General features: G+C 39.2%; 3 protein-coding genes and 1 pseudogene across 3 annotated transcripts in view; all 4 read left to right on the top strand.

Moving 5' to 3' along the window:
- Positions 1 to 3276, top strand: part of LOC128315744 (putative olfactory receptor 2B8) — a 4106-nt gene extending 830 nt beyond the window's left edge. Inside the window, exon 1 of the mRNA XM_053223300.1 lies at positions 1 to 3276. This exon is cut by the window's left edge and continues 830 nt beyond it. Coding sequence (XP_053079275.1) covers positions 1150 to 2082 — 933 coding nt within the window. The 5' untranslated portion in view covers positions 1 to 1149 and the 3' untranslated portion in view covers positions 2083 to 3276.
- A 14958-nt stretch (positions 3277 to 18234) lies between these two features.
- Positions 18235 to 19941, top strand: LOC106983400 (putative olfactory receptor 2B8). Its single transcript, XM_015081592.3, has one exon. It carries the CDS (start codon positions 18235 to 18237, stop codon positions 19165 to 19167), a length of 933 nt encoding a protein of 310 aa, XP_014937078.3. The 3' UTR covers positions 19168 to 19941.
- Positions 19942 to 40843: 20902 nt separating this feature from the next.
- On the top strand, positions 40844 to 44675 carry LOC106983403 (putative olfactory receptor 2B8). Its single transcript, XM_053223295.1, has one exon. It carries the CDS (start codon positions 41138 to 41140, stop codon positions 42074 to 42076), a length of 939 nt encoding a protein of 312 aa, XP_053079270.1. The 5' UTR covers positions 40844 to 41137; the 3' UTR covers positions 42077 to 44675.
- Positions 44676 to 58444: 13769 nt separating this feature from the next.
- Positions 58445 to 63852, top strand: LOC106983412 (putative olfactory receptor 2B8; annotated as a pseudogene).
- Positions 63853 to 72089: the final 8237 nt, after the last annotated feature.

The raw sequence follows: 72089 nt of genomic DNA, 5'->3' as shown, positions 1-72089 counted from the left end.
GAAAGGTGACAATTAACCTAATATGGACGGACATCTGAGATCGTGTATAATCCCAAAATAACGTTTCATTTATGCCTTTCCTTGTATACATTAAGTGTTGCATTATAGTGCTTTGATCTGTCATTGCTTTTGAGAATGTTTCTGTCCTTATATCCGTGTGTGTATCTATTTACTTATTTTATCATAGGAAGTGATGTAAAGCATTACAGTCTGTCAAAATTATATGGTTGGATAACTTTTAAAAGTTTATTCTGATTAGAATGTTGATACATTAGAATAATCCTACATCTTTCAGGAATTTTACAGAGTCTAGTTGGTGTAATGTGTGAAACAGAAATCTGAAGAAGGAAGAGGAAAATGTTGGGCACTGGATTTTGGAGTTCTGATTCCAACAGACTCTGTACAGCCACTGAAATTTTGGAGTTTTATTAATTAGTATGGTAATTTTAAGCATCTTTAGGACAAAAGTTAAGCACTGTAACTGAATGGTGCTATTTTTTGGTTCTCTCTGGTTATTTATTTTATTGCCATAGGGGGAAAAAACCCCAATGTGTGTTTATATGCAGATCTAGTACTGGTATTTTGAATGTAGTTGAATTTCTTTGTATAAGTATGTTGTAGGTCATCAATTCCTATATCTGGATGCATTTGGACATTATGTTGTATTATAAAGTACTGCATGTTAGGTGTGTGCAAATCTAGTTGTGTGGAATTATGAGATACATATTTAAAATAATGAATCTCCCTCTGTATGCATCTCTTTCCTATTCTTTCTGATTGTTCTCTCTCTTTTTCATTGATCCCCATTTTCTCTAAAATGTAGCTACATTTTCATGGTAGTTTCAGTCCTATTATGATCAGATTTAGAGAACTTTTATACCTATGACTGACACAAACACAAGGTTCATTATTTGATTTTTCATATATGAAATATTAATGATTTACTGTTTTGATAATGTGGAACTAAATTGGTATGAGCTATGGCAATTTCAATGAGTACACCATTTATTCAAATAGTTAGTGATAAAATTCTCTGGCTATGTCTTTTAACATGATAAATCCACCCCCTGCCTCCTTTTTATTTTTTAGAACATTTCTTCAAAAATTGCTAAATACTTGGTCTTGACAGGAAACACGTGGTAAGAAAGGATGGACCCGAAAAATGGAAGTTCTGTCACTGGCTTTATCCTGCTGGGTTTCTCTGACCGGCCTCAGCTGGAGCGAGTCCTCTTTGTGGTTCTTCTCATCTTCTATCTTCTCACCCTGCTGGGAAACACAAGCATCATTGCATTGTCCCGCCTGGACCCACACCTGCAGACTCCCATGTACTTTTTCCTGTCCAACCTAAGCTTTCTGGACCTGTGTTACACGACCAGCACTGTTCCTCAGCTGCTGGTTCATCTCAGGGGAACAGACAAGTCTATCTCCTTCAGTGGCTGTGTAGCTCAGCTGTTTGTCTCTCTAGGGTTGGGATGCACAGAATGCATTCTGTTGGGGGTGATGGCACTTGACTGCTATGCAGCCGTCTGCAGGCCCCTGCACTACACAGTGATCATGCACCCCCGTCTCTGTGCCCTGATGGCTTCTGCATCGTGGTTCACTGGTTTTGCCAACTCCTCATTGGAGACGGTGCTCATTTTTCTCATACCGCTTTGTGGGAGAAATAAAATAGAGCACTTCTTTTGTGAGGTTCCCCCATTGCTCAAGCTTGCCTGTGTTGACACCACTGTGTATGAGTCTGAGATCTTATTTTTCAGTATGATCTTTCTTTTCATACCTGTGGCATTAATCACATTCTCCTATGGTCGGATAGTCAGGGCAGTGTTAAGAATAAAGTCAGCCGCAGGACAGAGGAAAGTGTTTGGGACATGTGGGTCCCACCTCACCGTGGTCTCCCTGTTCTATGGCACAGCCATCTATGCTTACCTGCAGCCCAGCAACAACCATTCCCAGGATCAGGGCAAGTTCATTTCTCTCTTCTACACCATCGTCACCCCCATGGTCAACCCTGTCATATATACCTTGCGGAACAAGGATGTGATGGGCGCAATGGAGAAGGTGTTCCATCGGGGCTCCATATGACTGGGGGGAAGAGCCTTTGATGGAGGCTCAAATGTCAGAGGCTTTAAGATTTTGTGTCCTTCATGTGTTGTCCAACATTCTCGTGATGACTCTCAAGGGAATTTCCTTACCTCGTTCATTTTTTTAAAGTAACATTTTCTTTTTTAAAAAAACTTTTTAAAAAAAGTTTGTTCATTGAGAGAGAGCAAGAGTAAGAGGGACAGAGAGGGTGAGAGAGAGAGAGAATCAGCAGAGAGAGACAGAAACAATTCCAAGAAGGCGCTGCACTGTTAGCAGTAAACCTGATGCAGGGCTCAAACTCACGAAGTGTGAGGTCATGATCAGAGCCAAAATCAAGTGTTGGATGCTGAACCAATTGAGCTAACCCAGTTCTCCCCCTATACCTCATTCTTTTATGCAATGAATGTTCCAAGCTCGTGGATTCATTGCAACCTCCGGAGACGCTGGTTTAGTGTCCCAGTGCATCTCCAATATATTAATATTTAAAAAATCCTTTTCTTATTTTATCCTCTTTTGGGAGTACCATTCTAATTGCAAAAAGACATTTATGTACATATGATAAAGGCGTGCACAAAATAAGAATAGGAACCACAAAAACAGTGTAAGAAATTTTAACATTTTAGCACTTTCTAGCAATTTCCGGAGGCATATCACTTATTCTTGCATTTGATCATGGCTCTGTTAGAAGGTCTGTAAGTTGACTGTGTCACAGCTTCTTCACAGAATTGGTGGGCAACCACGGGATAGATGAAATTTAGCTCAGAGGAAATCCTGGGAACACCAATCTTGACACAGTCATTCAGATATTAGGCCCCAGTGTGACCGTACCTGTGTGACAGTAATTTTACATAGACTTCATGTCATAGGGGGCGATGGCATGATGCACTCATCCCAGGGACAATGGGAGCATCAGGTAGCAATACAGCAGGCGGTGCTTATGTGTAATGTGTGTAATGCTGTGCGATGTGAGGTGTGCACCTCGCTTGAATTTATGATGAGCCACCTCATCCATTAAAAATGACTTTTGAGTGGGCACCTGAGTGGCTCAGTCGGTCGGGTGTCTGACTTCAGCTCAGGTCATTATCTCATGGTTCGTGGGTTCAAGCCCTGCTTGGGCTTTGTTCTGGCAGCTCAGAGCCTATAGCCTGCTTCAGATTCTGTGTCTTCCTCTCAATCTGCCCCTCCCCCGCTCTTGCTCTCTCTCAAAGATGAATAAATATTTAAAAAAATGACTTTTGAGGACATTGAATGACACAAGTCCTATTTTATATTCTTTTTTTTCCCCTATAGTAATGCAGCAAATGTTTCAAGGGTAAAATATATTTAGATCCTTTCTTCATACCAGTTTACAAATTGTTTGATAGAGGCCTGAAGTGATGAAGGCTTTTGTATGTCACATCTGCCAAAGATTCCATACAATTTGAATGCAGGGATATATTATAAAAATATGAAAAATGACCTCCATTTTCCAGGAAATCCCATGTTCTATGGTGCTTGTTTAGATTCACCAGGAGAAAATTTAAGGAATGAATAAAATGTATATTAAGTATTAAAAATCTCAATATGTCTAAGCTTTACATATAGCCATCACATTATGAAATAACACAATTCTGAATGATGAATAATAAATATAAACATCTCATAACAAGTGAATGTGACATTGTAGAATTTAGATCTTAACTAAAGCTCAGTTTGCATATAAATATGTTTTGTGTTATGGATCTGGGTTTTTGTATATATTTCTTGTCATGAGCAGTACATTTTCTCATGGAGGTTGAAGTTTTGACTATGCCACCGTAAAAGAAATGTTTATGTTTTTCTTGGTAGGTTTTCCCAGTGTGTAGCTCAGTGCAGGTAAATGTATTTGTGTCTTTGGACACATATTCATAACAATCACACTGTTCCCTCTTCTGACAGCTAACCGGCATTATCCTGGGTCTTGAACCCCCTGAGGGTCTCATGCTCATGACCGGTAATCTTGCAACATAGACAGCATTAGGCAGGTTGGAAATGAGAGCTTAGTGGAGATTATCACATGGTCATGGTTCTGTCTGGATCCCTAAAGGCATCACAGTACTCACGTTTGAAATCAACACCTGGGATATATTTTGATGCCATATATGTGGTAATGCTGAATGAATACCAGTACAGAAACAGTTTTGTAATAATGTTTATCCCCAATGGTGACAAATTTCCTTCTCTCCATTATGTTTCCACTACATTCTGACAGTTATACCAGTCACTCTAAAATCCTTCAAAGGAACTGTCCATGGTGTGGTGTAAAAACCCTCAAGGTCTCTCGAAACCACACAACACAACCTTATGTTCTGGCTGAGCAACTACTTCTCAGTGATTAAGGACACAGAACCCTGTGGAAACAGATGTATTTCCTCTAAGTGAATGTTTGATAGTATTTGAATGTTCATGTTACATAGGAATAAATTACAGATAGTAAAGATCTGTAGGGTCCATGCTAAATAAAAAAGGAATCACTTAAGAGACCAAACAGATTGAATGTTGTTCTGTAACATTTTTCTAATGTTGGGAATGTGCCTCCCCACGGTCTCCATGCTTTGTATATTACAGGCTGCTGGGTTGTGTAAATTGCCACCAATATTATTTGAACCATTTCCTTTATTTATTTTATTTTTTTTTTTTAATTTTTAACGTTTTTTTCATTTACTTTTTGAGAGACAGAGACAGAGAATGAGCTGGGAAGGGGACAGAGAGAGAGGGGGAGTCACAGATTCCGAAGCAGGCTTCAGGCTCGGAGCTGTCAGCACAGAGCCCGACGCGGGGTTTGAACCCATGAACCATGAGTCATGACCTGAGCTGAAGTCGGCCGCCCAACCGACTGAGCCACCCAGGCACCTCTGAACCATTTCCTTTAAATGTTCACCAATAACTCTGGCATGGCTATAGGGATTGTACCCAAGATTTGGCCAAATTATTTTATTCCATCTGTCTCTGGTGCTTGGAGCTTTGGACTATCATTTTGCTCTAGAGCAGGTCATGGATTCTTCCAGGTCTTTTGCCTCTGAGGAACACAGTACACACTGTATCTCAGGTACCCACAGTGACCCAAGTGTCGGTCCGACTGACATGAAACACAATTTTTTTTTTTAAAGTTTATTTATTTTTGAGAGAGAGAGGGAGAGGGAGAGAGAGAATCCCAAGCAGGATATGTGCTGTCAGGGCAGAGGCCACATGGGACTCCATCTCACGACATGAGATCGTTACCTGAGCCAAAAATCTCGAGGGGCGCCTGGGTGGCTCAGTCGGTTGGGCGGCCGACTTCGGCTCAGGTCACGATCTCGCAGTCCGTGAGTTCGAGCCCCGCGTCGGGCTCTGGGCTGACAGCTCAGAGCCTGGAGCCTGTTTCGGATTCTGTGTCTCCCTCTCTCTGACCCTCCCCCGTTCATGCTCTGTCTCTCTCTGTCTCAAAAATAAATAAGCATTAAAAAAAAAAATCTCGAATCAGACGCTTACCCAACTGAGCCAACCGGGTGCACCTGGGATATACTTCTTAACCAGAAGATTTACTACTAATTAGCAAATATACAAAATAATGAAGGCGCACGCAGTATCCTGGAAGCCCTAGACCGGCCAGACATAGCTTTGGGGTCCCCCTCACTGCAACGGACAACGTTTTGTTTTGTCATATGTGGGGCTCTATTGTGTGGTCCAAGTCAGCACAGAGAAGTTATGGGGTTCCTCAGTTCATGGGTCCCTACCTTCATAGCCCTGTCCTGGCCTTAGGACTGTCACACGTTAGCATAATGGCAGGGTGTGCAGTGTAGGGTGACTGCACTCTGAACACGCCCTCTGCATCCTGCTAAACTCACTCCTGGATCAGTCATCAGAGCGCAGTCACCCCTGTGAGACCCTCCTGTACCTCCTAGTCTGCACACTTCGCAGCTACTGTTTGCCAGAGTCCTGCTCTGACCAGGCTCACGGAGGAGGCAGGAGCAGGTCACAGACCCCTGCCAACTCCACCCTTCACAGGTGACTGCTTTTTGGATGCTTGTTTTGTGATACGGGTGAGAGCCTTCTTTCACCGCAGTGGTGTTGTGGCATGTTTGAGCCCTGATGGTGCAGAGTGGGAACACCGTGTGTGGACCCGTGGTTTCCTGGGAAGGAGGGGCTGGGTGTAAAAGTGGAAAGGAGAGGGTGAATGACTGGAGATCAGAGGGTTCAGAGGAAGGGGTCTCTGAGGTGGCCTTAAGGACAGGACACTGGCTTAAGGGAGGAGACATTCCCTTCTTTCCCCCAGGGTTCTCCCAGCTGTTTGGAATTAAAGTGACAAGACAGAGTAACAGGAGGAAAAAAAAAAATCCAGAATTGTAGTACCTGAAGGAATCTTGCCCCACTCAGCCCCATGGAACAAACTAGACCCTATTTTAATGTTATTAGAGAGACACACAAGGTAAACATTTAGAAATGCCTTCTTTCAGTCTCTGCATTGAAATTTGGATCACAATGAGAGGGTTGTGTTTGTAGTTGGTATAATGAAAGAACACTCTATTTAGTAACTTTGCAGGGAGATTTTTTATTAAGCAGCAATAAAAATGTGAACTTAGAGTAAGTTTAAAAGAAAGAAATATAGAAATGATAAAAGAAATGAATGATATCTCTGGTGTTTATTTTTTCTTATATATACTAAGATATGACAGATACATAACATTCAGCAAACTTAAGAAGTACAAATGTGAAAATATACATAATGAAATTATTGCCACCATTGTGTCAGCTAAAATCTGCATCACATCACATAATTACTATTTCTTCTTCATGGTGAGAACATTTGAGATATACTCTCTAGGCCACCTTCAAGTTGAGAATATAATAATATTAACTGTAATCACCATGCTGTACGTTAGATGCTCAGGAAGTATTCCTCTTCAAACTGGAAGTTTGATCTCTTTGCCCAACATCTCCCACTTCTCCTATCCCTTAGCCCCTTGTTTTTTTTTTTTCCCTTTACCCCTTGTAACCACCTTTCTACTGTCTGAATCTATACACCTTTTCTGGTTTCCACAAATATGTGAAATCACATAGTCGTTGTCTTTCTCTTCTGACTTCTTTAGCATAATGCACACAACGTCCATCCATGTTGTCACAAAAGGCAGGATTTCCTTCTTTCTCATGGCTGAATAATAATCATTTGATATGTATGCCACATCTTTTTTTAATTTATTATTTAAATTCACATTTGTTAACATATGGTGTATTATTGATTTCAGGAGTAGAACCCAATAATTCATCACTTACATATGACACCCAGTGCTCATCACAAGTGCCCTCATTCTGCCCATCACCCATTGAGCCTATCCTCCCACCTTCCTCTCCTCCAATAACTCTCAGTTTTAACTCTGTATTTAAGAGCCTCTTACAGTTTGCCTCTCTCTCTGGTTTTATTTTTCCTTTCCTTCCCCTATTTTCATTTGTTGCATTTCTTAAATTCCATACATGAGTGTAATCATATGATATTTGTCCTTCTCTGCATGACCTACTTTGCTTAGCATAATACACTTTAGTTCCACTCAGGTTGTTGCAAATGGCAAGATTTCATTCTTTTTCATCACCTTGTAGTAAGTATTTCATTGTAGCAATATATGACATCTGTATCCGTTCATCTGTCAGTGGACATTTGGGCTCTTTTAATAATTTGGCTATTGTTGATAATGCTGCTATAAACATTGGGGTGCATAGGCCCTCTTCGAATCATCATTTTTGTATCTTTTGGATACATACCTAGTAATGCAATGGTTGGGGCGTAAGGTCTATTTTTAATTTTTTTGAGGAAACTACATACCGTTTTTGAGTGGCTGCACCAGTTTGTATTCCCACCAATAGTGTAACAGGTTCCCTTTCTCCCCATTCTTGTCAACAACTGTTGTTTTCTGAGTTTTTCATTCTAGCCATTCTGACAGGGGTGAGGTGGTATCTCATTGTGGTTTGGATTTGTATTTCCTTGATGTGATGTTGAGCATCTTTTCATGTGTCTATTAGTTATCTGATTGTCTTCTTTGGAAACGTGTCTATTCAGGTCTTCTGCCAATTTCTTTCCTGGATTATTTGCTATTTGAGTTTGATAAGTTCTTTAGAGATTTTGTATACTATCCCTTTATCTGATATGTCATGTGAAAATATCCCTTCCAGTTTTCAGAAGGGTTTTTTTTTTTTAACACTTATTTATTTTTGAGACAGAGAGAGAGCATGAACAGGGGAGGGTCAGAGAAAGAGGGAGACACAGAATATGAAACAGGCTCCAGGCTCTGAGCTGTCAGCACAGAGCCCGACGCGGGGCTTGAACCCACGAACTGTGAGATCATGACCTGAGCCGAAGTCGGACGCTTAACCGACTGAGCCACCCAGGCACCCCCAGAAGGTTTTAATTTTGTTGATTGTTTCCTTTGCTGTGCAGAAGCATTTTATCTTGATGAGGCCCCAATAGTTCATTTTTGCTTTTGTTTCCCTTGACTTCAGAGACGTGTCTAGTAAGAAGTTGTTCCAGTCGAGTTCAAAGGGGTTGCTGTTTGTGTTCCCCTCTAGGGTTTTGACGGTCCCTGTCTTACATTTTGGTGTTTCATCCATTTTGAGTTTATTTTTTAGCATGGTGTAAGAAAGTGGTCCAGGGTCATTCTTCTGCATGTCACTGTCCAGTTTTCCTAACACCATTTGTTGAAGAGAATGTCTTTTTTCCATTGGATATTCTTTCCTGCTTTGTCAAATATTAGTTGGCCATACACTTATGGGTCTATTTCTGGTTTTCTGTTTTGTTCCATTGATCTACATTTCTGTTCATTATGGCAGTACCATACTGTACTCACGACTACAGCTTTGTAATATAGCTTGAGTCTATAATCATGATACCTCCAGCTTTGCTTTTCTTTCTCAGGATTGCTTTGACACATCTGAGTCTTTATGGTTCCATAGCAATTTTAGGATTGTTCTAGCTCTGTGAAAAATGCTGGTGATATATTTATAGGGGTTGCATTAAATGTGTATGTTGCTTTTGGTGGTGTGGATATTTAACAATATTTGTTCTTCCAATCTATGAGCATGAAACGTTGTTCCCTTTGTGTCTTTCTTTCATTTCTTTCGTAAGTGTTCTATAGTTTTCAGGGTACAGATCTTTTACCTCTTTAGTTAGGTTTATTCCTAGGTTATCTTACGGTTTTTGGTGCAATTGTAAATGGGATCCATTCCTTGATTTCTTTTTCTGCTACTTCCTTATTGGTGTGTAGAAATGCAACAGATTCTTGTATGTTGATTTTCTATGCTGTGACTTTCCTGAATTCAGGATTAGTTCCACTAGCTTTTGTTGGAGTGTTTTTCAGGTTTCTACATAGAATATCATGTCATCTGCAGATAGTGAACGTTTGACTCCTCCCTTGCTGATCTGTATACCCTTTATTTCTTTTTGTTGTATGTTGCTGAGGCTAAAAGTTCCTGTCCTGTGTTAACTCGTAATGTTGGGACTGAGTATCCTTGTCTTATTCCTGTCTGTAGAAGAATGGCTCTCAGTTTTACCCCATAAAGGATGATATTAGCTGTGGGTCTTTCATATATGGCCTTCATAATGTTGAGGTATGTCCCATCTATTCCTATGTGGTTGATGGTTTTTATTAAGAATGGATGCTGGTGCTTTCAACAATAGGTAAACTATGGAAAGAGCCTAAATGTCCATCAACTGAGGAATGGATAAAGAAGATATGGTGTATATATACAATGGAATACTACTTGGCAATGAGAAAGAATGAAATCCTGACATTTGCAGCAACGTGGATGGAAGTAGAGGGTATTATGCTAAGTGAAATAAGTCAGTCAGAGAAAGGCAGATACCATATGTTTTCACTCCTATGTGGAAGTTGAGAAACTTAACAGAAGACCATGGGGGAAGGGAAGGGGAAAAATAGTTACAGAGAGGGAGAGAGACAAACCACAAGAGACTCTTAGCGAAAGAGAACAGACTGAGGGTCTATGGAGGGAGGTGGGTGGGAGATGGGCTAGATGGGTGATGGGTACTAAGGAGGGCACTTGTTGTGATGAGCACTGGGTGTTGTAGGAAAGTGATGAATCACCAAATTCTATTCCTGAAACCAATATTGTACTGTATGTTAACTGACTGTAATTTAAATTAAAAAAAAAAGTGGGTGGATGTAGGAAGTATAAAGCTAAATGAAATAAAGAGAGTCAGAGAAAGACATATAATTTGAGTTTACTAATATGTGGAATTTAATAAACAAAAGAACAAAATAAAAAGAGGCACATCAAAAGAAACCCAACTCTTAAATATTAAGAATAAACTGATAGTTACCAAAGGGAAGGTGGGTGGGGAGAGGGTGAAATAGGTGAAGGGGATTGAGTACACTTACCATGAGGAACACTGAGTAATGTATAGAATTGTTGAATAGTAATCTTGTATACCTGAAAGTCATACCACACTGTATGTTAATTACTGGAATTAAAATTTGCATGTAAAAGTAAATAAAATAAATATAGTTTTCCTCCTCCCCCATCAAAAAAAGGATGGATGCTGTATTTTGTCAAATGTGTTTTCTGCATCGGTTGATGGGATCATATGGTTCCTATCCTTTCTTTGATTAGTGTAGCATATCATGTTGATTGACATGTGAATAGTGGATGGCTATGCAAATAGTGAACCAGCCCTGCAGCCCAGGAATAAATCACACTTGATCTTGGTGAATAATTCCTTTAATTTACTGTTGAATTCATTTTGCTATATCTCTCTGGTTGAGAATTTTTGCATCCAGATCATCAGGGATACTGACCTGTTATTCTCCTTCTTAGGGGGCAGGGGGTTCTTTGTCTGCTTTTGGAATCAAGGTAATGCTGGCTTCATGGGATGAGATTGGAAGCCCTCCTTCCATTTCTGTTTTTTGCAACAGTTTGAGAAGAATAGGTATTAACTGTTCCTTAAATGTCTGGTAGAATTCCCCTGGGAGGCCATCTGACCCAGGACTCTTGTTTGTTGGGAGATTTGTGATTACGAATTCCATTTCTTTGCTGGTTATGGTCTGTTAAAATTTTCTATGTGTTCCCGTTTCTGTTTGGTAGTTTGTGAGTTTCTAGAAATTTGTCAGTATCTTCCAGATGGCCAGTTTACTGGCATATAGTTTTTCATAGTGTTCTCTTATAATTGTTTGTATTTCAACAAAGTTGATTGTGATCACTACTCTTTAATTCATGATTTATTTATTTGGTTCCTCTGTCTTCTTTTTGATAAGTCTGGCTTGAGGTTTATCAATTTTGTTTATTCTTCCAAAGAACCATCTCTTAGTTTCAATGAACTGGTCTATTGTATTTTGTTTGTTTCGATATCATTTATTTCTGCTCTAATCTTTATTATTTCCCTTCCTCTGCTGGCCTAAAGCTTTATGCTCTTCATTGTATTTTTAAAAATTTCTTTAATGTTTATTTATTTTTGAGACAGAGCATGAACGGGGGAGAGGCAGAGAGAGAGGGAGACACAGAATCCGAAGCAGGCTCCAGGCTCCGAGCTGTCAGCACAGAGCCCGACGCGGGGCTCGAACTCACGGACCGCGAGATCATGACCTGAGCCGAAGGCGGATGCTTAACGACGGAGCCACCCAGGCACCCCTATGTTCTTCATTTTCTAGCTTCTTTAGGTGCAAGGTTAGATTGCGTTTTGAGACCTTTCTTGCCTCCTGAGCGAGGCCTGAGGAGAAAAGCACGATAGCAGGTGTGTCATTCCCTCCCTCCTCAGGACGCCCAGAGTGTCCGTTCTCCATATAACCATCAGGAGGGCATCTACCTGGTGTGGACACCTGAGAACGTCCAAGTCTAAGAATATTTCTAGCAGGAGGTAGTTTATCTGCTTAGGCAGAACATGATAAACGAAACTGGAAATTAGAAATAGCCACAAAGTACCCATCAATTTTCTTACATTTTTCTTATTGATTACTTGTAAGTCTCCTGATAAACTCAAAATTAATATGAGCTTAAATCCAAAGACCAGATGAATTTAAGTTTTTTTTAAACGTTTATTTATTTTTGAGACAGAGAGAGAGCATGAATGAGGGAGTGTCAGAGAGAGAGGGAGACACAGAATCTGAAACAGGCTCCGGGCTCTGAGCTGTCAGCCCAGAGCCCAACGCGGGGCTTGAACTCACGGACCACGAGATCATGACCGAAGTCAGACGCTTAACTGACTGAGCCACCCAGATGCCCAAGACTACCTGAATTTAAATAAACCATGTACACATATTAACAACACAGGTAATTTTTTAAATTATGAGGACACCATTAAATCCAATGGCTATCAACTGTAAAATGTTTTAGAGGATTTGAGTTTTTTCCCCCTAGCCACGTTAGAAGATAGGTAGAATTTGGTGGCCTTCCTTTATATTCATGTTAAAGATTAGAATGTGCCTAATTATTAGCTCTGTGATTCTGTATAATTGGTCATAAATGAAATTAAATGAAGAATATATTTACATATTTACATTTGAAATTAAGCAAGTGAATGGATTCTTCCTTACATGTTTATATGTAAATATATTGGGCAATTGTGAGGAAAAAAATCTTAAGTGGTTTATAAAACATCTGGGTCATTCACAAGTGGGAGCTAAGGTAGCTGGAGAGGTCTAGGGAGTTATTGTCCTCTGTCAGACATGTGAACTAATAGAAGAGAAAGATTAGGTCTCCTCTGGCATTGTCCTCCATAGTCATTGTCCCTGAGGATTGCCATGTCTGGGCACCTCAGTGGCGTGGGCTCATTAAGAGTGTGGGGCATCCATTCCCCAGAGACATCAACAGGGGAAGGGATTTGTTTCTCTGTGCCAGCCCAGCCACAGCTCAGAGTCATGGCACCCTCTGGCCTGCTTGTAAGGGTCTTACTGTCACACAGGCAGGTCATTGTCCTTGGGACACCATACGGAGGGTCTGTGACTGCCTTCATCTTTTACCTTTGAAAGGCAAAGTGTAGATCTCTGGTGCCACATGAAGACCTATGAAGTCATTCTGAGAAGGTGTCCTTTTCCTTAAGAAAAAGTTATGGATGACCTAGTGTTGGTATAGTCAACCTTTGCATCTACTGCAGACACTGATTCTACATGTCCGTGTTCCTATCCCCAAAGTTGTATTTAGGCAATGACTTGGAATGGAGGTAAGGTAATAACTTTGAATCCACAGGGAAGGTGAATAAAGATGAGTGAAATATAAGTTGGTCTCTGTGTTGCTCTAGGAATCGGCAAGTTAGTTTATTTCCAGTTGTAATTGTTCTCAAAAGAAACAAACAAAAAAAAAAGCTAAATGGTTTGGATGTGGCCAATTGTCTAATGCAACAGACTGTGGAAGTTCACAAAATTTAAGAACTAAATGTAATTGTTCATGATGGATGCCTCTAGTCATTCGTAGACATTTGATTCTTTTGTAGTACATGCATCACACCACTCTGCACATGTGGAAAATCATTAAATATGCATGTTTAGTGGGAATAACATTTGCCTTCAGTAATAGGTTAATAGAGAATGCCTATGTGTAAAACTATCAGACTGTATGCCTCCATGCTTTCCCTTTGTTCCATACTGTCTGTGAAATTAGATAATACTTCCTCTCTATGCTGAAAAATTATTGTCAGCATTTATTGTCTTAAATATTTATTTTCTCCCTTACCAGTTACCAAAATATCTAAAATATGTATGGAGTTTTTAAATGGTATGTTGAAAATTACATCAGAGAAGTTCCATTTGGTGTATATTCTGTCCATGCATCTTTATTTTGACTTTATTGTTAACAAGAAAGCCGATCCTTCAAGTGCATACAAATAGCAAAATGATGAAGAGAACAGTAGTGAAAAACCTGAATGTTTTACTTGAGTGATGAATTAGGGAAATGACACAGCGTGTTGTGTGTGTGTGTATGTGTTTTTTTTTGTGTGTGTGTGTATGTGTAATTGCCCTAAGGTGATGTGTAAAGTACAGTAGGTTCCATACTTCTATCCTTGCACACGATCATGAAGGGACTCTTGTATGAACGCTGTTGGTGACCTGCCTAGATGCTCTTTACCTGCTGGGGCTCCAATCCAAACCCTAGTTGGTATGAGTGTGGGCTCCAAGGTTCACAGCCATTCCCTTCGTGACAGAATTGTCCTCAGCTGAAAGGGAGCTATGGTGCCAGGTGATCTGGAGAACATGGTGGGGACAGCTCACAGCTAGTGACAGACTTATGCGATGTACAGAAGGTGCCAAGGCAGGACTAAATCTGATGCAATCCATGCTACAGAGCCATTCTGTTCAATACAGTAATAAGTCTCCACAGGAAGCTATTTCAATTCAAATTTATTAAAATTAAATAAAACATAAAGTTCAGTTTCTTAGCTAGGGTTTATTTATTTATTTATATTTAAATGTAATGTTTATTCTTGAGAGAGAGAGAGAGAGAGAGAGAGAGAGCGAGAGCGAGCAAGCGTGCAGGGGAGGGACAGAGAGAGAGGGAGACATGGAATCCAAAGCAGGTTCCAGGCTCTGAGCTGCCAGAACTGAACCTGATGTAGGGCTCCAACCCACGAACCATGAGATCATGACCTGAGCCTAAGTTGGATGCTTAACTGACTGAGCTACCCAGGCACCCTGAGATTCATAGCTAGAGCATTTTAAATGCTCAGGCATGACAGGTGGAGAGTGGGCATAGTATTGGACAGTGAGGACAGAGTATTTCTACCATCACAGATGGATGGTTCTGCTGGAGAGTTCTGGCCAGCTTCTCATGGGATCAGGCTCCTGCTTTGTTCCACTGGAGACCACATCCTTGCTTAGCAACATTCTCTGCTGTTTTCCTTCCCTTACCCCGTTTATCCCGAGAGCATTCCCTGAATAAACAACACGCCGTGGAAATCCTACTTCATTGTCTTCTTCCATAGAACCTACCCTACAACCCTGTCAGTGTTCATCACATCTGTCATTTTCTATGTAGTGATGGCTATATCCCTCATTTTCTCGTCCTCCCTCATCATCGGGGGCCTGTTCTCATATGTCTGAGGTCAGCTCAGACCCATGAGACAGAAGCATCAAGCAAGCAACAGCGATTCAGTCGTAGCACTGAGGCTGCGCAAATCTTGCCTGCAATTTTTCAGGATTCATTCAGGAACAAGATAGGGCAGCATGTGTATGTCAAATATATCAGTGAATGTTATATATTTGAAATATCTTAAATGGAGATATTATATTGAAGTTTTTTGTCTTTAAACTGTGTAGTATGCATACTGAGCATCTGGTTTTGTGGACATATGTATTCTTCCACCGAAACGTTTAGAGTTACATGTAGCATTGAACACTTAGCGTAATTGCTCTATTACCTTAGGTCTGTCAGTCCCAAGCATTTAACGTCTTTCATTTGATGCCTGTTTTCTTGTTATTGTAAATTGAGTTCTTGTGAGGTGTCATTTCAATTATATACTTTTTTTGATGGTAATTATTACATAGAATACCACTTGTTTTGTTTTGCAGAATCTGTTTTTATTTTAACTAATAATTTTTTCTCTCTTTCTATACATAACACATGTCCTTTTCTAGTATTTATTTTTTGTATGCAAGGTAATAATTTATGTGTAATTTTTAGAAATGGATTTTCCTGTATGATATCATTTCATGACAGCTGCAGTCTGCATTCATATGTGTATATTAATTATACATATTATATATATGTGTGTGTATACACACACACACACACACACACACACACATATATTAAAACCCACACATTAACCCCTGTAAAGCAGCAAGAAATTTGTACAAGTTCATTTCACCAACTCTTTATCTTTTCTCAACTGTCTTCCTAGTCCTTATCGAAATGATAGTGTTAAAATATATCATTTTTTATTCTAATGGTGCAATAGTATATTGGTATTTTGTTTGGATGAGTTAGCATTTTATGTTTGCCCTCCTTCACTTTGGTAGGTGTTTCCTTTATCAGGCACATTAAAGAGTTTGTCAGTGGGGGCTCTTGGTGGTTCAGTTTGTTAGGCCTCTGACTCTTGATTTCAGCTCAGGTCATGGTCTCAGAGGTGTGAGGTCAGGCTCTGTGCTGATAGTGAGTGGCTTGCTTGGGATTCTCTCTCTCTGTCTCTACATCTCTCCCTCTCCATCTCACTCTGTCCCTCCCCTGCTTGTTCTCTCTCTCTCTCTCTGTCTCTCTCTCACAAAATAATAATAATAAATATACTTAAAAATTAAAGAAATAAAAATTTGTCAGCAATGTGTTTCAGATGTATGTATGTATATTTGTGCACGTGTGCATGAGAACGAACCACGGTTTGTTTTTATTTGCTCTTCTGAGAAGGTGTGAGTGTGGGGATATTCCCTGTTGTTGCACATTTAGACTGTCCCTGATACCTTTGTAATTAATTCTATTAAGAAACTGTTGGCACATAGATTTTGTTTTGTGGATACCCTGGTCACATCTTTATAGGAAATCAAAGGAGGCATAAAAGAGTGTGAATTGCGGCATCCTTTATTCCATTTCTATGACCATTTATTTTATGCCAGTTTTGTACCCGTTTCTCTCACACATTGGTTTGAAAGAAACTTGCCTTCATATTTTAAAACTCTTGGAAGAGTCAGAAATGTACTGGATGCCTACCCTTCTGAATATGAAAGAACTGAAATACTCGTGCCCTGATGCCCTTTCGTTCGTATGTTACTATGCTCATTCAGTACTGCGCAGTTGGGTGGAAAAGGTCATCAGACGAGCCTTAGAGCCTTAGAGCTGGCATAGCTTTAAGTTTGATTTAGTGTGACTATCTCTGCAAGCTAGATTCCAGAATGGTGATCTTTAATATAATATACATGGGTGTTGGAGAGTTTGTATAATACCAATATATCCTTTATGCCTTTCCTTGTACTATGATAAGTTTTGCATTATAGCTCTTTGAGCTGTCATTGCTTTGAGAATGTATCTGTCTTTATATATTTACCCAAGTAATTATTTTATCATTGGAAATGATGCAAAGCATTACACTTTGTACATAGATTACACATTTGGATAATGATTTAAAATGTTCTGATTAGAATGGTGATATGGAGTAATCCTACCTCTTTCAGGAATTTTTTGAATGCTAAATGGAGTAATGTGTGAAACAGAAATCAGCAGAAGGAAGAGGAAAGTGCTAACCACTGTATTTTAGAATTCTGATTCCAAAGGACTCTGCTTAGCCAATGAATTTTCAGAGTTCCTGTTAAATTGGTATGGTAATTTTAAGCATCTTGCAAAAGTTAAAAACTGTTTGAATGGTGGTGTTGTCAGGTTCTCTCTGATTGAGTATTTAATTGTTTGACTACCATACACACAAAAAGAAACCTGATATATGTTTGTATGCAGAACTAGTAGCGATGTGTTGAATGTAACTGAATTCTTTGTAGAAATAAATTCCAGGGCATAGATTCCTATAACTGAATTTATTTTAGAGATCATGTTGTATCATAATCTGTGACATGTGTGGTGTGCATTCCAGGTGTGTGGAATTATGAGATACATATGAAAGATAATGAATCTGGAGTACCTGGGTTGCTCAGTCGGTTAAGGGTCTGATTTCGGCTCTGGTCAAGATCTCGCTGTTCAAGCTCCATGTCTGACTCTGTGATGACAGCTGGAAACCTGGAGCCGGCCTCAGATTCTGTGTCTTCTTTTGTCTCTTCTCCTCTGCCTGGACTCTGTCTTTATCTCCCTCTCAAAGATAAATAAACATCAGAAAAAGACTTTTAAAGATGCTGAATCTCCCTCTGTCTGCATCTCTTTCCTATTCTTTCTGATATTCCTTCGTCTTTTCCCTCATCCCCATTTTCTCTGAAATGCACACATATATTTGTAGCACTTTAAGCCTACAAAAGACCTTTTGTAACTATGACTGATGCAGACACAGGCCCATTATGTGATTTATCTTACATTAAATGTTAATGATTTACTTTTTGTGGTAATGTGGAACTAAATTGGAACTAATTGATCAATTTCATGAGTAAATCGTTTATTCAAATAGTTACTTATAAAATGTCATGTCCTGTCTTATAGCATGATAAATCCACCCCCTGCCTCCTTTTTATTTTTTAGAACATTTCTTCAAAAATTGCTAAATACTTGGTCTTGACAGGAAATACGTGGTAAGAAAGGATGGACCCGAAAAATGGAAGTTCTGTCACTGGCTTTATCCTGCTGGGTTTCTCTGACCGGCCTCAGCTGGAGCGAGTCCTCTTTGTGGTTCTTCTCATCTTCTATCTTCTCACCCTGCTGGGAAACACAAGCATCATTGCATTGTCCCGCCTGGACCCACACCTGCAGACTCCCATGTACTTTTTCCTGTCCAACCTAAGCTTTCTGGACCTGTGTTACACGACCAGCACTGTTCCTCAGCTGCTGGTTCATCTCAGGGGACCAGACAAGTCTATCTCCTTCAGTGGCTGTGTAGCTCAGCTGTTCGTCGCTCTAGGGTTGGGATGCACAGAATGCATTCTGTTGGGGGTGATGGCACTTGACTGCTATGCAGCCGTCTGCAGGCCCCTGCACTACACAGTGATCATGCACCCCCGTCTCTGTGCCCTGATGGCTTCTGCATTGTGGTTCACTGGTTTTGCCAACTCCTCATTGGAGACGGTGCTCATTTTTCTTGTACCACTTTGTGGGAAGAATAAAATAGAGCACTTCTTTTGTGAGGTTCCCCCATTGCTCAAGCTTGCCTGTGTTGACACCACTGTGTATGAGTCTGAGATCTTATTTTTCAGTATGATCTTTCTTTTCATACCTGTGGCATTAATCACATTCTCCTATGGTCGGATAGTCAGGGCAGTGTTAAGAATAAAGTCAGCCGCAGGACAGAGGAAAGCGTTTGGCACATGTGGGTCTCACCTCACGGTGGTCTCCCTGTTCTATGGCACGACCATCTATGCTTTCCTGCAGCCCAGCAACAACCACTCCCAGGATCAGGGCAAGTTTGTTTCTCTCTTCTACACCATCGTCACCCCCATGGTCAACCCCTTCATATATACCCTGCGGAACAAGGATGTGATGGGAGCAATGAAGAAGGTTTTCTGTAGGGGCTCCATATGACTGGGGGGAAGAGCTTTCATGGAAGACTTTGAATGTCAGAGGCTTTAAGATTTTGTGTCCTCCACATTTCCTCCAACATATCCCCTGACGACTCTCAAGAGAATTACCTTACCTCTTTGTTTTAAGCAACTGGGTGTTCAGACTCTGAATTCATGGATTCAACAGTGCAAGAGAGTTCCCATTTCTATATATCCTTGACAACACCTGTTGTTCCTGTGTTGTTGATTTTAGCCTTTCTGACATGGATGAAGTGATATATCATTGTGTTTTTGATTTGTATTTAACTGATAATCAGTGATGTTGAGCATCTTTTGAAGTGTTTTTTTGCCGTCTGGATGTCTTTTTGGAGAGTATCTATTCATGTATTCTGTCCATTTTTTAATTAGATTATTTGTATTTTGAATGTATAACACCTTTATAAATTTCTTTTTTTAATTTTATTTTTTATTTTTTAAAATTCACATTGAAATTAGTTAGCATATAGTGCAACAATGATTTTAGGAGTAGATTTCTCACCATTTAGCCCATTCTCTCTCCCACACCCCCTCCAGTAACCCTCTGTTCTCCATGTTTATGAGTTTCTTATATGTCTCCCTCCCTGTTTTTATATTATTTTTGTTTCCTTTCCCTTATGTTCATCTGTTTTGTCTCTTAAAGTCCTCATATGAGTGAAGTCATATATTTGTCATTCTCTGACTGACTGATTTTGCTTATCATAATACCCTCCAATTACATCCACGTAGTTGCAAATGGCAAGATTTCATTCTTTTTGATTGCCGAGTAATACTCCATCATATATATGTACCACATCTTCTTTATCCATTCATCCATCAGTGGACATTTGGGCTCTTTCCATACTTTGGTTATTGTTGATAGTGCTGCTATAAACATGGGGGTGCATATATCCCTTCGAAAAAACACACCTGTATCCCTTGGATAAATACCAGAAGATTTTTATTTTGATGAGTTCTTGATAGTTCTTTTTCGCTTGTGTTTCCCTTGCCTCTGGAGATGTATTGAGTGAGAAGTTGCTGCTGCCTAAGTCAAAGAGGTTTTTATCTGCTTTCTCCTCTAGGATTTTGATGGCTTCCTGTCTTACAGTTAGGTCCTTCATCCGTTTTGAGTTTATTTTTGTGTATGGTGTAAGAAAGTGGCCCAGGTTCATTTTTCTGCATGTCGCTGTCCAGTTGTCACAGCACCATCTCCTGGAAAGACCGTCTTTATTCCACTGGATATCCTTTCCTGCTTTGTCAAAGGTTCGGTGGCCATATAATTGTGGGTCCATTTCTGGGTTCCATTCTGTTCCATTGATCTGAATGTCTGTTTTTGTGTCAGTACCATTCCATCTCGATGATTACAGTTTTGTAATACATCTTATTTTTTTTCCAGAAATGCTTTGCGTGGTTTATTCATTCCCCAAAACAAGCCTGTGAGGCAGGTGCCATTAATTAGGGGATGATTCCTCTTTTGGCTTTGTAACAAGTAGGACGTTGGAGCACTGTAGAGAAATGGTAAGGGAGGAATCAAATCCCACATTCTAAGCCAGTTTGGAATTCTGCATTTGTCTTGTCTTTGACTACTTGTTTTCACTAAATTTCTCTGAGCTTTGTTATCTTCATTGAAGATCTCTATTGTAATCCTTTTATCAAAAATCATATTGTACCCAGGCACCTGGGTGGCTCGTTCAGTTATGCTATAATCCATTTTGAAATCCTGGATTGTGATGTCTCCAGCTTCGGTTTTCTTTTTCAAGATTGTTTTCGGAATTTGAGGTGTTTTCTGGTTCCATACAAATTTTAGGATATTTTGTTCTAGCTCTGTGAAGAATCTTGGTGTTGTTTTGATAGGGATTTCCTTGAGTATGTAGATTGCTTTGGGGAGTATTGATGTTTTAACAATCTTTGTTCTTCCATTCCAGGAGCATGGAATATTTTTCCATTTCTTTGTTCTTCAATTTCTTAAGCTTTGTATAGTTTTCAGTGTATATTTTTTTCACCTCATGGTTAGGTGCATTTCTAGGTATTTAATGGTTTTTTGTGCACTTGTCAATGGGATCGATTCCTGATTTCTCTTACTGTTGCTTCATTATCGGTGTATAGGAATGCAACCCATTTCTGTGCAGTGATTTTATATCCTGTGACTTTGCTGAATTCATGGATCAGTTCTAGCAGTTTTTCAGTAGAATATGTTGTGTTTTCCACATAGAGTATTATGTCATTGCTAAGAGTGAAAGTTTGACTTCCTCCTGGCCATTTTGGATGCGTTTTATTCCCTTGTGGCTTCTGATTGCTGAGGCCAAAACTTCCAATAGGCACGTTGAATAACAGTGGTGAGAGTGGACATCCCTGTCGTGTTCCTGAACTTAGGGGGAAAGCTCTTTCTTTTTCCCCTTTGAGAATGATATTAGCAGTGAGTCTTTCATATATGGCTTTTTGAATCTTGAGGTATGAACTTTCTATCCCTACTTTCTTGAGGGTTTTTATCAAGAAAGGGTGCCGTATTTTGTCAAATGGTTTCTCTGTGTCTTTCGAGACGATCATGTGGTTCTTGTCCTTTCTTTTATTGATATCACGTATAACATTGATTGATTTGTGGCTGTTGAAACAGCCCTGCATCCCAGGTATAAATCCCACTTGGTGTGGTGAATAATTCGTTTAATGCATTGTCTGATTTGGTTGGCTGGTATCTTGTTGAGGACTTTTGCATCCATATTTATCAGGGAAATTGTTCTGTAATTCTCCTTTTGTGTGGGTTCTTTGTCTGGTTTTAGAATCAAGGTAATGCTGGTTGCACAGAATCAGTTTGTAAGTTTTCCTTCCATTTCTATTTTTGGTATGGCTTCAAAAGAATAGGTGTTAACTCTTCTTTAAATATCTAGTAGAATTCCCCTAAAGCCAACCGGCCCTGGACTCTTGTTTTTTGGGAGACTTTTGATTACTAATTCGTTGTCTTTACTGGTTATGGGTGTGTTCAAATTTTCTGTTTCTTCCTTTTCCAGTTTTGATAGTTTGTATGTTCTGGGAATTTGTCCTTTTCTTCCAGATTGCCGATTTCATTGGTGTATAATTGCTCATAATATTATCTTATTATTGATTGTATTTCTGCTGTGTTGGTTGTGATCTTTCCTCTGTGATTCTTGATTTTATTTATTTGGGTCCTTTACTTTTTCATCAAACTGGATATGGGTTTATCAGTTTTGTTAATTCTGTCAAAGAACCATCTTCTGGTTTCATCGATCTATTCTACTGATTTTTTTTTGTTTTTTTTGATAGCATTGATTTGTGCTCTTGTTTTTAGTATTTCCTATTATCTGCTGTTTTTTGGTTTTATTTGCTCTTCTTTTTCCAGCTCTTTAAGGTGTCAGGTTAGGTGTGTATCTGAGACCTTTCTTCCTTCTTTGGGAAGGTTTGCATTGGTATATAGTTTCCTCTTATGAATATTTTTGCTGCATCCCAGAGGTTCTGGGCTGTGGTGTTATCATTTTCATTGGCTTCCATGTACTTTTCAACTTCCTCTTTAACTTCTTGGTTAGCCCATTCATTCTTTAGTAGAATGTTCTTTACTGTCCAACTGTTTGTTATGTTTCCACAGTTTTTCTTGTGGTTGATTTGAGTTTCATAGTATGGTGGTCTGAACATATGCACGGTATCATCTTGATCTTTTTGTAGTTTTTGAGGGCTGATTTGTGTCCCATTATGTGATCTATTCTGGAGAATGTTTCATGTGCACTTGAGAAGAATGTGTATTCTGGTACGTTAGGATGAAATATTCTGTATATATCTGTTAAATCCATCCGGTGTAGTGTGTCATTTATAACCATTGTTTCCTTGTTGATTTTCTGTCTAGATGATCTGTGCATTGCTGTCATTGGGGTGCTGAAGTCCCTTACTATTATGGTGTTATTAACAATGAGTTTTTTTGTGTTGTGATTAATTGCTTTATATATTTGAGTGCTTTCACACTTGGAGCATAAATGCTTACAGTTGTAAGATCTTCCTGGTGGATAGATCCCTTAATTATGATATAATGCCCTTCTTCATCTCTTGTTACAGTCTTTAGTTTAAAATCTAGATTGTCTAATATAAGTATGGCTACTCTGGCTTTCTTTTTGTGACCATTAGTATGATAGATGCTTCTCCATCCCCTTACTTTCAATATTAAGGTGTCTTTAGGTCTAAAATGGGTCTTTTGTAAATATATATAAATGGATCTTCTTCTCTTATCCATTCTGTTACCCTATGTCTTTTGATTGGAATGTTTAGTCCAGTGACGTTTATAGTGAGTCCTGAAAGTTATGAATTTATTGCCGTTATGGTGCCTCTGGAGTTGGAGTTTCTGGTGGTGTTCTCTGTTCCTTTTAGTCTTTGTTGCCTTTGGTCTTCTTGTTTTTTGTTTTGCTTTCTTTTGTTTTGTTTCGTTTGTTTGTTTGTTTGCTCTTTTCTTCTCTTAGAGAGTCGCCCTGAAAATTTCTTGCAGGGCTGGTTTAGTGGTCACAAACTCCTTTGTTTGTTTGGCAGGGAAACTTCTTGGCTGCATATTTTTCTGATTCATCATGTTGAATATATCCTGGCACTCCTGCTGGCCACCAAGTTTCTGTGGATAGGTCTGCTATGACATGATTTGTCTTCCCTTGTAGGTTAATGACTTTTTTCCTTTATGCTTTCATGAATCTTTCTTTGCCTGAGTATTTTGTAAATTTGAATTGATATACATTGCTGATGGTCAGTTTTTGTTGAATCTAATGGGAGTTCTCTGTGCTTCCAGGATTTTGATGTCTTTGTGTTTCCCCAGGTTAGGAAAGTTTTCTGCTATGATTTGCTCACGTAACTTCCTATCCCTTTTTCTCTCTCTTCATCATCTGGGACTGCTATTATTCTGATGTTATTCCTTTTCAATGAGTCACTGGGTCTCTAAATCTTACTTCATTGTCTTTTGCCTTAGACTCTCTCTTTTTTTTCTTCATTTTTCTTAATAAGCTTGTCCCCTATATCAGTGATTCGCTGCTCTGATTCATCTATGCTTGTTGCCATGGCTTCCATTCAAGAGTGCAGCTCATTTATGTCATGTTTTGTTTCATCCTGACTAGGTTTTACTTCTTTTATCTCCACAAATGGGATTCTAATCCATTTTCACCCCCAGCTAGTATTCTTTGTATCATGCCTCTAAATTCTGGTTCAGAAATCTTGCTTGTATCTGTGTTGATTAAGTTCCTCGCTGTCATTCTTCCTGTTCTTTCTTCTGGGGTGAATTCCTTCATTTCATCTTTTTGAAGGGAGAAACGGAATTAATGATGTAAAAAAATAAAAATAAAAATAAAAAACACACAAAAAAATCAAATAAAAGATGCTATACCCTAAGTGTGTTTTGGTCAGGTGTTGAAAGAAGCTTGATAGATTAGTGAAAACAGGGAAAGAGAGGAAAAGAAAAAAAAAGGAAAAAAAAAGTTTGACAATTTCAAGAAATGAATACAATGATATAGAATAAAATGAAATAAAGTAAAATGGAATTGAAAAAATTTTCAAAAGTAAAAACTATAGTAGAAAAAAATAAAGAAAAATCTTTCTAATAAAAATGTAAAATAAAAATAAATTTTTTCTCCTTTATTCAAGAATTTGAAAAGAAAAGAAAAAGAAATAAATGGAATAGATGGACCAGTGAACAGAATTAAATACGATTGAAATTACATCCACTTTCCCCTATAAATTAAATTATGAAGCAGTTTATATGTCATAAACTAAGCAGGTAGAGATATTGGTGGTGTTCCTGAAGAGTGAGGTTGGCCCAGTTGGTCACGGTTTAGTGTAATGACATTGTTCTCCACTAGATGGCACTGCTTAGCTTACTGGGGTGGATTGCTTTGGTGCCTGTAGGTGTGGAGGTTTATGCGCAGGAGAGGTGAAAATGATGTCACCCAACTACCCAGTCTTTAGTATCAGAATCTGTACTCTCCCTGACCAGCAATCAAGTCTCCTCCTTGTCTCCAGCTTCTGCCCACTCCCTGCTTCTACACTGTCCATGACCAAGCTGTCAGGCTGCCAGGTGGCACCTCCCCCTGAGTTTTATCTCGGATGTGGCTGTGTTTCCCAAGCCCTCACTTTTGAGGGACTGCAGCTGCCCTATTCCAACCCTCTGGGGGAAGGTCTCACCAAGCAATTGCCGGCCGGCTCCCTGGAATGTTTGTGAGACCGTTCTGTTGCTGATGCCTGGAGACCATCTGGGTGCCTACCCACCCCAGAAAAAGTTTACATGATCTTGTAGCAGCAACATTTCAGGGATTATGGAAAATCACAACACACATCTGGTGCCAGGCTTCATCCTTAATGACCTTGTTCCAGCACCAGCAAATGTGGTTGTTCTCCAGGGTCCTGTGGGACCTTTGCTGTCAGGTGGCCACTCAGCCTCTACCCCATGTCCTCCCAGCAGGGGAACCGCCTCTCCCCATGTGACCAGAGGACCCCTTGGACTCGCTTTCTGCTCCTGGGGTCACTCTTCCCACCAGAGCACAGCCAGGTATTGAGCTGTGGAATTTCAAACTCTGCGTTCCCTTGTTTATAAATTCTTAATGGAATTTAACCCCTCTCCTTTCTCCTTTTTCCCTTTTTTGTTCAGTCCCTTATGCCTGTTTCCACACTTACACTTTCTCTCCAGCCCAGCTGCTTCAAGTGTGTGTGTGTGGGTGCTTTTCCTGTACTTTCCCTGCCCCCTGTCCTTTCCCTACAAGCAAAAACAGCTCCCTGCCCTCTGTAGCTTCTCTCTCCTCCAGTTCACCTCTCTGCTCTGCGTGCCTGTTTAGTTTGTGGTTTAGGATTTGCATATTGTTGTGTTAATCCTCAAATAAGTTTTCTAGATGTGCAAGATGGATTAGTGTTTATCTGGCTGCATATCAGGGATGAGAGATGCAAAAAAAAGCCTTCTGTCCTGTTGCAATCTTGGCTCCTCCATATTTTTTTTAATTTTTGATTTATTTCATTAGAATTTTTTTTGTTAAAAATTTTTTAAATGTTTATTTAGTTTTTAAGAGACAGATGGAGCACAAGTGGTGGAGGGGCAGGGAGAGGGGGACACACAGAATGGGAAGTAGACTCCTGGCTCTGAGCTGTCAGCACAGAGTCTGACGTGGAGCTCGAACCCACAGACTGGGAGATCATGGCCTGAACCGAAGTTGGACGCTCAACTGACCAAGCCACCCAGAAGCCCCAGTAGTAGAATGTTTTGAAATGTTCATTTTTCTTTAAAATTTATTTATTTATTTTGAGAGAGAGAGAGAGAGAGAGAGAGAGAGAGAGAGAGAGAGAGACAACATGCATAGAGGAGGCAGATAGAGAGGGAGAGAGAGAGTCTCAAGCAGGCTCTGCACTGTGAGCTGTGGAGCCCAATGTGGGACTTGAACTCATGATCCGTGAGATCATGACCGGAGCTGAAATCAAGAGTTGGTCACTTAACCCACCCTGCCATTCAGGTGCCCTTAAGTGTTTATTTTGAAAGAGAGAGAGTGTGCGTGAGAGAGAGGCAGAAAGAGAGAGGGATGGAAGATCTGAAGGAGGCTCTTTGCCAAGAGCAGAGAGCCTGATTTGGACCTGGAACCATGAGCTGAGTGGATGTTGGACACTTAACTGACTGTGCCACGCAGGCACCCCTGTTTCAGAAGTAGAATCCAGTGGTTGATTACTTACATATAACACCCAGTGCTCATCACAAGTACCCTCCTTAATGCCCATCCCCCATCCAGCCCATCCCACATCTGCCTCCACCCCATCAACCTTTAGTTTGTTCTCCTTTAGCCTCTTGTGGTTTGTTTCTTTTTTCTTAATTGTTTTCACCCTCCCATATGTTCCTTTTTTTTGTTTCTTAAAGTCCACCTATGAGTGTACTCATATGATATGTGTCTTTTTCTGAGTGACTGACTTATTTTGCTTAGCATAACACTCTAGTTCCATCCACGTGGTTGCAAATGGCAAGACACCATTCTTTTTGATTGTTGAGTAACATTATATATATATATATATATATATATATATATATATATATATATATAAAATCTATATCTATCTATATATATAAGAGATATAGATAAATAGATATCATCTAAGAAGAGATATAGATATATGGATATCTATATCTATATCTATATATATCTATATATCTTCTCTTTTTCTATTCGTTTTTAAATTTAAATTCTAATTAGTTAACATACAATGCAATATTGATTTTAGGAGTAGAATTCAGTGATTCATCACTTACATACACGCCCAGTGCTCATCACAAGTACCCTTCCTAATGCCCATCAGCCATCTAGCCCATCCCACACCCACCTCCCCTCTCAGTTTGTTCTCATATTTAAGTCTCTTATGATTTGTTGCCCTCTCTCTTTTAACCCCCTTCCTTATGTTCATCTGTTTTGATTCTTAAATTCCACATATGAATGAAATCGTATGGTGTTTGTCTTTTTATGGCTGACTTATTTTGCTTAGCACACTCTAGCTCCTTTCATGTGGTTGCAAATGGCAAGATTCCTCTATTTTTGACGGCCAAGGAATCTTCCATTGTGTGTGTGTATACCACTTATTATTCATTCATCAGTTAACAGACACTTAGGCTCTCTCCATAATTTGGCTATTGTTGATAATGCTACTAAAAACCTGTGGGTGTATATACCCCTTCAAATCTGTATTTTTGTATCCCATGGGTAAATAACTAGTAGTGGAATTGCTGGGTCATAGGGTAGTTCTCCTTTTAGATTTTTGAGGAACCGCCATACTGTTCTCTAGAGTGGCTATACCAGTTTGCATTCCCACCAACAGTGTAAGAGTGTTCCCTTTTATACACATTTCACTAACATCTGCTGTTTTCTGAGTTGTTCTTTTTAGCCATTCTGACACCTGTGAGGTGGTATCTCATTGTGGTTTTGATTTGTATTTCACTGATGATGAGTGATGTTGAGCATATTTTCATGTGTCTGTTAGCCATCTGGATGTCTTGTTTGGAGAAATGCCTGCTGCCCATTTCTTAAGTGGATTATTTACCTTAAGGTGTTGAGTTTGATACGTTCTTTTTAGATTTTGGAAACTAGCCTTTTATCCAATATATCATTTGCAAACATCTCCAATTCTGTAGGCTGCCTTTTAGTTTTGTATGTAAAGGATGTTTATGTTGAAGAAGTCCCATTTTGGCTTTTCTTTCCCTTGCCTCTGGAGACAAGTCTAGTAGGAAGTTACGATGGCCAGGTCAAAGAGGTTGTTGCCTGTGTTCTCCTCTAGGATTTTGATGGTTTCTTGTCTCACATTTAGGCCTTTCATCCCTTTTGGATTTAATTTTCTGTATGGTGTAAGAAAGTGGTCCAGTTTCTTTCTTCTATATGCCACTTCTGTATGCCAGTTTTCCTAACACCATTTGTGAAAGAGACTGTCTTTTTTCCTTTGGATACTTTTTCCTGCTTTGTTGAGGATTACTTGGTGATGAGTATGTAATGTTTTCATTTAAAAATTTTTTAAGTCTTTATTTATTTTTGAGAGAAGGAGAGACAGAGTGTGAGTGGGGCAGGGGCAGAGAGAGAGAGGGAGATGCAGAATTTGAAGCAAGCTCCAGGCTCCAAGCTGTCAGTGCAGAGCCCAATGTGGGGATGAAACTCATGAACCATGAGTTCATGACCTGGGCTGATGTCGGATGCTTAGTTGACTGAACCACCCAGTGCCCCATGAGCATGGAATGTTTTTCTAATTCTTTGTGTCTTCTTCAATTTATTCATAAGTGCTCTATAATTTTCAGCATGTGGATCTTTTATCTTTTTGGTTACGTTTATTCCTGTTTCTTGTCGTTTTTGATGTAATAATAAATGAGATAAATTCATTGATTTCCCCTTCTGCTGCCTCATTATTGGTGTATAGAAACGCAACTGATTCCTGTATGTTGATTTTATATCCTGCGACTTTGACAAATTCATGAATCAGTCTTAACAGTTTTTTGGTGGAGTCTTTTGAGTTTTCCATGTAAAGTATCATGTCATCTGTGAAGAGTGGGAGTTTGACTTATTCTTTGCCAGTGTGTATACTTTTTATTTCCTTCTGCTGTCCGATTGCTGAGGCTAGGAGTTCCAGTACTATGGAAAAGAATAGTGATGAGAGTGGACATTCCTGTGGTGTTCCTGATCAGGGGGAAATCTATGTTTGTCCCCCTTGAGGATGATATTAGCTGTGGGTCTTTCATATATGGCTTTTATGATGTGGAGGTATGTTCCTTCTATCCTGATTTTCTTGAGTGTTTTAATCAAGAAAGGATGCTGTGTTTTGTCAGATGCTTTTTCTGCATCGATTGACAGGATCATATGGTTCTTTTCTTTTCCTTTATTAATGTGATGTATCTCATTGATTGATTTGCAAATATTAAACCATCCCTGCAGCCCAGGAATGAATCCACTTGATCAGGGTGGATAAATCTTTTTATATGCTGTTGAATTCGATTTGCTAGTATGTGGTTGAGAATTTTTGCATCCATATTCATCAGGGATATTGGCGTGTCGTTCTATTTTTCTGCTGGGTCTCTGTCTGGTTTGGGAATCAAAGTAATGCTGGCTTCATAGAATGAGCCTGGAAGTTTTCCTTCCTTTTCTATTTTTTGGAACAGCTTGAGAAGGATAAGTACTATCTCTGCTTTAAATGTCTGGTAGAATTCCCCAGGGAAGCCATCTGGTCCTGAACTCTTATTTGTTGGGAGATTTTTGATAACTGATTCAATTTATTTGCGGTTATGGGTCTGTTCAAATTTTCTGTTTCTTCCCATTTGAGTTTTGGAAGTGTGTGGGTGCTTAGGAATTTGTCCATTTCTTCCAGGTTGTCCAGTTTGTTGGCATATAATTTTTCATAGTATTCCCTGATAATTGCTTGTGTTTCTGAGCGATTGGATGCAATAATTCCATTCTCATTCATGATTTTATCCATTTGGGTCCTCTTCCTTTTCTTTTTGAGAATCCTGGCTAGAGGTTTATCAATTTTGTTTATTTTTTCAGAAAAACAACTCTGGTTTCATTGATCTGCTCTACAGTTTTTGTTAGATTCTATATTGTTTATTTCTGCTCTGATCTTTATTATTTCTCTTCTTCTGCTGGGTTTGGGGTGTCTTTGCTGTTCTGCTTCTATTTCCTTTAGGTGTGCTGTTAGGTTTTGTATTTGGGATTTTTCTTGATTCCTGAGATAGGCCTGGATTGCAATGTATCTTCCTCTCAGGACTGCCTTTGCTCTATCCCAAAGCGTTTGGAATGTTGCATTTTCATTTTCATTTGTTTTCATATATCTTTTATTTTCTTCTCTAATTGCTTGGTTGTCCCATTCATACTTTAGTAGAATGTTCTTTCCCCTCCATGCTTTTGGAGGTTTTCCAGACTTTTGCCTGTGGTTGATTTCAAGTTTCATAGCATTGTGGTCTGAAAGTATGCATGGTATGATCTCAATTCTTGTATACTTATGAATGGCTGTTTTGTGACCCACTATGTGATCTACCTGGGAGAATGTTCCATGTGCATTCGAGTAGAAAGTATATTCTGTTGCTTTGGGATGCAGAGTTCTAAATATATCTGTCAAGTCCATCTGATGCAATGTATCATTCAGGGCCCTTGTTTCTTTATTGATCTCTGTCTAGATGATCTATCCAGTGTTGTAAGTGGAGTATTAAAGTCCCCTGCAATTACCACATTCTTATCAATAAGGTTGATTATGTTTGTGATTAATTGTTTTATATATTTGGGGGCCTCCATATTCGGCATATGGACATTTATAATTGTTAGCTCTTCCTGATGGATAGACCCTGGAATTATTATATAATGCCCTTCTTCATCTCTTGTTATAGCCTTTAATTTAAAGTCTAGTTTGTCTGATATAAGTAAGGCTACTCCAGCTTTCTTTTGACTTCCAGTAGTGTGACAGATAGTTCTGCATCCCCTCACTTTCAATCTGATGGTGTCCTCAGGTTTAAAATGAGTCTCTTGTAGACAGGAAATAGATGGGTCTTGTTTTTTTTTTTAAATCCATTCTGATACCCTACGTATTTTGGTTGGAGCATTTAGTCCATTTACATTCAGTGTTATTATAGAAAGATATGAGTTTAGAGTCATTGTGATGTCTGTAGGTTTCATGCTTGTAGCGATGCCTCTGATACTTTGTGGTCCTTGCAACATTTCACTCACAGAGTCCCCCTTAGGATCTGTTGTAGGGCTGGTTTAGTGGTGATGAATTCCTTCGGTTTTTGTTTGTTTGAGAAAACCATCTCTCCTTCTATTCTGAATGACAGACCTGCTGGGTAAAGGATTCTCGGCTGCATATTTTTTCCATTCATCACATTGAAGATTTCCTGCCATTCCCTTCTGGCCTGTCAAGTTTCAGTAGCTAGGTCTGCTACTACCCTTATGTGTCTACCTTTGTATGGTAGGGCGTGTTTATCCCTAGCTGCTTTCAGAATTCTCTTTATCCTTGTATTTTGCCAGTTTCACTATGATATGTCATGCGGAAGATTGATTCAACTTACATCTGAAAGGAGTTCTCTGTGCCTCTTGCATTTTAATGCCCATTTCCTTCCTCACATAGGGGAAGTTCTCAGGTATTATTTGTTCAAGTATACCTTTAACCCCTTTATCTCTCTCTTCTCCTTCTGGAATTCCTGTGATATGGATATTGTTCCGTTTTACTGCGTCACTTAGTTCTCTAATTCTCCCCTTGTACTCTTGGAGTTTTTAATTTCTTTTTGTCAGCTTCCTCTTTTTCCATAATTTTGCCTTCTAATTCACCTATTCTCCCCTCTGCCTCTTGAATATGTGCCCCTCACCTCCATTTTATTTTGCACCTCATTTATAGAATTTTTTAATTCCTCATGATTATTTTTTAGTTCCTTGGTCTATGTAGCAATAGATTCTCTGCTGTCCTCTATGCTGTTTTCAAGCCCAGCGATTAATTTTATGACTATTACTCTAAATTCTTTTCTTTTAATTTTTTAAAAATGTTTTTATTTATTTTAGAGGCAGAGAGAGACAGAGTATGAGCACGGGAGGGGCATAGAGAGAGGGAGACACAGAATCTGAAGCAGGCTCCAGGCTCTGAGCTGTCAGCACAGAGCCTGATGAGGGGCTCGAACTCACAGAGTGCGAGATCATGACCTGAGCTGAAGTCGGACGCTCAACCAACTGAGCCATCCAGGCGCCCCTGTTATTCTAAATTCTTGTTCCTTTATTTTCCTTAAATCGGTTTTGATCAATTCATTAGCTGTCACTACTTCCTGGAGTTTCTTTTGAGGAGCATTCTTCTGTTTCATCATTTTGGCTAGTTTTTTGTCCTTTATGTGTTTTAAAAGCTTGTTGTGTGCTCTGCACCTGCGAGCACTGCTCTATTAAAAGAGGGCCATACAGTGTCCAGGGCCTGACCCTTCAGGAGGTGTTTTTTAGAGATTGTTACTTGCTCTGTGTTGTTGTGACTTTGGTTATTTTATTACCCTGCTCATAGTGGTATTTTGGATCCTCCACAAAGTGTGCTTTGATTTGTTCCTTGAAGTAGCCCTGTAAAGGAAAACAGATAGACAAACCGGGGCCAAAAACACTCAAACACATAAAGAAATAACAGAAACAAACAAATAAACGAAAACAAAAAACTAAGGAGTAAAACAAAAACCCCCAAGCACCGACCACACATACAGAAGGGGTGGAGGCGGTGCTGTTGGAAGAGCAGATACAAAGAGAAGAATGACCAGAGGAGGGGGAAGAAGAAAAAATAAGCATTGACTAGGCCGAGAGACTAAGAGGCTTAATGCAGAGAGAGAGAAAGGAGTGTAAAGAAGGAGGTGTAGAACATGTATCAAGAGAATGGATTAAATATGTCTGTTTAGAGAAACCAGTAACCAGAGTAACCAGCCTAGGGGAAGGAAGAGATAAGGAGGAGAAATGGGGGGAAGAATATATATATATCCAGAATTGACCTAGAGTGAATCCGGGCAATGCTGCTGCGCTTGTGGGGGGTAGCTGTCCACAGGGTCTGTGCCTCTCTGGTGGATAGACAGTTTCCCAGTCCAAAGGGGCGTGGTTTGGGGCAACTGGACCCACCTCCACTATGGGCCCAGGGAGTGATCCCTGAGTCCCCGCCTTGGTGGTGTGTTGATGGGGGGAGGGAATGGTAATCCCTCAGTCTCTTCTTCATGGAGCCAGACCTGGTGGACTCTGTTTGAGTAGCCCTCACTATGCGGCGGGTGCAGACAGGATTTAAAGTCCTTCTGTGTGAACTCTGGCACTGGGGGAGCGCCTCTCAGTATGGCTGATATGTGGTCCCAGCTGGCTTTGTCTGTGCTGCCCACACTTCAGGGTGGACCGCCTTCTTCTACTGCCGACTGAGCCCCTGCCCTCCCCGGTGAGCCCCGGGGTGGCAGACACAGGCAGACACAGGCAGGCTTTGTCTTTTCCCACAGCACTCCAGGGAGACGGCTGCCTTTTCCTTTTCTTTCTCTTGTCCAGATGCAGTCCTACACTTCCCTGGCCACTCTTTCTTTTCCTTTTGTCTCTCGCAGAAGGGGGTCCCTCCCCTCCATACCCACTCGGCCTTTTTTTTTGATCTCCCCTTGTTCACAGCCACCCACCCATCTTTTCTCCAGCTTTCCCATTTTCTTCCTGGTAGATTCAGCCTCTTTTCCTCCCAGGTTCTGGTGTTCAAAGTCCTTTGCCCTCTACACTTCTTTGTTTGAGAGATTCAGGAAGTATGGATCCCCCTACTTCTCTGCCATGTTGCAGATCTTGTAGTTTGTGAGTTTCTAGGAGTGTTCCAATATCTTCCAGATGGCCAGTTTGTTGGCAAATCATTTTTCATAGTATTCTCTTCTAATAGTTTGTATTTCTACAAAGCTGGTTATGATCTCTCTTCCTTTATTCATGATTTATTAATTTGGTTCCTCTCTCTTCTTTTTGAAAAGTCTGGCTAGAGGTTTATCACTTTTGTTTATTCTTCCAAAGAACCAGCTCTTAGTTTCAAGGAACTGGTCTACTGTGTTTTTTGTTTCTATATCATTTATTTCTGATCTAATGTTTACTATATCCCTTCTTCTGCTGGCCTTAGGCTTCGTGCAGTTCCTTTTCTAGCTTCTTTAGGTGAAAGGTTAGATTATGTATTTGGGGCCTTTCTTCCTGTCGAGTGTGGCCTGGGAACAGGCAGGTGTGTCATTCTCTCCCTCCTCAGGACATCCAGAATGTCATTCTCCCCATTACTATCAGGATGGGATCTACCTGGTATGGGAATACCTGAGAACGTCCAAGTCCAAGAATGTTTTTAGCAGGAGCTAGTTTATCTGCTTAGGCAGAACATGATGAATGAAACTGGAAGTTATGGATCTTTGAGAAATGGCCACAAAGTACCCATCAATTTTCTTCCATTTTTCTTATTGAGTATTTGTAAGTCTCCTGATAAACTCAAAATCAATTTGAGCTTAAATACAAATACTAGCTGAATTTAAATACACCATGTACACATATTAACAATGCAGGTAATTTTTTAAATTATTTGAGGACACCATTAAAACCAATGGTTATAAAATGTACAGTGTTTTATAGGATTTGAGTTTTTTCCCCCTAACCACATAAGAAGTTTGATAGAATTTGGTGGCCCTTTTTTATATTCATGCTAAAGATTAGATGTGCTTAACTATTAGCTCTGTGATCCTGTATAATTGGTTATGAATGAAATTAAATGAAAAATGTATTTACATATTTACATTTAAAATTAATCAAGTGAATGGATTCTTCCTTACATATTTATATGTATATATTTTGTGCAGTTGTGAGGAAGAAAATCTTAAGTGTATTGTACAACATGTAGGTCATTCACAGATGGGAACTAAGGTAGCTGGGGAGGTCTAGGGAGTTACTTGTCCTCTGTCAGATATGTGACTAATAGAAAAGACAGAATAGGTCTCCTCTGGCATTGTCCTCCATAGTCATTGTCCCTGAGGATTGCCATGTCTGGGCAGCTCAGTGACATGGGCTCATTAAGAGTGTGGGGCATCCGTTCCCCAGAGATGTCATCAGGGGAAGGGACTTGATTCTCTGTGCAAGCCCAGCCAGAGTTCAGAATCAAGGCACCCTCTCACATGCTTGTAAGGGTCTCACTGTTGCACAGACAGGTCATTGTACTCGGGACACTATACTTCGAGTCTGTGACTGCCTTCATCCTCTACCTCCGAGAGGCAAAGTGCAGATCTCTGGTGCCACATGAAGACCTGTGAAGTCATCCTGAGAAGGTGTCCTTTTCCTTAAAAAAAATTATGGATGAGCCAGTGTGGGTATAGTCAACCTTTGCATTTACTGCAGACATGGTTCTACATGTCCATGTTCCTATCTCCAGAACTGTATTTAGGCAGTAACTTGGAGAGGAGTTAGGGAAACAGCTGAATACACAAGGAAGGTGAATACAGGTGAGTGAAACATAACTTGGTCTCTGTGTTGCTGTAGGAATCGGCAAGTTAATTTCCAGTTGCAATTGTTCTTGCAAATTGCAAGACAATTTTTTTTTAACAAAAAAAGAAAAAAGCTAAATGGTTTGCATATGGTCAATTGTCTAATGCAACAGACTGTGGAAGTTCACAAAATTTAAGAACTAAATGTAATTGTTCATTATCGAGGCCACCAAGTCATTCCTAGACATTTGATTCTATTGTAGTACATATATCGCCCCACTCTGTGCACATGTAGAAAATAATCAGATATGCATGTTTAGTGGGAATAACATTTGCCTTCAGTAACAGGTTAGTAGAGAATGCATATGTGTAAAACTAACAGACGGTATGCCTCCATGCTTTCCCTTTGTTCTATATTGTCTGTGAAATTAGATAATATTTCCTCTCTATGCTAATATCATATCAATATTTATTAATTTAAATATTTATTTTTTCCCTACCAGTTACCAATATATCTAAAATTTGTATGGAGTTTTTAAATGCTATGTTGAAAATTACATCAGGGAAGTTCCATTTGGTGTATATTCTGTCCATGAATCTTTAGTTTGATTTTATTGTTAACAAGAAAGCTGATCCTTCAAGTGCATATAAGTAAGCAAATGATGAGGAAAAAAGTAGCAAAAAACCTGAATGTTTTACTTGACACAGTGTGTTGTGTGTGTGTATGTGTGTGTGTGTGGGGGGGGGCACGTGTGTTTCTCTCTGTGTGGTTGCACTTAGGTGATGCATAAAGGACACGAGTTTCCATCCTTCTATCCTTGCACAGGATCATGAATGGACTCTCAAATGAACGCTGTTGGTGACCTGCTCAGATGCTCTTTACCTGCTGGGGCTCCAATCCAAACCTAGTTGGTATGAGTGTGGGCTCCAAGGTTCACATCCATTCCCTTCTTGAGAGAATTGTCCTCAGCTGAAAGGGAGCCATATAGCCAGGCAGTCTGGGGAAACAGGTTGGGGCAACTCACAGCCAGTGGCAGACTATGGGAGGTCCAAAAGGTGCCAATGCCAAGGTAGGCCTGAATCTGATGCAATTCATGCTCCAGAGTCATGTTGTCCAATTCAGTAGTAAGCACACACAGGAAGCTATTTAAATTTAAATGTGTTAAAATTAAGTAAAGTGAAGCATTCAGTTTCTTACTAGGATATTTTATTTTAATTTATTTACTTAAATAATTTTTAAAATGTTTATTCTTGAGAGAGTGAGAGACAGACAGACAGATAGACAAAAGTGTATGCAGGGGACGGATAGAGAGGAGATACAGAACCGAAGCAAGCTCCATTCTCTAAGCTGTCAACACTGAGCCCGACGTTGGGCTCTAACCCACAAATCATGAGGTCATGCCATGAGCCAAAGTTGGATGCTTCACGACTGAGCTTCCCAGGCACCACGATTTCTTGGATAGGACATTTTAAATGCTCAGGTATGACAGGTAGAGAGTGGGCGTAGTATTGGGAAGTGAAGACAGAGTATTTCTACCATCACAGATGGATGGTTCTGCTGGAGAGCTCTGGCCAGCTTCTCATGGGATCAGGCTCCTGCTCTGTTCCACTGGAGACCACATCCTTGCTTAGCAACATTCTCTGCTGTTTTCCTTCCCTCACCCCGTTTATCCCGAGAGCATTCCCTGAATAAACAACACACCCTGGAAATCCTACTTCATTGTCTTCTTCCACAGAACCTGCCCTACAGCCCTGTCAGTGTTCATCACATCTGTCTAGTGATGGCTCCATTCCCCTCATTTGCTCATCCTCCCTCATCATCAAGGGCCTGTTCTCATATGTCTGAGGTCAGCTCAGACCCATGAGACAGAAGCATCATGAAAGCAACAGTGATTCAGTCGTAGCACTGAGGGGCTGCACAAATCTTGCCCCCACTTTTTCAGGATTCATTCAGGAACTGGATAGGGCAGCATGTATGTCAAACATATCAGTGAATGTTATATGTTTGAAACAACACCTTAAATGGAGACATTATATTGAGGTCTTTTGTCTTTAAACTGTGTAGTATGCATACTGAGCATCTAGTTTTGTGGACATATGTATTCTTCCACCAAAACGTTTAGAGTTACATGTAGCATTGAACACTTAGGGTAATTGCTCTATTACCTTATGTCTGTCAGTAGTAAGCATTTAACGTCTTTCATTTAATGCCTGTTTTCTCGTTATTGTAAATTGAGTTCTTGTGAGATGTTCTTTCAGTTACATACTTTTTTGATGGTAATTATTGTATAGAATGCCACTTTTTTTTTTCAAAATCTGTTTCTATTTTAACTAATATTTTTTTCTCTCTTTCTATATGTAATATGTCCTTTTAAAGTATTTTTTTGTGTGCAAAGTAATAATTTGTGTGTAATTTTTAGAACTGGATTTCCTGTATCAGATTATTTCATGAGAGCTGCTTTCTACATTCTGCATATACGTCATATATATAAATATATATTTATATAAATATAAATTTATATTTAAATATAAATTAATATAAATATATTAAAACCCATCCATACACATATAATATTGTGAAGCAGCAAGAAATTTGTACAAGTTCATTTCACCACCTCTTTATCTTTCTCAACTGTCTTCCTAGTCCTTATCCATATGGACTATTAAAATATATCATTATTTTATTCTAATGGTGCAGTATTATATTGGTATTTTGTTTGGATGAGTTAGCATTTTCTGTTTGCTCTCCTTCACTTACATGAGTGTTTCCTTTATCAGGAAAATTAAATAGTTTGTCAGCTGGGCTTTTTGTGGCTAAGGTGGTTAAGCCTCCGACACTTGATTTTGGCTCAGGTAATGGTCTCAGAGGTGTGAGGTTGGGCTCTGTGCTGACAGTGAGGAGCTTGCTTGGGATTATCTTTCTGGGTCTCTCCATCTCTCCCTCTACATCTCACTCTGTCCCTCCCCTGCTTGTGCTCACTCTCTCTCACACAAAATAATAAATAAACTGAAAAAATTAAAGCAATAAAAATGTGTCAGCAATGTGTTTCAGATGGATGTATGTATATTTGTGCACGTGTGCATGAGAACGAACCATGGTTTGTTTTTATTTGCTCTTCTGAGAACGTGTGAGTGTGGGGATATTCCCCATTGTTGCACATTTAGACTGTCCCTGATACATTTATAATTAATTCTATTAAGAAATTGTTGGTGCATAGATTTTGTTTTGTGGATACCACTGGTCACATCTTCATAGGAAATCAAAGGAGGTATAAAACAGTGTGAATTACTGCATCCTTTATTCCATTGCTATCAACATTTATTTTATGCCAGATTTGTACCCGTTTCTTTCACACATTGGTTTGAAAGAAACTTGCTTCATATATTAAATCTCTTGGAAGAGTTAAAAATGTGCTGGATGCCTACCCTTCTGAATATGATAGAACTGAAATACTCGTGTCCTGATGCCTCTTTCGTTGCTATGTTACTATGCTCATTCAGTACTGTACAGCTGGATGGAAATGGTCATCAGACGAGCCTTAGAGCCTTAGAGCTGGCATTGTGTTTGATCTAGAGTGACTGTCTCTGCAGGCTACCTTCCAGAATGGTGATCATTCATATAATATACATGGGTGTTGGAGAGTTTGTATACTACCGATATATCCTTTCCTTTAGGCCTTTCCTTGTACTACATTAAGGTTAGCATTATAGCTCTGCGACTTGTCATGGCTTTGAGAATGTATCTGTGTTTATCTCTATATATTTACCCAAGTAATTATTTTATCCTAGGAAGTGATGCAAATCATTACATTTTGTACATAGATTACCCACTTGGATAATGCTCTAAAAAGTTCTGATTAGAATGGTGATATGGAGTAATCCTACCTCTTTGAGGAATTTTATGAAGGTTGGTGTAATTACTCTAATGGAGTAATGTGTGAAACACAAATCTGCAGAAGGAAGAGTTAAGTGTTGGTCCCTGGATTTTAGAGTTCTGATTCCAAACGACTCTGCACAGCCGATGAATTTTTAGAGTTCCTGTTAAATTGACATGGTAATTTTAAGCATCTTTGGGGTTAACGTTAAGCACTGTTTGAATGGTGTTGTTCTCAGGTTTTCTTTCATTGAGTATTTGTTTTACTACCACACACACACACACAGAGACCTGACATTTGTTTGTATGCAGAACTAGTAGCAATGTGTTGAATGTAACTGAATTCTTTGTAGAAATATATTCCAGGGCATAGATTCGTATAACTGAATTTATTTTCGAGATCATGTTGTATCATGACCTGTGCCATGTGTGGTGTGTGTATTCCAGTTGTGTGCAATTATGAGATACATATGAAAAATAACGAATCTGGGGTGCCTGGGTGGCTCCGTCGGTTAAGGGTCTGACTTCGGCTCTGGTCAAGATCTCACTGTTCGTGAGTTCAAACTCCATATTGGGCTCTGTGCTGACAGCTAGGAGCCTGGAGCCTGGTTCAGTTCTGTGTCTTCTTCTCTCCCCCATTTCCCCACTTGCACTCTGCCTTTGTCTCTCTCTCAAAGATAAATAAACATTAGAAAAAATTTTAAAAATGCTGACTATCACTCTGTGTGCATCAATTTCCTATTCTTTCTGATTTCCCTCCCTCTTTTCCCTTATCCCCATTTTCTCTGAAATACACACATATTTTTATTTTATTTAATTTATTTTATTGATTTTAAATTCTCTTTTTTATTTTTTTGAATTTACATCCAAATTAGTTAGCATATAGTGCAACAATGATTTCAGGAGTAGATTCCTTAAGCCCCTTACCCGTTTAGCCCTTCCCCCTCCCACAATCCCTCCAGCAACCCTGTTTGTTCTCTGTATTTAAGAGTCTCTTATGTTTTGTCCCCCTCCCTGTTTTTATATTATTTTTGCTTCCCTTCCCTTATGTTCATCTGTTTTGTCTCTTAAAGTCCTCATATGAGTGAAGTCATATGATTTTTGTCTTTCTCTGACTAATTTCATTTAGCATAATACCCCCCAGTTCCATCCACGTAGTTGCAAATGGCACGATTTCTTTTTTTTTTGATTGCTGAGTAATACTCCGTTGTGTGTATATATATATGTGTATATATATATATATATATATATATATATATATATATATATACACACAATTCTTTACCCATTCATCCATTGGTGGACATATGGGCTCTTTCCATACTTTGGCTATTGTTGATAGTGCTGCCATAAACATGGGGTGCACACACATATTTTTATAGTACTTTCAGCCTACTAGGCTGAGAATGAATGGCATTTTGTACCTATGACTGATGCAGACACAGGTCAATTATTTGATTTTTCTTACATTAAATATTATAATTTTCTTTTGTGACAATATAGAATTAATTGGTATGACCTATGACAATTTCATGAGTTCATGATTTATTCAAAGAGTTACTTGTACAATGCCATGCCCTGTCTTATAACATGCTAAATTCACATCCTGCCAACATTTTATTGCTTTGAAGATTGTTTTTAAAAATTGCTAAATACTTGCTGTTGACAGGAAACATGTGGTAAGAAAGGATGGACCCGAAAAATGGAAGTTCTTTCACTGGCTTTATCCTGCTGGGTTTCTCTGACCGGCCTCAGCTGGAGCGAGTCCTCTTTGTGGTTCTTCTGATCTTCTATCTGCTCACCCTGCTGGGAAACACAACCATCATTGCGTTGTCCCACCTGGACCCACACCTGCAGACTCCCATGTACTTTTTCCTGTCCAACCTAAGCTTTCTGGACCTGTGTTACACGACCAGCACTATTCCTCAACTGCTGGTTCATCTCAGGGGAGCAGACAAATCTATCTCCTTTGCTGGCTGTGTAGCTCAGCTGTTCATTGCTCTAGGGTTGGGATGCACAGAATGCATTCTGTTAGGGGTGATGGCATTTGACCGCTACGCAGCCATCTGCAGGCCCCTGCACTACACAGTGATCATGCACCCCTGTCTCTGTGCCCTGATGGCCTCTGCATCATGGTTCACGGGTTTTGCCTACTCCTCATTGCAGACGGTGCTCATTTTTCTTGTACCACTTTGTGGGAAGAATAAAATAGACCACTTCTTTTGTGAGGTTCCCCCATTGCTCAAGCTTGCCTGTGTTGACACCACTGTGTATGAGTCTGAGATCTTATTTTTCAGTATGGTCTTTCTTTTCATACCTGTGGCATTAATCACATTCTCCTATGGTCAAATCATCAGAGCAGTGTTAGGAATAAAGTCAGCCGCAGGACAGAGGAAAGTGTTTGGGACATGTGGGTCCCACCTCACCGTGGTCTCCCTGTTCTACGGCACGGCCATCTATGCTTACCTGCAGCCCAGCAACAACCATTCCCAGGATCAGGGCAAGTTCGTTTCTCTCTTCTACACCATTGTCACCCCCACAGTCAACCCCTTCATATATACCCTGCGGAATAAAGATGTGACGGGTGCAATGAAGAAGGTGTTCTGTTGGGACTATGACTCCAGATGACTGGGGTGAAGACTCTTTGATGGAACACTTTGAAAGTCAGAGGCTTTATGATTGTGTGTCCTTTACGTGTCGTCCAACATTTCCCCTGACAACTCTCAAGGGAATTTCCTTACCTCATTCTTCTTTTTAAGTAATATTTTCGGTTTTAAAACTTTTTAAAAAAAAGTTTATTTATTGAGAGAGAGAAAGAGAGAGAGAGAGAGAGAGAGAGAGAAGAAGAGAGAGTGGAGGAGGAACAGAGACAGAGGGAGAGAAAGAGAGAGAATCCCAGTCAGGGTCTGCATTGTTAGTAGAAAACATGATGCAGGGCTTAAACTCATGAAGTGTGAGATCATGATCAGAGCCAAAATCAAGTGTTGAATGCTGAACAAATTGAGCTAACCCAGTTTCCCCCTTACCTCATTCTTTTATGCAATGAATGTTCAAAATCCAAGCTCACGGATTCATTGCAACCTCCAGAGAGGCTGATTTAGTGTCCCAGTGCATCTCCATCATATTAGCATTTTAAAAATCTGCACAGGTTTTTCTTATTTCATCCCCTTTTGGGTGTACTATTCTAATTGCCAAAGCCATTTAGGTCCATAGCATAAAAGGCGTAGTTAAAATAAGAATAGGAACCACAAAAACAGTGTAAGAAATTTTAACATTTTAGCACTTTCTAGCAATTTCCGGAGGCATATCACTTATTCTTGCATTTGATCATGGCTCTGTTAGAAGGTCTGTAAGTTGACTGTGTCACAGCTTCTTCACAGAATTGGTGGGCAACCACGGGATAGATGAAATTTAGCTCAGAGGAAATCCTGGGAACACCAATCTTGACACAGTCATTCAGATATTAGGCCCCAGTGTGACCGTACCTGTGTGACAGTAATTTTACATAGACTTCATGTCATAGGGGGCGATGGCATGATGCACTCATCCCAGGGACAATGGGAGCATCAGGTAGCAATACAGCAGGCGGTGCTTATGTGTAATGTGTGTAATGCTGTGCGATGTGAGGTGTGCACCTCGCTTGAATTTATGATGAGCCACCTCATCCATTAAAAATGACTTTTGAGTGGGCACCTGAGTGGCTCAGTCGGTCGGGTGTCTGACTTCAGCTCAGGTCATTATCTCATGGTTCGTGGGTTCAAGCCCTGCTTGGGCTTTGTTCTGGCAGCTCAGAGCCTATAGCCTGCTTCAGATTCTGTGTCTTCCTCTCAATCTGCCCCTCCCCCGCTCTTGCTCTCTCTCAAAGATGAATAAATATTAAAAAAAATGACTTTTGAGGACATTGAATGACACAAGTCCTATTTTATATTCTTTTTTTCCCCTATAGTAATGCAGCAAATGTTTCAAGGGTAAAATATATTTAGATCCTTTCTTCATACCAATTTACAAATTGTTTGATAGAGGCCTGAAGTGATGAAGGCTTTTGTATGTCACATCTGCCAAAGATTCCATACAATTTGAATGCAGGGATATATTATAAAAATATGAAAAATGACCTCCATTTTCCAGGAAATCCCATGTTCTTTGGAGCTTGTTTAGATTCACCAGGAGAAAATTTAAGGAATGAATAAAATGTATATTAAGTGTTAAAAATCTCAATATGTCTAAGCTTTACATATAGCCATCACATTATGAAATAACATACAGTTCTGAATGATGAATAATAAATATAAACATCTCATAACAAGTGAATGTGACATTGTAGCCTTTAGATCTTAATTAAAGCTCAGTTTGCATATAAATATATTTTGTGTTATGGATCTGCGTTTTTGTACATATTATTTTCATGAACAGTACATTTTTTGTGGTTCCAAACAAATTTTAGGATTGTTTGCTCTAGCTTTGAGGAAAATGCTGGTGCAATTGTGATTGGGATTGCACTGAATGTGTAGATTGCTTTAGGTAGTATTGACATTTTAACAATATTTATTCTTCCAATCCATGAGCATGGAATGTTTTTCCATTTCTTTTTATCTTCTTCAATAACTTGGTTATTGATGATATGCTGCCATATAAACATTGGGGTGCATGTGGCCCCCTCGAGTCAGCGTTTTTGTATCTTTTGGATACATACCTAGTAATGCAATGGCTGGGACATAAGGTCTATTTTTAATTTTTTTGAGGAACCTACATACTGTTTTCGAGTGGCTGCACCAGTTTGTATTCTCACCAATAGTGTAACAGGGTCGCCTTTCTCCCCATTCTTGTCAACAACTGTTGTTTTCTGAGTTGTTCACTTTAGCCATTCTGACAGGGGTGAGGTGGTATCTCATTGTGGTTTGGATTTGTATTTCCTTGATGAGATGTTGAGCATCTTTTCATGTGTCTATTAGTCATCTGATTGTCTTCTTTGGAAAGGTGTCTATTCAGGTCTTCTGCCAATTTCTTTTCTGGATTATTTGTTTCTTGGGTTTATTATCTGAGTTTGATAAGTTCTTTAGAGATTTTGTATACTATCCCTTTATCTGATATGTCATGTGAAAATATCCCTTCCATTTTTCAGAAGCTTTTTAATTTTGTTTATGGTTTCCTTTGCTGTGCATAAACGTTTTATTTTGATGAGGCCCCAATAGTTCATTTTTGCTTTTGTTTCCCTTGACTCCAGAGACGTGTCTAGTAAGAAGTTCCAGCCGAGTTCAAAGGGGTTGCTGTTTGTGTTCCCCTCTAGGATTTTGATGGTCCCTGTCTTACATTTTGGTGTTTCATCCATTTTGAGTTTATTTTTTAGCATGGTGTAAGAAAGGGTCCAGGGTCATTCTTCTGCATGTCACTGTCCAGTTTTCCCAACACCATTTGTTGAAGAGAATGTCTTTTTTCCATTGGATATTCTTTCCTGCTTTGTCAAATATTAGTTGGCCATACACTTATGGGTCCATTTCTGGTTTTCTATTTTGTTCCATTGATCTACATTTCTGTTCATTATGGCAGTACCATACTGTACTCACGACTACAACTTTGTAATATAGCTTGAGTCTATATTCATGATACCTCCAGCTTTGCTTTTCTTTCTCAGGATTGCTTTGACACATCTGAGTCTTTATGGTTCCATAGCAATTTTAGGATTGTTCTAGCTCTGTGAAAAATGCTGGTGATATATTTATAGGGGTTGCATTAAATGTGTATGTTGCTTTTGGTGGTGTGGATATTTAACAATATTTGTTCTTCCAATCTATGAGCATGAAACGTTGTTCCCTTTGTGTCTTTCTTTCATTTCTTTCATAAGTGTTCTATAGTTTTCAGGGTACAGGTCTTTTACCTCTTTAGTTAGGTTTATTCCTAGGTTATCTTACAGTTTTTGGTGCAATTGTAAATGGGATCCATTCCTTGATTTCTTTTTCTGCTACTTCCTTATTGGTGTGTAGAAATGCAACAGATTCTTGTATGTTGATTTTCTATGCTGTGACTTTCCTGAATTCAGGATTAGTTCCACTAGCTTTTGTTGGAGTGTTTTTCAGGTTTCTACATAGAATATCATGTCATCTGCAGATAGTGAACGTTTGACTCCTCCCTTGCTGATCTGTATACCCTTTATTTCTTTTTGTTGTATGTTGCTGAGGCTAAAAGTTCCTGTCCTGTGTTAACTTGTAATGTTGGGACTGAGTATCCTTGTCTTATTCCTGTCTGTAGAAGAATGGCTCTCAGTTTTACCCCATAAAGGATGATATTAGCTGTGGGTCTTTCATATATGGCCTTCATAATGTTGAGGTATGTCCCATCTATTCCTATGTGGTTGATGGTTTTTATTAAGAATGGATGCTGGTGCTTTCAACAATAGGTAAACTATGGAAAGAGCCTAAATGTCCATCAACTGAGGAATGGATAAAGAAGATATGGTGTATATATACAATGGAATACTACTTGGCAATGAGAAAGAATGAAATCCTGATATTTGCCGCAATGTGGATGGAACTGGAGTGTATTATCCTAAGTGAAATAAGTCAGTCAGAGAAAGATATATGTTTTCACTCCTATGTGGAAGTTGAGAAACTTAACAGAAGACCATGGGGGAAGGGAATGGGAAAAAATAGGTATAAATAGAGAGATATGGAGGCAAACTGTAAGAGACTCTTAAATACAGAGAACAAACTGAGGGTAATGGGGGGGGGATGGTTGGGGGAGAGAGGAAAATTGGTGATGGGCATTGAGGAAGGCACTTGTGGGATAAGCAGTGGGTAAGTGATGAATCACGGGAATCTATCCCCCATATCAAGAGCACACTACACACAGTATATTAGCCAACTTGACAATAGATTATATTAAACAGAAGATGTGTTTATATGCCCACGGAATATTACTCAGCCATCAAAAAGAGTAAAATCTTGCCATTTGCAATGATGTGGATAGAGCTAGAATGTATTCTGCTAAGTGAAATAAGTCAATCAGAGAAAGACAAATACCATATGATATTACTCATATGTGGAATTTAAGACACAAAACAGATGAACATATGGGAAGTGTTAGGAGAGAGAAGATGGGAAATTAATCACAAGACACTCTTAATGATAGGGAACAAACTGAGGGTTGGTGGAGAGAGTTGGGTGGGAGATGGGCTAGATGGGTGATGGGTACTAAGGAGGGCACTTGTTGTGATGAGCACTGGGTGTTGTATGAAAGTGATGAATCACTAAATTCTATTACTGAAACCAGTATTGCACTGTATGTTCACTAACTAAAATTTAAATTAAAAAAATGTGGATGCACGTACGAAGTATAAAGCTAAGTGAAATAAAGACAGAGAAAAACATATAACATTTGATTTCACTCATATGTGGAATTTAATAAACAAAACAAAAGAACAAAGTAAAAAGAGGCAAATCAAAAGAAACCCGACTCTTAAATATTAAGAATAAACTGATAGTTACCAAGGGGTAGGTGGGTGGGGGGAGGGTGAAATAGGTGAAGGGGATTGAGTACACTTACCATGAGGAACACTGAGTAATGTATAGAATTGTTGAATAGTAATCTTGTATACCTGAAAGTCATACCACACTGTATGTTAATTACTGGAATTAAAATTTGCATGTAAAAGTAAATAAAATAAATATAGTTTTCCTCCTCCCCCATCAAAAAACGGATGGATGCTGTATTTTGTCAAATGTGTTTTCTGCATCGGTTGACGGGATCATATGGTTCCTATCCTTTCTTTGATTAGTGTACTATATCGTGTTGATTGACATGTGCATAATGGATGGCTATGCAAATAGTGAACCAGCCCTGCAGCCCAGGAATAAATCACACTTGATCTTGGTGAATAATTCCTTTAATTTACTGTTGAATTCATTTTGCTATATCTCTCTGGTTGAGAATTTTTGCATCCAGATCATCAGGGATACTGACCTGTTATTCTCCTTCTTAGGGGGCAGGGGGTTCTTTGTCTGCTTTTGGAATCAAGGTGATGCTGGCTTCATGGGATGAGATTGGAAGCCCTCCTTCCATTTCTGTTTTTTACAACAGTTTGAGAAGAATAGGTATTAACTGTTCCTTAAATGTCTGGTAGAATTCCCCTGGGAGGCCATCTGACCCAGGACTCTTGTTTGTTGGGAGATTTGTGATTACGAATTCCATTTCTTTGCTGGTTATGGTCTGTTAAAATTTTCTGTGTGTTCCCATTTCTGTTTTGGTAGTTTGTGAGTTTCTAGGAATTTGTCAGTATCTTCCTGAAGGCCAGTTTGTTGGCATATCATTTTTTATGGCATTCTCTTATAATTGTATTTCTACAATGTTGGTTGTGATCTCTCATCTTTAATTCATGATTTATTTATTTGGTTCCTCTGTCTTCTTTTTGATAAGTCTGGCTTGAGGTTTATCAATTTTGTTTATTCTTCCAAAGATCCAGCTCTTAGTTTCAGTGAGCTGGTCTACTGTGTTTTGTTTGTTTCTTTCGATATCATTTATTTCTGCTCTAATCTTTATTATTTCCCTTCTGCTGGCCTTAGGCTTTTTTAAATTTTAACATTTTTATTTTTAAATATATATTAATTTACATTCAAGTTATTTATCCTATAGTGCAACAATGATTTCACGAGTCGATTCCTTAATGCCCCTTACCCATTTAGCCCATCCCCCTCCCGAAATCCTCCAGTAACCCTCTGTTTGTTCTCCATATTTAAGTGTCTCTTATGTTATGTCCCCCTCCATGTTTTTATATTATTTTTGCTTCCTTTCCCTTATGTTCATCTGTTTTGTATCTTAAAGTACTCATATGAGTGAAATTATATGATATTCGTGTTTCACTGACTGACTAATTTCACTTAGAATAAAACCATCTAGTTGCATCCACATAGGTGTAAATGGCAAAATTTCATTCTTTTTGATGGCTGAGTAGTACTCCATTGTGTGTGTGTGTGCGTGTGTGTACACACACACACACACACACACACACACGCACACACACCACATCGTCTTTATTCATTCTTCCATCGATGGACATTTGGACTCTTTCCATACTTTGGCTATTGTTGATAGCTCTGCTATGAACATTGGGGTGCATGTGTCCCTTTGAAACAGCATACCTGTATGCCTTGGGTAAATACCTAATAGAGCAATTGCTGGGTCATAGTGTAGTTCAATTTCAATTTTTTGAAGAACCTCCATACTGTTTTCCAGAGTAGCTGCACCAGTTTGCATCCCCACCAGCAATGCAACAGAAATCCCCTTTCTCCACATCCTTGCTAACATCTGTCATTGCCTGAGTTGTTAATGTTAACCATTCTGACAGGTGTGAGGTGGTATCTCATTGTGGTTTTGATTTGTGTCTCCCTGATGATGAGTGTTGTTGAATATTTTCTAATGTGTCAATTGACCATCTGGATGTCTTCTTTGAAGAAGTGTCTATTCATGTCTGTTGCTCATTTCTTCACTGTATTATTTGTTTTTTGGGCATTGAGTTTGATAAGTTCTTTACAGAACTTTGGATACTAACCCTTTATCTGATATGTCGTTTCTTCCTCCATTCCCTTGGTTACCTTTTAGTTTTGCTGATTGTTTCCTTCACTGTGCAGAAGGTTTTTATTTTGATGAGGTCCCAGTAGTTCATTTTTGTTTTTGTTTCCCTAGCCTACAGAGATGTGTTGGGTAAGAATGTGCTGTGGCCAAGGTCGAGGAGGTTTTTACTGCTTTCCCTCTAGGATTTTGATGGCTTCCTGTCTTACATTTAGGACTTTCCTCCATTTTGAGTTTATTTTTGTGTGTGGTGTAAGAAAGTGGTCCAGGTTCATTTTTCTGCATGTTGCTGTCCAGTTTTCCCAGCACCACTTGCTGAAGAGACTGTCTTTATTCCATTGGATATTCTTCCCTGCTTTGTCAAACATTAGTTGGCCATACATTTTAGGTCCATTTCTGGGTTCTTTATTCTGATCCATTGATCTGAGTGTCTGTTTTTGTGCCAGTACCATACTGTCTTGAAAATTAAAGCTTTGTAATCAGCTTGAAGTCTGGGATTGTGATGCCTCCAGTTTTGGTTTTCTTTTCAAGATTGCTTTGGCTATTCGGGGTCTTTTCTGGTTCCATACAAATTTTAGAATTGTTTTTTCTAGCTCTGTGAAGAATGCTCTTGTTATTTTGATAGGTATTGCATCAAATACTAGCTTTGGGTAGTATTGACATTTTAGCAATATTTTTTCTTCTTATCCAGGAGTATGGAATATTTTTCCATTTTTTGGTGTCTTGAATTTCTTTCATAATCTTTCCATAGTTTTCAGCATATGGATTTTTCACCTCTTTGGTTAGGTTTATTCCTAGGTATTTTATGGTTTTTGGTGCAATTGTAAATGGGATCGATTCCTTGATTTTTCTTTCTTTTGCTTCATTGATGGTGTATAGGAATGTAACCGATTTCTGTGCATTGATTTTATATCCTGCAACTTTGCTGAATTCATGGGTCAGTTGTAGCAGTTTTTTGGTGGAATCTTTTGGGTTTTCCATATAAAGTATCATGTCACCTGCAAAGAGTGAAAGTTTGATCTCCATCTGGCCAATTTGGATGCCTTTTTTTTTGTGTTGTCTGATTGCTGAGGCTAAGACTTCCAATACTCTGTTGAATAACAGTGGTGAGAGTGGACATCTCTGTCTTGTTCCTTATGATCTCAAGGTATGCTCCTTCTATCCCTACTTTCTTGAGGGTTTTTGTCAAGAAAGGATGCTGTATTTTGTCAAATGCTTGCTTGGCATCCATTGAGAGGATCATATGGTTCTTGTCCTTTCTTTTATTGGTGTGATGAATCACACTGATTGTTTCGTGGATATTGAACTAGCCTGCATCCCAGGTATAAATCCCACTTGGTCCCAGTGAATAAGTTTTTTAATGTATTGTTGGATCCACTTGGCTCCTATCTTGTTGAGGATTTTTGCATCCATGTTCATCAGGGAAATTTGTCTATACTTGTCCTTTTTAGTGGGGTCTTTGTCTGGTTGTGGAATTAAGGTAATGCTGGCTTCATAGAAAGAGTTTGGACGTTTTCCTTCAATTTCTATTTTTTGGTACAGTTTCAAGAGAATAGGTGTTAACTCTTCCTTAAATATTTGGTAGAATTCCTCTGGAAAGCCATCTGGCCCTGGACTCTTGTTTTTTAGGGAGTTTTTGATTAATAATTCGATTTCTTTACTGGTTTTGTGTCTGTTCAAACTTTCTGTTTCTTCCTGTGTCAGTTTTGGTGGTTTATATGTTTGTAGGAATTTGTCCACTACTTCTAGATTGCCCATTTTATTGGCATATAATTGTTCATAATATTCTCTTATTATTGTTTTTATTTCTGTTGTGTTGGTTGTGATCTCTCCTCTTTCATTCTTGACTTTATTTGTTTTGGTCATTTCCTTTTTCTTCTTGATCAAACTGGCTATAGGTTGATCAATTTTGTTAATTCTTTCAAAGAACCAACTTCTGGTGTCATTGATCTGTTCTGTGGTTTTTTTTCTTTTGGTTTCAATAGGTTCTGTTTCTGCTCTAATCTTTATTATTTCCCGTCTTCTGCTGGTTTAGGGTTTCTGTTCTTTTTCCAGCTCTTTAACGTGTAAGATTAGGTTGTGTATCTGAGACCTGTCTTCCTTCTTTAGGAAGGCCTTGTTTCCTATATACTTCCCTCTTATGTCTGCCTTTCTCTGTTCCAGAGGTTTTGAGCTGTGGTGTTATCATTTTCATTGTCTTCCGTGTACTTTTCAACTTCCTCTTTAACTTCTTGGTTAGCCCATTCATTCTTTAGTAGGATGTTCTTTAGTCTCTAAGTGTTTGTTATCTTTCCAAATTTGTTCTTGTGGTTGATTTCAAGTTTCACAGTGTTGTGGTCTGAAAATACACACGGTATGATCTTGATCTTTTTGTACTAGTTGATGACTGATTTGTGTTTTAGTATGTGATCTATTCTGGAGAGCTTTCCATGTGCACTAGAGAAGAATATATATTCCACTGCTTGAGGATGAAATGTTCTGAATATATCTCTCTAGTCCATCTCTTCCAATGTGTAATTCAAAGCTATTGTTTTCTTGTTGATTTTCTGTTTATATGATCTGTCCATTGTTGTAAGAGGGGTGTTGAAGTCCCCTACTATTATGTTATTATTATCAATGAGTTTCTTTATGTTTGTGATTAACTGATACATATTTTTGGGTGCTATCATATTTGGAGCATAACTATTTACAATTGTTAAGTCTTCTTGGTGGATAAACCCCTTAATTATGATATATGTCCTACTTCATTTTTTGTTGCAGTCTTTATTTTAATGTATAGATTGTCTGATGTAAGTATGGTTACTCCAGCTTTCTTTTGTTGACCACTAGCATGATAGATGGTTCTCCATCCCCTTACCTTTAATCTGAATGTGTCTTTAGGTCTAAAGTGGGTCTCTTGTAAACAGCATATAGATGGATCTTGTTTTCTTATCCATAATGTTTCCCTCTGTCTTTTGATTGAAGCATTTAGTCCATTGACATTTAGAGTGAGTACTGAAAGGTATGAATTTATTGTCATTATGTTGCTTGTAGAGTTGGAGTTTATGGTGGTGTTCTCTGGTACTTTCTAGTCTTTGTTGCTTTTGGCCTCCCACCCCCTCCATCTTTTCTCCCCTCAGAGAGTCCCCCTGAAAGTTTCTTGCAGGGCTGGTTTAGTGATCATGAATTCCTTTAATTTTTGTTTGTCTGGGAAACTTTTTATTTCTCCTTCTATTTTGAATGACAGCCTTGCTGGATAAAGAATTCTTGGCTGCATATTTTTCTGATTCAGCACACTGAATATATCCTGCCACTCATTTCTGGCCTGTCAAGTTTCTGTGGATCCGTCTTCTGCAAACATGATCTGTGTTCCCTTTCAGGTTAAGGACTTTTTTTTATTTCCCTTGCTGCTTTCATGATTCTCTGCTTGCCTGGGTATTTTGTGAACTTGACTATGATATGCCTTGTTGATGCTCGGTTTTTGTTGCATCTAATAGGAGTCCTCTGTGCTTCCTGGATTTTGGTGACTGTGTCTTTCCTCAGGTTAGGAAAGTTTTCTGCTATGATTTGGGGAAGGGTTATCACATAACCCTTCTACCCCTTTTTTTTCTCTCTTCATTTTCTGGGACCCCTATGATTTTGATGTTCCTTTTTAATGAGTCATTGATTTTATAATTCTTAAATTGTGCTCTTTTGCCATAGTCTTCCTCTTTTTTTCTGCTTCATTATTCTCCATAAGTTTGTCCTCTATTTTGGTGATACTCTGGTCTGACTAATCCTTCCTTACTGCCTTGGCATCTATTCAAGACTGCAGCTCAGTTAGAGCATTTTTGATTTCATCCTGACTAGCTTTTACATCTTTTACCTATGCAGAGAGGGATTCTAATCTGTTTTCAACCCTAGCTAGTATTCTTACTATTGTGATTCTAAATTGTGGTTCAGACATCTTGCTTGTACCTGTGTTGATTAAGTTCCTGGCTGTCGTTTCTTCCTGCTCTTTCACTTGGGGTGAATTCATCCCCCCCCCCCCCGTCATTTTGAAGGGAGAAAAGGAACTAGTAAGGTAAAGAAAAATTAAAATTAAAATTAAAAATTAAAAACAACACACACAGACACAAAAATCCAATAAATGATGCTTGATCCTATGTGTGTTTTGGTCTGGTTGTTGAAAGGAGCTTGATAGATTAGAGAAAAAGGGGAAGGAAGAAAAAGGAAAACATTTGAAAATTTGGAAAAATAAATACAATGAAATAGAATAAAATGAAATGATGGAAGTAAAACAGAATTTGAAAAATTTACAAAAATGTACAAAATATAGTAGAAAAAGCTAAGTAAAATATTTTTAATAAAACTTCAAAATAAAAATAAAATTTTCTGTTTCTGTGTTCAAGAAAAAGAAATCAAAAAGAGAAAAAAAAGGAAGAAAATTGAATAGATGGACCAGCCAATAGACTGAAATACGATTGAAATTATATCGTTTTCCCCTAGAAGTCAGACTATGAAGTAATTTATAGTCCACAAACTAAGCTGGCAGAGATATTTGTGTTCCCGAAGAGGGAGGTTGCTCAAATTGGATGGGGTTTATTGTAATGGCTCTGTTCTCCACTAGATGGTGCTGCTTAGCTGACTGGGGTGGATTCTTTTGGCACCTGTAGGTACCTATGCGCATGCATGGGAGGGGTGAAAATGGCATCACCCAGCTACCCAGCCTCTGGTATCGGAACTCTGTTCTCCTGGATCAGCAATCACACACCCGTCCTTTGTCTCTGGCTTCCATCCACTCCCGGCTTCTACACTGTCCGTGAACAAGCTGTCAGGCTGCCAGGTGACACCTCCCTCTTGAGTTTTATCTTGACCTGCTCAGATCCTCTCTGGGAGGGGCTTGCTGAGCAATGGTCGGGTGCTGGCCCACCCCCAAGAATGTTTGTGAGACCACGCTGCTGCCAATGCCCAGAGACTGCCTCTGGGTGCCAGCCCACCCCAGAAAATGTTCCCGTGATTGTGTAGCAGCAGCGTTTCAGGGATTATGAAAAATCACAACACACATCTGGCACCAGGCTTCACCCTTAAGGACCTTGTTCTAGTACCAGCCAATGTGGTTGTTCTCCCAGAGTCCACTGGGACCAGGTGGCTGCACAGCCTCTACCGAATGTCCTTCCAGCTGGGGACTGCTTCTCCCCATGTGGCTCAGACCCGACTCTGCTCCTGGGGATTCGCCCTTCCCACCAGAGCACCTCCAGGTATCGAGCTGTGGAGTTTCAGACTCTGTGCCCCACCGTGTTTATAGAGTCTTAATGGAATTTAAACCGTCTCCTTTCTCCTTTCTCCCTTTTTAGTTCAGTTGCTCGGCTGCTTCCACTTTCTCTCCAGCTGCTTTGGGGGGTGTTTTTCCTGTACTCTGCCCTCAACTCCGTCCTCTCTCCACACACAAAAATGGCTCCCTGCCCTTCACAGCTTCTCTCTTCCCCAGTTCACTTGTCTGCGTTGTGTACCTGCCAAGTTCTGTGGTTCAGGTGGTGCAGATTGTTGTGTTAATCCTCAAATCAGGTTTTCAGGTGTGTAGTTGATTTAATGTTGATCAGGCTGCATTTCAGAGACGCAAGATGCCAAAAAAAACCTTCCATGCTGTTCTACCATTTGGCTCCTGGCCTCAGGTTTTATGCTGTTCTTTTTCTAGCTTCTTTAGGTACAAGGTTAGATTGTGTATTTGGGACCTTTCTTCTCTTGAGTGAGGCCTGAGAAGAAAAGCATGATAGCAGGGTTGTAATTCTTTCCCTCCTCCGGATGCCCAGAGTGTCAGTTCCCCACATAACTATCAGGATGGGATCCTCCTGGAATGTGAATACCTGAGAACATCCAAGTCTAAGAATCTTTTTAGAAGGAGATAGTTTATCACCTTAGGCAGAATATGCTAAAGGAAACTAGAAGTTACGGATCTTTGAGAAACAGCAACAAAGTACCCATCAACTTCCCTCCATTTTTCTTATTGATTATTTGTAAGGCTCCTGATGAACTCATAATCAATTTGAACTTAAATACAAAGACTAGTTTAATTTAAATAAACCATGTACATTTTATTAACAACAAGATAATATTTTAAATTATTTGAGGACACCATTAAAACCAATGGCTATAAACTGTACAGTGTTTCAAAGGATTTGAGGTTTTTCTCCCCCATCCACATTAGAAGTTTGGTAGAATTTGGTGGCCCTCATTTATATTCACACTAAAGATTAGAATGTGCCTAATTATTAGCTCTGTGATTCCATAAAATTGGTTATGAATGAAATTAAATGAAGAACGTATTTACATATTTATATTTAATATTAAGCAAGTGAATGCATTCTTTTTTTTCACTTTAGCGATAATTTATTACAGCCAGCATGAGTTACTTGGTAAATATGCTCTCATATGTTTTTATTTTTTATTTATTTAGTTTTTAATGAAATTTATTGTCAAATTGGTTTCCATACAACACCCAGTGCTCATCCCAACAGGTGCCCTCCTCAATACCCATCATCCACCCTCTCCTCCCTCCCACCCCCATCAACCCTCAGTTGATTCTCAGTTTTTAAGAGTGTCTTATGCTTTGGCTCTCTCCCTCTCTAACTTCTTTTTTTTTCTTCCCCTCCCCCATAGACTTCTGTTAAGTTTCTCAGGATCCACATAAGAGTGAAAACATATGGTATCTGTCCTTCTTTGTATGACTTACTTCACTTAGTATAACACTCTCCAGTTCCATCCATGTTGCTACAAAAGGCCATATTTCTTTCTTTCTCATTGCCACATAGTATTCCATTGTGTATGTAAACCACGATTTCTTTATCCATTCATCAGCTGATGAACATTTAGGCTCTTTCCATAATTTGGCTATTGTTGAGAGTGCTGCCATAAACATTGGGGTACAAGTGCCCCTATGCATCAGTACTCCTGTATCCCTTGGGCAAATTCCTAGCAGTGCTACTGCTGGGTCATAGGGTAGGTCTATTTTTAATTTTGTGAGGAAGCTCCACACTGTTTTCCAGAGTGGCTTCACCAGTTTGCATTCCCACCAACAGTGCAAGAGGGTTCCCATTTCTCCACATCCTCTCCAGCATCTATAGTCTCTTGATTTGTTCATTTTAGCCGCTCTGACTGGTGTGAGGTGATATGAGTGTGGTTTTGATTTGTATTTCCATGATGAGGAGCGACGTTGAGCATTTTTTCATGTGCCTGTTGGTCATCTGGATGTCTTCGTTAGAGAAATGTCTATTCATGTTTTCTGCCCCTTTCTTCACTGGGTTATTTGTTTTTCAGGTGTGGAGTTTGGTGAGCTCTCTATAGATTTTGGATACTAGCCTTTTGTCCGAGATGTCATTTGCAAATATCTTTTCCCATTCCGTTTGTTGCCTTTTAGTTTTGTTGGTTGTTTCCTTTGCTGTGCAGAAGCTTTTTAGGTATGTATCTTTTTGTAATGTTTATGTATTTATTTTTGAGAGAGAGTGTGTGACTGGGGGAAGGGCAGAGAGAGAGGAAGACAGAATCCCAAGCAGGCTCCACACTGTGTGCAGAACCCAATGTGGGGCTCAAACTCACAAACTGTGAGATCATGACCTGAGCCCAAATCAAGAGTTGGACGCCTAACTGACTGAGCCACCCAGAAACCCCTCATTATTTTATTCTTACGGTGTGTTTATGAGATGGAAACATGGTTTGTTTCTATTCCCTTTTCTGACCAGGTGTGAGTTAGGGGATATTCAGGTTGTATATATAGAGAAAATGTTATTAGGTAAAATAAAAATAAACAGAATATACAAAACAAAAAATGCCATTTTCTATACTAATTACCATCAAAAAAGAACATAACTGAAGTGACATCTCACAAAATACTATTTGACAATAATAAGTGAGAGAACAGGTATCCAATGTGAGAGGTTGTTGCACATTGAGACTGTATAAAATACCATATTAATTCACTGTATTAGGAATGATTTTGTGCTAGACTTCAAAAGTCTTAGGGGCATTAAAAATATCCCCATTAAATGGATAAAGAAATTGTGGTTTATATACACAATGGAGTACTATGTGGCAATGAGAAATAATGAAATATGGCCCTTTGTAACAACATGGATGGAACTGGAGAGTGTGATGCTAAGTGAAATAAGCCATACAGAGAAAGACAGATACCATATGTTTTCACTCTTAAGTGGATCCTGAGAAATTTAACAGAAACCCATGGGGTAGCGAAAGGAAAAAACAACAACAAAAAAGAGGTTAGAGTGGGAGAGAGCCAAAGCATAAGAGACTCTTAAAAACTGAGAACAAACTGAGAGCTGATGGGGGGTGGGAGGGAGGGGAGGGTGGGTGATGGGTATTGAGGAGGGCACCTTTTGGGATGAGCACTGGGTGTGGTATGGAAACCAATTTGACAATAAATTAAAAAAATAAAAAAAATAAAATGGATCAATATAAAAAATTAAAAAAAAATGGATCCATATAAAACAAAAAAAAATGTCCCCATAAACTGGTACTTTTAAGCATCTGTGGGTCAAAAGGGAAACACTGTCACTCAACGGTGGTGTTTTCAGCGTGTCTCTGATTGATTTTTACTTGTTTTACTACCATAACAGCAACAGCAACAACAACAAGGAAGAAGAAGAAAAACCTGGTGTAGCTTTCACAAATACAATCCTTTAGTTACAGAGGCAATGTTGCCGAAATGTTTATTTGCAGAACTAGTAGTGAGATTTTGAATGTAACTGAATTCTTCGAATAAGTGTATTCTAGGTCATAAATCCTTATATCTGAATGCATTTTGGAGATTCTGTTGTACTATATTTTAAAACACGTAAGATGTGAGCAAATCCAGTGGTGTGGAATCATGAGGTACGTATTTCTAAGAACGTCTCTCCCTCTCTGCTCCTCTTTCTGATGGCTCTACCTCTTTTCCCTCATCCCCCTTTCCTCTAAACTGTACATCTTCTAGCTTGATTTCAGGAATAGAATTTCATGATTCATCACCTACTTATAACTTATAACCCAGTGCTCATCCCAACAAGTCCCCTCCTTTATGCCCATCACCCGTCTAGTCATCCCCTGCCCACCTCCCATTCCGGCAACCCTCAGTTTGCTCTCTGTATTTTAAGTCACGTATGGCTTGCCTCCCTCTCTGTTTTTGTCTTAGTTTTCCTTCCTATGTTCATCCGTTGTGTTCCTTAAATTCCACATATGAGTGAAATCATAGTATTTTTCTTTCACCAGCTTATTGTGCTTAGCATAATGCTCTCTATTTCTATCCGTGTTCTTGCATATGGCAAGATTTCATTCTTGTTGATCTCCGAGTAATATTCCATTGTATATATATATTCCACATCTCCTTTATCCATTCATCAGTTGGTGGACATTTGGGCTCTCTCTACACCCTGGCTATTGTTGATAGTGCTGCTATACACGTTGGGGTGCATGTGCCCTTTGGAATCAGCACTTTTGGAGAGCATTTGGATAAATGCCCTCATAAGGTAATTCTATTTTTAATTTTTTGAGGAATCTCCAATTGTTTTCCAGGGTGGCTGCAAACAGTTTGCATTTCCTCCAGTGGTGCAAAAGAGTTCCTCTTCCTCCACATCCTCGCCAACATCTGTTGTTGCCTGAGTTGTTAATTTTAGCCATTCTCACGGTCGTGAGATGTATCTCATTGTGGATTGGATTTGTACTTCCCTGATGATGTGTGATGTTGAGCATCTTTTCATGTGTCTCTGAGCCATATGGATGTCTTCCTTGGAAAAGCTTCTATTCCTGTCTTCTGCCCGTTTCTTCACTGGATCATTTGATTTTGGAGTGTTGAGTTTCCTACATTCTTTATAGATTTTGGATACTAACCCTTTATCTGATCTGTCATTTGCAAATATCTTCTCCCATTCCATCTGTTGCCTTTTAGTTTTGCTGATTGTTTCCTTTGCTGTGCAGGACCTTTTTGTCTTGATGAGGTCCCAATAGTTCATTTTTGCTTTGGTTTCCCTTGCCTCTGGAGACATGTCCAGAAAGAAGTTGCTGTGGCCAAAATCAGAGAGGTTTTGCCTGCGTTCTCCTTGAGGATTTTGTTGGCTTCCTGTCTTAAGTGTAGGTCTTTCATCCATTTAGAGTTCATTTTTGTGTGTGGTGTAAGAAAGTGGTCCAGTTTCATTTTTCTGCATGTCGCTGTGTAGTTTTCCCAACACCATTTGCTGAAGAGACTGTCTTTATTCCATGGGATCTTCTTTCCCGCTTTGTCAAAGATTAGGTGGCCATACCTAATGGTTTGTGGGTCTCTTTCTGGGTTCTCTCTTCTGTTCTGTGGATATATGTGTTTGTATTCATGCCAGTGCCATACTGTCTTGTTGAATACAGTTTGGTAATACAGCTCAAGGTCCAGAATTGTGATGCTTCCACTTTTGGGTTTTTTTTTCAACATGACTTTGGCAATTCAGGGTGTTTGTGGTTCTATACAAATTTTAGAATTGTTTGTTCTAGTTCTGTCAGGAATACTGGTGTTATTTGAGAGGGATTGCATTAAATGCGTAGGTTTCTTTGGGTAGTATCAACATTTTAGTGATATTTGTTCTTCCTACCCAGGAGCCTAGAATGTTTTCCATTTCTTTGTGTCTTCTTCAATTTTGTTCATAAGCTTCCTACAGTTTTCAGCATATAGATCTTTCACCTCTTTGGCTAGGATTATTAGGTATTTTAAGGGGTTTGGTGCAATTGTAAATAACATTTACTTCTTTATTTCTCTTTCTGCTCCTTCATTATTGGTGTATAGAAATGCGACCAATTTCTGTACATTGATTTTATATCCTGTGACTTTGCTGAACTCATGTATCAGTTCTAGCCATTTTTTGGTGGAATCTGTTGGGTTTTCCATGTAGAGTATCATGTCATCTGCGATGAGTAAACTCTTGACTTCCTCCTTGCCTATTTGAATGCCCTTTATTTCTTTTTGTTGTCTGATTGCTGAGGCTAGGACTTCCAACACTATGCTGAATAAGAGTGGAGAGAGTGGACATCCCCACCGTGTTCCTGACCTTAGGGGAAAAGCCCTCAGTTTCTCCCCATTGTGGATCATAGTAACTGTGGGTTTTTTGCATATGGCCTCTATGATCTTGAGGTCTATTCCTTCTATCCTTACTTTCTTTTTCTGCATGTATTGTGAGGATCATAGGGTTCTTATCCTTCTTGTATTAATGTGATGTATCACATTGATTTATTTGTGGACAGTGAACCAGCCCTGCATCCCAGGTATAAATCCCACGTGATAGTGGTGCAGAATTCTTTTAATGTATTGTTGGATCCAGTTTGCTGGTATCTTTTTGAGAACTTTTGCATCCATGTTCATTAGGGAAATTGGTCTGTGATTCTCCTTTTTAGTGGGGCCTTTATCTGGTTTTGGAATCAAGGTACTGCTTACCTGATAGAATGAGTTTGGAAGTTTTCCTTCCATTTCTATTTTTTGGAGCAGCTTCAAAAAAGTAGGTGTTAACTCTTCCTTAAATGTTTGCTAGAATTCCCTAGGAAAGCCATCCCACCCTAGACTTGTTTGGGAAGATTTTTGATTACTGATTCAAGTGTTTTACAGATTATGGGTGTGTTCACATTTTCTATTTCCTCCTGGTTCAGTTTTGGTAGTTGATAGGTTCCTAGGAATTTGTCCATTTCTTCCAGATTGCCCATTTTATTGGGGTATAATTGCTCATCATATTCTCTTATTATTGTTTGTATTTATGCTGTGTTGGTTGTGACCTCTCCTCTTTCATTCATGATTTAGTTGAGTCCTTTCCTTTTTTTTTTCCCTCAGTCTGTCTAGGGGCTTATTGATTTCATTAATTCTTTCACATAACGAGGTCCTCATCTCATTGATCTGTTCTACTGGTTTTCTTATTTTGATATCATTGATTTCTGCCCTCATCTTTATTATTTCCTGTCTTCTGGTGGTTTGAGGCTTTATTTTCTGTTCTTCTTCCAACTCGCTTAGGTGTAAGATTAGGTTGTGTATTTGAGGTCTTTCTTCCTTCTTTAGGAAGGCCTAGATTGCTATATACTCCCTCTTATGACCACCCTTGCTACATCCCAGAGGATTGGACAGTCATGTTTTCACTTTCATTGTGTTCCATATACTTTTTAATTTCCTCCTTAAATTCTTGGTTACCCCTTTCATTCTTTAGTAGGATGTTCTTTAATCCCCAAGTATGCTTGGTCTTTGCAAATTTTTCCTTCTGGTTGGTTTCAAGTTTCATAGCATTGTACTTCGAAAATATGTATGGTATGATCTTGATATTTTTGTGCTTGTTGAGGGCTGATGTGACCCAGCATCTGATCCATTCCAGAGAATGATTCATGTGCACTGGAGAAGAATGCATATTCTGCTGCTATAGGATGAAATGTTCTGAACATATCTGTTAACTCCATCTGGTCCAGTGTGTCACTCAAAGCCATTGTTTCTTTGTTGATGTTATGCTTAGATGATCTGTCCTTTGCTGTAATTGGGGTACTGAAGTCCCCTAGTATTATGACATTATTATCAATGAGTTTCTTTTTGTTTGTGATTAAGTGATTTATATATTTGGGTGTCTAATGTTGGGGGCATAAATATTTACAATCGTTAGGTCTTCGTAATGGGTAGACCCCTTAATTATAATATAATGCCCTTCTTTCATCCCTTGTGGCAGTCTTTGTTTTAAAATCTAGTTTGTCTTATACAACTATGGCTATTCCAGCTTTCTTTTGACATCCAGTAGCATGATAGATTGTTCTCCATCCCCTTCCTTTCAATTCGTAGGTGTCTTTAGATGTAAAATGAGTCTTTGTAAGCAGCATATGATGGGACTTGTTTTCTTATCCATTCTGATACCCTAAGTCTTTTCATTCGAGAATTAACTCCATTTACATTTAGTGAGATGTATGTACATTTTACAGTACTAGTAAGCATAGACTGAAAGACTGTATTTCCTATGACTGATACAAACACAGGTCCATTATTTGATTTTTTTTTAATCTTAAAAACTAATGATTTACTTTTTGTGACAATGTGGAACTAAATTGATAAAACTATGGAAATTTCATGGGTACATCATTTATTCAAAGAGTTTTGATAAAATGTCATGGCCATGTCTTTTTATATGATCAATATACCCCCACCAACAGTTTTTTTTTTTTTTAGATATTGTATAAATTGCTAAATGCTTGGTCTTGACAGGAAACACGTGGTAAGAAAGGATGGACCCGAAAAATGGAAGTTCTTTCAAGGGCTTTATCCTGCTGGGTTTCTCTGACCGGCCTCAGCTGGAGCGAGTCCTCTTTGTGGTTCTTCTCATCTTCTATCTGCTCACCCTGCTGGGAAACACAACCATTATTGTGTTGTCCCTCCTGGACCCACACCTGCAGACTCCCATGTACTTTTTCCTGTCCAACCTAAGCTTTCTGGACCTGTGTTACACGACCAGCACTGTTCCTCAGCTGCTGGTACATCTCAGGGGAACAGACAAATCTATCTCCTTCGCTGTCTGTGTAGCTCAACTGTTTGTCTATCTAGGGTTGGGAGGCACAGAATGTATTCTGTTAGGGGTGATGGCATTTGACCACTATGCAGCCATCTGTATGCCCCTGCACTACACAGTGATCATGCACCCCCGCTTCTGTGCCCTGATGGCTTCTGCATCATGGTTCATTGGTTTTGTCAACTCCTCATTGCAGATGGTGCTCCCCTTCCTTGTACCACTATGTGGGAGAAATAAAATAGAGCACTTCTTTTGTGAGATCCCCCCACTGCTCAAGCTTGCCCGTGTTGACACCACTGTGAATGAGTCTGAGCTCTTCTCTGTCAGTGTGATCATTGTCCTCATACCTATGGCATTAATCACATTCTCCTATGGTCAGATTGTCAGGGCAATGTTAAGAATAAAGTCAGTTTTGGGGCAGAGGAAAGCTTTTGGGACATGTGGGTCCCACCTCACCGTGGTCTCCCTGTTCTATGGCACAGGCATCTACATTTACCTTCAGCCCAGCAACAACTACTCCCAGGATCAGGGCAAGTTCATTTCTCTCTTCTACACCATCGTCACCCCTATGGTCAACCCCTTCATATATACCCTGCGGAACAAGGATGTGACGGGAGCAATGAGGAAGGTGTGTGTAGGGACTATGACTCCAGATGACTGAGGGGAAGACCCTTTCATGGAAGACTTTGAATGCCAGAGTCTTTATGATTTCTGTGTCCTCAACATTTCCCCTGACAACTCTCAAGGGAAGTTTCTTAATTTCTTCTTTTATGCAAGTGAGTGTTCAAACTCTAAGTTCATGGACGCAGTGCAGCCTTCAGAGATGCTGAGTTTGTGTACCTAGACCATCTGCAGCATATTAATATTGTAAAAAGTTCCACATGATTTTCTTAGTTCACCCCCATTTGGGAACACTATTCCGTTTCTAATTGCAAGACAGTGACACACACACCATGAAAGCATACCAATATAAGAATAAAAACCACCAGAACATGGTATTCAATATTTATATTGCAGCAGATTCTAGGAATTGCTGGAGGCTATTGCTTCTTCTCGCAGTCAGATCACGGCTCTATTACAACGTCTGTGGCCTGACTGGATCACATCTTTTTCCCCGAAGTAGGAGGACAACTGTGGGAAAAACAAATTTTAGCTGAGAGAAAACATGCCAACATCTATCCTGATAGAGCTATTCAGATATCAAGCCATGGTGTAATGTTGCCATTGTGATACTGTTTTCGTTTTGAAACACAAGTCTTTGTTTTTCAAAAAAAATTTATCTTTAGAATTGCTTTTTATTATTTTAGTTTTCAATTAAATTTTTATTGTTAAAATTATTAATTGAATAATATTATTTATTTTTATTGTTTTATTAATTTTTTATTGTTTTATTTATTAATTATTGTTAAGATTATTAATGGAATGCCATTAGAGTTAACCTACAGTGTTATATTCCTTTCTGGTGTACAATATAGTGATTCCACATTTCCATCATCACATGTACTCTCTTTAATCTCCATCACCTATTTAAACCCACCACCCCAGGCCCTTCCCTGTGGCACCAGTGACCCCAAAGATGGGAAGGGAGATTCTCAGTTACATTCGTCCCTACCTTCGTAGCCCTGTCCTGGCCTTAGGGCTGTCACACGTTAGCATAACGGCAGCGTGTGCAGTGTAGGGTGACTGCACTCTGAACACGCCCTCTGCATCCTGCTAAACTCACTCCTGGATCAGCCATCAGAGCGCAGTCACCCCTGTGAGACCCTCCTGTACCTCCTAGTCTGCACACTTCGCAGCTACTGTTTGCCAGAGTCCTGCTCTGACCAGGCTCACGGAGGAGGCAGGAGCAGGTCACAGACCCCTGGCAACTCCCCACTTTGCAGGCGACTGCTTTTTGGATGCTTGTTTTGTGGCACAGGTGAGATTTCTTTCACTTCGTGGTGTTATGGCATGTTTGAGATCTGATGGTGCAGACTGGGAACCACTTTGCATGGATACGTGGTTCACCGGGAAGGGGGGCTGGGTGTAAATGCAGAAAAGAGAGGGTAAATGACTGGAGGTCAGAGGATCAGGGGAAGGGGTCCCTGAGGTGACCTTAGGGACCGGACACTGGTTTTGGTTAGGAGACATTTCCTTTCTTCCCCAAGGTTCTTCTAGCTGTTTTGGAATTAAAGTGACATGAGGAAGTAAAAGGAGAAAAACACCCAGAATTTTAGTACCTGATGGAATCTTGAACCACTCAAGAGCTCCATGGAACAGACTCACCCCATTTTGATGTCATTATACATACACACAAGGTAAACATTTAGAAATGCCATCTTTCAGTGTCTGCATTGAAATTTGGATCACACATGAGAGGGCTGCGTTTGTAGATGGGATAATGAAAGAACATGTTCATTTATCAACTTTGTAGGGAGATTTTTGTATTAAATAGCTATAAAATATGACCTTAGGAGAGGAAGTTTAAGTGTGATAAAAGAAATGAATGATATCTCTTGTGGTTATTTATTTTTTCTTAGATAAACTAAGATACGACAGATGCAGAACACTCAGCAAACTTAAGAAGTACAAATGTGGTATAATGAAATTATTGCCACCATCGTGTTAGCTAACACCTCTATCACATTATGTTATTACCTGCCATAGACTCTAAGTCTAAAGTTCTCTTTTGGCTGGCAAAAGAGAGGATGCAGGATTAAAAGGAGAGATGGCTAATGTCTGGGGAAAAGGACAAGAGCCCTGAATAAGGGTCCTTGCCCCATATTTGTTCAGATCAGAAGGCTTACAAATGTGATGGGCATGTACAAAGAGACAAAGAAACTGTGAACACTAACTTGAGGACGTGAGGGGGAAAAGGGGGTCTTGAAGATACATGCTGTTTGGGGTTTGGGTCAATATAAAACAAAATCCAGGCACCAGGCAGATAGATAGATGGTTGTTAACAGCAGACAGGAGGCGCCATGCCTGTTTATCTTTGCCAGCCTAGGGGATGAGACAAATAGGGGGAATAACCTCAGGGTTGACAAGACACCTTTTCTTTTGTCAACCATCTCCATTCCAGGCTGCTTTGCCTGCAGCGCAGCGGTCCATAGTCCAATTCACCAATTTGCCTAACCTGGCCCTATTTTCCTATGAAAGCAGCTTTCTGCTGTAGTACTAAACTTGGGGTGCTTTCACCCTGAATATCTAATCTTGTTATTCCTGTGTATTGTGCACCTTTGTTCCAATTCTATTTCAGGCCATTGCTTCTCTCTCTCTACTTTTGGGGGTTCGGCACTCTATTTGGGGGTGCCTTTGTACCTCCCTATTCTTGGCACCTTTGTGCCTCCCTATTCTTAGAGTGCCAATCTGTTTTCCCCAAACTCAGGTGTGAGCATTTTATGACTTTGTGTTTCTTTATGCCTTGTTAACCCATCGGTGTAGCCCCCGGGGGATTCTTAATTTTATCCCCCACAATTACCATTTGTTCTTCATGGTGAGAACATTTGAGATATACTCTTCTAGCCACTTTCAAGTTGATAATACAATAATATTAATCATAATCACCATGCTGGACGTTAGATGCTCAAGACTTATTCATCTTATGACTGGTGTTTGTACCTTTTGTCCAACATCTCCCACTTCCCATACCCCTTAGTCTCTGGTAACCACCATTCTACTGCCTGTATATACAAGCTATGCTTTCCTGGTTTCCACAAATATGTGAGATCACACAGTCCCTGTCTTTCTCTTCTGACTGGTTTCACTCAGGATAATGCCCTCAAGACCCATCCATTTTGTTGCAAAAGGCAGGATTTCCTTCTTTCTCATGGCTGAATAATAATCCTTTAGATACATATGCCACATCTTCTTTGTTTAATTTATTATTTAAGTTCATGTTAGTTAACTTATAGTGTAGTATTGATTTCAGGAGTAGAACCCACTTACATATGATACATCACTTACGTATGATACCCAGTGCTCATCCTGACAAGTGCTGTATTATGCCCATCACCCATTGAGCCCATCTCTCCATGCACCTCCCCTCCAGCAACTCTCAGTTTTAACTCTGTATTTAAGAGTCTCTTATGGTTTGTCTCCTTCTCTGTTTTTATCTTATTTTTCCTTCCCTTCCCCTGTGTTCATCTGTTGGAATTTCTTAAATTCCACATATGAGTATAATCATGTATTTGTCTTTCTCTGCATGACTTATTTTTAGCATGATACACTCTAGTTCTATCCACATTTGTTGTTGCAAATGGAAAGATTTCATTCTATTCTATCTCGAGTAGTATTCCCTTGTAACAATATACAACATCTTCTTTATCACTTCATCTGTTGGTGGGCATTTGGGCTCTTTGTATAATTTGGCTATTGTGCATAATGCTGCTATAAACATTGGGGTGCACATGCCCCTTCAAATCAGCATTTTTGTATCTTTTGCATATATACCCAGTAGTGCAATTGCTGGGTCATAGTGTAGTACTATTTTTAATTTTTTGAGGAACATACATATTGTTTTCCAGAGTGGTTGTGCCAGTTTGTATTTCTACCAACAGTGCAAGAGGGTTCCCTTTCTCCCTGTCCTCAACAACATCTATTATTTTATGAGTTGTTCATTTTAGCCATTCTGACAGGTGTGAGGTGGTATCTCATTGTGGTTTGGATTTGTATTTCCTTGATGTGATGTTGAGCATCTTTTCATGTGTCTGTTAGTCATCTGGATGTCTTCTTTGGCAAAGTGTCTCTTCATGTCTTCTGCCAACTTCTTCCCTGGTTTATTTGTTTTTTGGGGGGTTTATTATTTGAGTTTCATAAGTTCTTTAGAGATTTTAGATACTATTCCTTTATCTGATATGTTTTGCAGGTATCTCTCCCATTTGTTGGATGCCTTTTAATTTTGTTGATTGTTTCCTTCACTCTCCAGAAGCTTTTTATCCTGATGAGGTCCCAATAGTTTGTTTTTGCTTTTGTTTCCCTTGACTCCGAGGCATGTCTAGTAAGAGGTTGCTGAGGTCAAGATCAAAGAGGTTTTTGCCTGCTTTCTCCCAGAGGATTTTGATGGCTTCCTCTCTTACATTTAGGTCTTTCATCCATTTTGAGTTTATTTTTGTGTATGGTGTAAGGAAGTGATCCAGGTTCATCCTTCTGCATGTCACTGTCCAGTTTGCCCAGCACCATTTGCTGAAGAGACTGCCTTTTTTCCATTGGATATTCTTTCTTGCATTGTCAAAGATTAGTTGGCCATACTCTTGTGGGTCCACTTCTGGGTTTTCTATTCTGTTACATTGATCTACATGTCTGTTTATTATGCCAGTACCATACTGCCTTGGTGACTACAGCTTTGTAATAGAGTTTGATTCTGGAATCATGATACCTCCAGCTTTGCTTTTCTTTCTCAGGATTGCTTTGGCACATTTGAGTCTTTATTGTTCCATAGAAATTTTAGGATTGTTGGTCTAGCTCTGTGAAAAATGTTGGTGATATTTTGATAGGGTTGCATTAAATGTTAGGTTGCTTTGGGTGGTATAGATATTTAGCAATATTTGTTCTTCTAATCCATGAGCTTGGAAGGTTGATCGCTTTCTTTGTGTCCTCTTTAGTTTCTTTCATAGGTGTTCTATAGTTTTCAAGGTACAGATCTTTTACCTCTTTAGTTAAGTTAATTTCTAGGTGAAATTATGGTTTTTTGTGCAATTGTAAATAGGATCCATTCCTTGATTTATTTTTCTGCTGCTTCATTATTGGTGTATGAAAATGCAACAGATGTTTGTATGTTAATTTTATACCCTGTGACTTTGCTGAATTCATGTATTAGTTCTAGTGGGTTTTTGGTAGAGTCTTTCAGGTTTTGACATAGAGCATCATGTCATCTGCAAATAGGGAAAGTTTGACTCCTTCCTTGCCGATTTGTATGCCCTTTATTTCTTTTCGATGTATGTGGTTGATGCTAAAACTTCCTGTCCTATGTTAAGTAGTATTGGTGAGACTGGGCATCCTTGTCTTATTCCCGAGTGTAGAAGAAAAGCTCTCAGTTTTACCCCATAGAGATGATATTACCTGTGGGTCTTTCATATACGGTCTTTATGATGTTGAGGTATATCCCATCTATTCCCATGTGGTTGAGGGTGTTTACCAAGAATGGATGCTGCATTTTGTCAAATGCTTTTTATGCATCTCTTGACAGGATCTTATGCTTCTTATCCTTTCTTGATTAATGTAGTATATCACGTTGATTGCTAAGTGAATAGTGGATTGATATGTGAATATTGAATCAGCCCTGCAGCCCAGGAATAAATCACACTTGGTTGTGATGAATAATTCCTTTATTGTGCTGTTGAATTTGATTTGCTATGTCTTGTTGAGCATTTTTGCATCCATGTTCATCAGGGACTGGCCTATAATTCTCCTTTTTAGTGGGATAATTGTCTGATTTTGGTATCAAGGTAATGCTGGATTCATAGGATGAGATTGGAAGCTTTCCTTCCATTTTTGTTTTTTTGCAAAAGTTTGAGATGAATAGGTATTAACTCTTCCTTAAATGTTGGGTAGAATTCCTGTGGGAGGCCATCTGACCCAGGACTCTTGTTTGTTGGGAGACTTGTGGTTACTAATTCCATTTTTTTGTTTTTTGTTTTTTGGGTTTTTTTTTTTGCTGGTTATGGGTATGTTCACATTTTCTACGTCTTACTGTTTTTGTTTTGGTAGTTTGTGAGTTTCTAGAAATTTGTCAATATCTTCTAGATGGCCTGTTTGTTGGCGTATAATTTTTCAAAGTATTCCCTTATAATTGTTTGTATTTCTCTGATGTTTGTTGTGACCTGTCCTCTTTCACTCATGATTTTATTTGTTTGGTTCCTCTCTCTCCTTTTTGAGAAGTCTGGCTAGAAGTTTATCAAGTTTGTTTATTCTTACAAAGAACCAGCTCTCAGTTTCGTTGGTCTGTTCTACTGTTTTTTGTTGTTTCTATATAGTTTACTTTTGCCCTAATCTTTATTATTTCACTTCCTCTGCTGCTCTTAGGCTTTATTTGCTGTTCCTTTTCTAGCTCCTTCAGGTGTGACCTTAGATTGCATATTTGGGACCTTTCTTGCTTCTCGAGGGAGGCCTGGGGAGAAGAGCATTACTAGCAGATCTGTAATTCCCTCCCCCTCCAGGACACCCGGAGGGTGCTGTCTTTGTCACTTCTCCCCCCTTAACTTTGAAGATGGAATCTATTGGGTATGGAAATAACAGATAATTCAAATCTAAGCATGTTTCTAACAGGAGGTAGTTTATCTCTTTAGGCTGAAAATGATAAAGGAAACTAAGTTATAGATCTTCGAGAAATAACCACAAAGTACCCATCTCCTTCCTTCCATGTCTCTTGTTGTTTGTTTAGAAGTCTCCTGATAACTCAGAATCAATTTGAACCTAAATGCAAAGACTAGCTGAGTTTACATAAACCATATGCATTTCATTAAAAACACAGGTAATTTTTAAAATTGTTTGAGCACATCATTAAAACCTATAGCTATAGACTCAATCGTGGTTTAGAAGATTTGAGATTTTTTCCCCCTTTAACCACAATAGAAGTTTGGTAGAATTTTGTTGCCCTCTTTTATATTCGTGCTAAAAGTTAGAATGTGCCTAGTTAATAGCTTTGTGATCCATATAATTTGGTATGAATGAAATTAAATGAGGAATTTATTTACATATTTACATTTGGAATTAAGTAAGTGAATGGATTCTTCCTTATGTATTTATATGTAAATATTTTGGGCAGTTGTGAGGAAAAAATCTTAAGTGTTTTGTAAAACTACTAGGTCATTCACAGATGGGAGCTAAGGTAGCTGGGAGGGCTAGCGAGATACTTGTCCTCTGTGAGGTATGTGAACTAATAGAAGAGACAGATTAGGTCTCCTCTGACTTTGTCCTCCATAGTCATTGTCCCTGAGGATTGCCATATCTGGGCAGCTCAGTGACAAGGGCTCATTAAGAGTGTGGGGCATCTGTTCCCCAGAGATGTCAGCAGGGGAAGGGACTTGGTTCTGTGTGCCAGCCCAGCCCCAGCTCAGAGTCAAAGCACCCTCTCACCTGCTCATAAGGGTCTCACAGTCACATGCGCAGGTCATTGTATTCAGGAACGATACTGAGAGTTTGTGACTGCCTTCATCTTCTACCTCTGAGAGCCAACGTGCAGATCTCTGGTACCACATGAGGATCTGTGAAGTCATCCTGAGAAAGTGTCCTTTTGCTTAAGAAAAATGTATGGATGACTCAGTGCTGGTATAGTCAGCCTTTGCATTTACTGCAGATACTGATTCTCCATGTCCATGTTCCTATCCCCAGAACTGTATTTAGGCAGTAACTTGGAATGGATTTAGGGAGATAGCTTTGAATCCACAGGGAGAGTAAATAAAGGTGAGTGAAATATAATTTGGTCTCTGTGTTACTCTAGGAATTGTCAAGTTAGTTTATTTCCAGTTACTATTGTTCTTGAAACAAAAAAGCTAAATAGTTTGCATATATGATCAATTGCCTAAAGTAACAAACTGTGGAAGTTCACCAAATGTAAGAATTAAATGTAATTGTTCATTATGAATGCCAGCAAGTCATTCCTAGACATTTGATTCTATGTAGTACATGCATCGCACCTGTGTATACACATGTGGAATATAATTAAATATGGCTGTGTACTGGGAATAAAATATTCCCTTCAAAAATAGAATAATACAGTATGCATATATGTAAAACTGTTAGATATATGCATCTATGTTTTTCCATTGTTCCATGTTGTCTGTGTAATTAGATTATATTTCCTCTCTATGCTAAAAATTATTGTATTTGTCATCTTAAATATTTAATTTCTCCCTTAACAGTTACCAAAATGTCTAAAATATGCATGGAGTTTTAAAATTGCTATGTTGAAAATTACAACAGGGAAGTTTTCTGAATATTTTCATTTTGTGAATATCACGTCAATGCATCTATGTTTTGACTTTATTGTTAGCAAGAAAAGCTGATCCTTTTAAGTGAGTGCAAATAGCAATATGATGAAGAAAAAGGTAGTAAGAAACCTGAATGTTTACTTAATTGATGAATTAGAGAAATGAAAAGTTGGGTGTGCATGTGTATGTATGTGTGTGTGTGTGTGATTGTACTGCACCGTGGTGTGTAAAGTACACTAGGTCCCATCCTTCTATCCTTGCACACGAAAATGAACGGACTCTTGTATGGATGCTGTTGGTGACCTGCCCAGACGCTCTTTACCTGCTGGGGCTCCAATCCAAACCCTAGTTGGTATGAGTGTGGGCTCCAAGTTTCACAGCCATTCCCTTCGTGACAGAATTGCCCTCAGCTGAAAGGGAGCCACATTGCCAGGCGGTCTGGGGAACATGGTGGGGGCAGCTCAAAGACAGTGACACACTATGGGATGTACAAAAGGTCCCAACGCCAAGGCAGGACTGAATCTGATGCAATCCATGCTCCAGAGTCATGCTGTCCAATACTTTAGTAAGTAGCCACAGGAAGCTAATTCAGTTTAAATTCATTAAAATTAAATAGAGTTTAAAATCTAGTTTCTTGTGGCACCTGGGTGACTCTGTTGGTAAGCGTCTGTCTTTGGCCCAAGT

This window comes from Acinonyx jubatus, chromosome B2 (assembly GCF_027475565.1).
Source record: "Acinonyx jubatus isolate Ajub_Pintada_27869175 chromosome B2, VMU_Ajub_asm_v1.0, whole genome shotgun sequence".
NCBI lineage: Eukaryota > Metazoa > Chordata > Mammalia > Carnivora > Felidae > Acinonyx > Acinonyx jubatus.
The sequence above is the reverse complement of the archived record's forward strand: the minus strand, read 5'-3'. Positions and strand labels throughout refer to the sequence as shown.

What these genes read in the sequence shown, in the direction of transcription:
- LOC106983400 (XM_015081592.3), top strand. Translation starts at nt 18,235, where the DNA reads ATGGACCCGAAAAATGGAAGTTCTGTCACTGGCTTTATCCTGCTGGGT.
- LOC106983403 (XM_053223295.1), top strand. Translation starts at nt 41,138, where the DNA reads ATGGACCCGAAAAATGGAAGTTCTTTCACTGGCTTTATCCTGCTGGGT.